Source organism: Grampus griseus (genome assembly GCF_964374135.1).
Source record: "Grampus griseus genome assembly, chromosome: 20".
Lineage (NCBI taxonomy): Eukaryota > Metazoa > Chordata > Mammalia > Artiodactyla > Delphinidae > Grampus > Grampus griseus.
This window is the reverse complement of record NC_139014.1, coordinates 11879996-11937030: the sequence shown is the minus strand read 5'-3', so window position 1 is coordinate 11937030 and position 57035 is coordinate 11879996. Positions and strand designations below refer to the sequence as shown.

The window sequence follows — 57035 nt, the reverse complement described above, 5'->3', positions numbered from 1 at the left end:
TCGCGTCCTGCCTCGGTCCTCCCCGCGCCCCCCGCGCGCTGCCCCTGCGCCTCGCTACGCTGCCACCTGGAGCGCCCGAGCCGCCCACTGAGGCCCCCGGGGCGACGCCCGAACCGGAGCCCCGCCACTGCAGGGGCCGCACGGGCCTCACGCGCGCCGGAAGCGCGTCAGCTCAGTTTCCAGTCTGCAGAGCTGGGGGGCGGTGTCAATTGGGGATACGCGGTCCAGTCAGAAAGCAACACGAGGGGTTTCGGAGGCGCAAGCGCGGCTCCGCCCCTCAGCTGGGGACTCCGCCCCATTGCCACGTTCGACGAAGGATCGCGCGGGGTGCGCGCATGTCTCGGCCAATCAGGAGTCGCAGAGCCCAGGCCCCCGAAGGTAGCAGCCATTCCAGACCCGCTGAAGGTGTAGGAGAAAGCCACCAGTCACAAGGCCAGGGAGAGAAAGTTCTCCGTCAGGAGCCAATGAGAGGCCGGGAAAGAGTGCGAGCGCGAGCTCCTTGGCCAATTCTGGGCGAGGGCGAGGGAGGTGCCCGTAGCGATTCCGAATCCGGGGCCGTGGCCAGTGTGGACGCCCAATGCGAGAGCGGCGGAGGCGGGCCCCGCAGCCCACCGGCCAATCGGAGGTGGGCGCGGGCGGGCGCGCGCTCTGCGGCCTGAGTTATAAGGGCGGGGCGGGCAGTGCGCGCTCTTGTGGCCTGCTGTCCTGGCGGCGCCAACAGGAGCGCGGAGATCGTTTCGATATGCTACGCCGTGCTCTGCTCTGCCTGGCCCTGGCCGCGCTAGTCCGCGCGGGCGCCGGCGCCCCCGACGAGGAGGACCACGTCCTGGTGCTCCATAAGGGCAACTTCGACGAGGCGCTGGCGGCCCACAAGTACCTGCTGGTGGAGTTCTGTGAGTGCCGCCCGCTTGTCCGTCCGTCCGGGCCGGGCCTCGCCGTCACCAAGGCGTGGGGACGGAGTGGGGACAGAGGAGGGGCCAGGGGTGCAGGAGCACCGGGGGGACAGAGGGACGGAGGGGGGCTGGAGGGTGGGGGGGCGCAGGGGTCCTGGGCGCCCCTCCCCACCCTCCCTTCCCCGGCCCCGCCAGAGGTGGGTTGGGGGTCTAAAGGGCTGTCAGCTTTCCGGCCACCCCATGGATGCGCTGACTCCTAGCCCCTGGAGAGGCACATCCTTAAGCGGAAACAGCCCACAGACCTGTCAGCGTCCGTGCGCTGCCCGTGTCTTGGGGGCATCCCTCCTGCCCAGCTGGACCCTGAGGGTGACCGAGGGCAGACAGCTTGAATGTGCTTTTATGTCTGAGGTCCACATGGCAGGATGTCTTGGATAGCCTAAGTAAAACAGGGTCGACTGTGTAAGCTGCTACAACTACGAAGGACCACGCAGGGTCCAGTCCCCTAATTGCTTGCCTGGACCAGTTCCCAGAAAACACTGCCCCTGCCCACACCACCTTCCACCAGGAACAGCTGTCTTCTGATTAACAGTGTTGCCAACCAGAATCCAAAACCTTTGTGTCCATAAGTGTTTGAGCCCTGACTGTTTCAGGGGGAAATCTTAGGCCTAAGACAGCTGCTAACCTGAGTTCAGAGAGAGTCTAAACAACTCGTGTTAGATGTGAGTCTTGTACTCATGATTAGTCTCACCGAGTACACGGCTGCCGTGGCTTTAGCTGCCTAACTTCTTTGGTTCCTAAAGGGAAATTTCGGGGACTCAACTGCCCTGATCGCCTGCAGGTAGTAGGAAGTTACTAATCATTGAAGACAAAGCAGAGTGGGGCTGGTGGTTTGTCATTCATGGCCTCTATCGGATATTGCCCAAGAGAACCAAGCTATCAGCTCAACCTGTGGGTTCAGAGGGGTTATCTTGGTTCAAAGATAAGGATTTTATGGAGGGAAGTACCAAAGGAGAAGGGAGGGGAGGCAGTGGAGTGGGTCGGTGCTGCCTTCTAGGTCTTGCTTTCTCTCCCAGATGCCCCATGGTGTGGCCACTGCAAGGCTCTGGCCCCGGAGTATGCCAAAGCAGCTGGGAAGCTGAAGGCAGAAGGTTCTGAGATCAGACTGGCCAAGGTGGATGCTACCGAAGAGTCTGACTTGGCCCAGCAGTATGGCGTCCGTGGCTACCCTACCATCAAGTTCTTCAAGAACGGAGACACGGCGTCCCCCAAAGAGTACACAGGTGTGACCGCGGCACGTCCTTTCATTGCCTGCAGTTCTTGAAGATAAGAGGCGTGGAGGAGAACCCATTCTTGAACCCATTCGAGGTCTAGTTCAGACTCTGAGGGTTGTGTGAGGAACATTCTCTCATTCCTGAACCTCTCAAGTGGAGAGGGTCATCCCAGGGGGGTGGCTAGTAGGCTGAGGCTTGTCCTAAGGTGACCAGCAAGTGGGGGGAGGCTGAGCAAATGGAGCAGCACGTCCGCCTTTGCTGGCTCTCTGGTGTGCCTGCCACCAAGGCGGGAGCAAGGGCCTTTCACAGAGGAGGGGCAAGCGGAGATCCGTGGGTACCGGTCTGGGGCTCGTGCCGGTCGTGGCAGAGCTTGAATCCATGCCCGGCTTCGTCTGCGGCACAGGCCCTCAGTCGCTGCTCGGCCGCCTCCCCTGTGTAGCCTGGTCGGTACCAGTGACAGCAGAGAATCTTTGTAAAACAGGTTCTGTGGCTTATCTGCTAGAATCCTTTAGAGCAGCACATCTTGTTAGTTCTGATGTCAGCAGCTCTGGTCTTCTCAGTAGGCTGCTGTTTCATTGCTCCCACTTTTACTTATGTTCACTTTTGGAATGGAAGTGCCTTATGCAGAGTTACCATGATCCCGTCATTAACACTAAGGCTTTGTAGATGAGACAACTCTTCCTGACTCCACCTGTAACTGATAGCACAGCTTTCACTTATTCTCTGCAGAATGCTTTTTTTTTAAGCTATTTTTTAAAGATTTATCTTAAGTATTTTGTTTCTTTTTTGTTTTTTTAAAATATTTATCTATTTGTGGCTGTGTTGGGTCTTCGTTGCTGTGCGCGGGCTTTCTCTAGTTGCAGCAAGCGGGGGCTACTCTTCGTTGCGGTGCACAGGCTTCTCATTGTGATGGCTTCTGTTGTTGCGGAGCACGGGCTTTAGGCACGCAGGCTTTAGTAGTTGTGGCTTGTGGGCTTAGTGGCTCCACGGCACGTGGGATCTTCCCAGACCAGGGATCAAACCCGTGTCCCCTGCATTGGCAGGCAGATTCTTAACCACTGCGCCACCAGGGAAGTCCTAAAGCTATTTTTTTTTTTTTTTTTTGCGGTACGCGGACCTCTCACTGTTGTGGCCTCTCCCGTTGCGGAGCACAGGCTCCAGACGCGCAGGCTCAGCGGCCATGGCTCACGGGCCCAGCCGCTCCGCGGCATGTGGGATCTTCCCGGATCGGGGCACGAACCCGCGTCCCCTGCATCGGCAGGCGGACCCTCAACCACTGTGCCACCAGGGAAGCTCCCTAAAGCTATTTTTTAAAAAATATTTTATTTATCTATTTTGGCTGTGCCGGGTCTTAGTTGCGGCATGCGGGAACCAGTTCCCTGACCCGGGATCGAACTCGGGGCCCCCTGCGTTGGGAGCGTGGAGTCTTACCCATTGGACCACCAGGGAAGTCCCTAAGGCAGAGTTCTTTTAAACATGAGATTTGGCAACCCTTTCCAGGTTGGACCAGGTAGTTGCACCCCATGAGGGGAAAAAGGGTAACTAGCCTCAGTCTCAGGAGGAGCAGTTTTCTTCCTTTTCGTTTTATCTGCTTGGGTGGTGTGCATGGGCTGATCTCTTCCTCCTGTCAGTCCAGGAGGCATGTGGGGCGAGGACACCTGACCAACCTTGGCGCACGAGGTGGTAGAGCCCAGCCCGCTTTCGCAGGGGAAAGCTGGCCTTGCGGCTGGCTTGCTAACCAGCCCTTTCTTCCAATCCTACCACATCTCTGATTACGATGAAGCCTAGTGTGAGACCACTGGGGGGAAAGTGCACATGTGTTTAATGAATTTAAATGTCAAGGAAAATTTACAAGATGCAAAGGTATTAGTGGAAGAAAATGACTTGTAATCTATTATCCAGAGGTAACCACTGCCTTTTCCTCCTTTAAACACAACCACAGTTTCCCATATACTCAGAAAATCCTTTTTAGCCCTGGAATTTGGGCAGATATGTAGACAAGATGCCTTTTCTGTGGCAAGAGGATGTTTTGCTCTGGTTTTGGCAGAGAGGTCGGATAAGGATGGGCGGGGAGGGTGGGCGCACCCCTGGTTTCAAGTGGACCCTGCATGTGTTTGGGTGCAGCTGGCAGAGAAGCCGACGATATCGTGAACTGGCTGAAGAAGCGCACAGGTCCTGCTGCCAGCACGCTGTCTGACGGGGCTGCCGCGGAGGCCTTGGTGGAGTCCAGCGAGGTGGCAGTCATCGGCTTCTTTAAGGTAGAGGCTTTGGAAGTTCATCCCGGGTCTTCCTTCCTCCTGCTGTGGCCTGGGCACCACAGTCTGCCCTGTTGCTGACCAGGGCAGGGGTTCTCAGTGTTGTGGTGGCAGCCACCTCTGTTTCTCCTCTCCAGGACGTGGAGTCGGAGTCTGCCAAGCAGTTCTTACTGGCAGCAGAAGCCACCGATGACATCCCCTTCGGGATCACATCCAACAGTGACATGTTCTCCAAATACCAGCTGGACAAGGACGGGGTTGTCCTCTTTAAGAAGGTGAGTGGCCCTCGGGCAGCGTCCCCCTCCTGCCCACCCCGTGGGTAGTTGCGGTGCTGTGCTGCAGGGCTGGTGTTGCCTTCGAGGACCTTGCCCGGGCGGCGCTGGCTGCTGGACTGAGGCCCACCTGTTATCAGGGCCCATTTTGCAACGTCAGGTTGTAGGAGCCTCTTAAACAGTGGCCTTCAGCCCTTCAGCTGTGGGCCCTTTGTTCCAGCTTCTGTGGTGGCCCCGGTGCAGTGTTCTATGGAAGCCAGGCGGCTTCGGAGTGTTAGCTTGTTAAAGGAAAGCTGTGGTAATACCTGTACCAAAGTTTGGCATTTTAACCACTTTTAAGTATAGGATTCAGCGGCATTAATTACATTTGCGATGTTGTGCAGCTGTCACTCCTGTTTGTTCCCACTCTGGAGTATTAGTGGCATGTGTTCCCACCCTGTTGGTAGAGCCTGGCCCCAGGGCTCCCTCGGGCTCCTCCAGGCTCTCCCAGCCCCATGTCTGTTATTCCTTCCGTGTGTCTTTTAACCGCTCTGCGCTCTTGCTAGGACACAGCTGAGATGGGTGTGTGCAGGCATTACCCGAGTGGGCGATGGGGGTCTCTCTTTTATCTTAGCCAGCAGACAGTGGCTGAGCACCCATGCTCTTGGGACACAGCTGTCCCTGGACTGGGTGCTGAGTGGAGGAGGGAAGGCTGTGGGGGTGGGGCTGGGCCTTTGACTCCTGTCCTGTTTTGTCCCCAGGGTTAGAAGGTAGTTAGAAGTAGTGTTACAGCAAAGTTGTAAATCGAGTGGTCAGAAAGGACGCAGTGTTTGGGGGGCTGACCCCCCACTGTGTGTGCACTTCCGGTGGGGCACCGCTGAGCCTCCAGCGCCTGGGGGTGGGGAGCATGGGGCGGGGCCTCCCAGCTGCACAGGGTTCTGGGGCAGCTTGCTTTCAGCTCTGTCTGAAGCCCCTTTTTCGAAAGAACTCAAGGCATTATATATGCTCTCTTTTCTTAGTAGACATTCTCATGATGTCCCCTAAAGGGAATAGAATTGCTAAATTAGTCGATTGTCTTCCCAAAAGTGCCCAGGAAACTGTAATTAACAGCTGATTAGGAAAAAACCCTGCCGAGTTGGATGGAATTGAGTGGAACGAAGGTCCTGGGCTCACCCTGCAGTTCTGGGTGAGGGACTGGGAGACTCAGGCCTGTAGAGCTTGCAAATCCCCTTTCATCAGCTTGGTCTACACAGTTCTTTTCCATTATCCTTGAGATCTGGAGTGGCATTTGTCACACTCGATCGATGGTTTTGGTGATCATATGTCCTTGAAGGTTAGCACGATTGTTCCTTGTTCGGCAAAGACTGTAGTCACGGTAGCTCATCTGTTCTTGGCCTCAAGTCTTTGGTGTTCACGCAGGCTGGGCACAGCCGACCCCCTCAGGTCTAGTGCCAGTGGGCGGGCATCCCCTCTTGCACTCGTTTGCTTCCGGTGACTGTGCTGGAACGGCATGGCTTCCTTGGGCAGCTGTGAGGAAGAGCCTGGCAGAGCCCACAGGCTTTGTATTGGGGGGTCAGACAGCTCCACAGATGAGAGGAAGAAGATGCAGATTCCTGCCCGGCCTGTGGTCCCCATTCTCTGCCGTTACTTGTTCCCCTTCCTTCAGGCTGTTCGCCTAGTTCCTCAGAGTTAGCTGGGTCTTCCAGTGGGCAGCCTCGAGAGCGGGATGGGGCTCCCAGGAACATCCAGCTGCCACTTGAGAGAGAGGATGGCGAGGGTGGGGCTCCAGCAGAACTTGAGCCCGAGATTCCCAGCTTGGGTCCCAGGTCAGGTGGGTTCCAGGTCGTTGGAACTTGGACCACTGGTTTGAGAGCTGACCATCCTGTGTCTTTGTTTGGTGTTTACTTTGTTTTTCTTTTTCATCTTTGAAGCTGGGGGCTTAAGCGTGGCTGTGGGGCCTGTTCGTGACATTCGCATTGTGGTCTGGAGGGGTGGCCTTTGCTGGCTGTTTGGTTTTTACCAAAGCAGACACCGAACATAGTGTGACATGGCAATATTACCTCAAAGACTGCGTCCCAACAGAGGCACGGCAGTTTTGGAGGAGTGGAGATGGCGGCCTATTTGCCTCTATTGGGGGCTCCATTTTATGCCTGATGGTGCCCAGCCATGGCCAGGCCAGCCTCTCGCCTCCATTTCCTTCCTATTTCTCTGCACCTTCCCTTTGCGGATGTGGGGAAGGCAGAGCAGGCTTCAGCTCCCTGTTCCTGGCCCTCCGTGTGGTCCTACTTAGCAGCACGTGTTGTGATCAAGCCATGTGTCAGGCCCTACATAAGTGCAGTGGGAGTGGGAAGTGGCCACCTGCTTTTCTGGAAGTTACTTTAGGAAAACACAGAGGGAAATGACCCGGAAAGGAAGGTGAGTGGTTTTTCTCTCCAAGTCCCATTTGAGTTCACAGGGGTGATGGGAGGCTCACTGACCTGCTGGACAGGCCAAGGCACAGCTCAGCCTTCCTCACGAGGAGCTGTGTCTGCCATCCCCATCCAGAGCAGGGCCGCATCTCGCGGCTCTGCAGCGGCAGCCCTCGCCCTTCGTGGCCTCAGGACTTTGAAACTCTTAACAGGTTACTGGAGTTCCCAGAGCTTTTGTGTGTGTGTATTACACCTATCCATTTTTATTGTGTTAGAAGTTAGAACTGAGGAATTGAAAAAAAAAACAAATAACTTGTTCATTCTGAAGTAACAGTAATAAATGTTAACATGTTATCAAAAATGACATTTTGGAAAAAAAAAAAAAAAAGACATTTTGGGGGAATTCCCTGGCGGTCTAGTGGTTAGGAATCCGCACTTTCACTGCAGAGGGCCTGGGTTCAATCTCTGGTTGGGGAACTAAGATCCCACAAGCTAGATGGTGCAGCCAAAAAAAAGATATTTTTGTGAAAATTAATTTTTCCCCAACAACAACATCTTAGGGGTAAGAGTGGTATTTTAGATTTCTGCTGGTCTCTAATGTCTGCCCAAACAGAAGACAGCTGGGTTCTCCTGTTTGCCTTTAGTCTGACGTAATGTCACACCGTACTGCACACTCCGGGGGGAAAGGGTGACAAGGCACCTGCCGTCTGAGCATGATTGTGAAAATCACTCTGACCTTGCATCCACCCTGGGAGGGCCTTGGACCCACAGGGGTGAGGCCCGCACTGGGAGAGCTGCAGTTTTAGGGACTTGGCAATGAGGCAGTCCTCTGGCACCCAGGACGTGGGGTTCTCGTGGCTTGTCAGGAACATGTCGGGGCAGGGTCTGGGTCAGCTGCTGCCATCCTGGCACGTGGGAGGCTGCCTGCCAGTGTTCGTGGGGAGCCTGCGTGCGCTCCTAGTGACCTCACTGTTGCCTGGTTGCCCAGAGGTTATGTCCCTGCAGCCGTCACCTGGTTTTGCTTTGGATGGAGGCACGTGGGTCCTGCCCCCAACTGTGCTCAAAACCCAGACAGGAAAATGCTGCAGACTGCGTTCCTGGCCAAGTCGGGCCAGCCTGGGCAATAGGGGGCTTTGTGGAGAGCCTCGGCATCCACACCTTTCTCTCTCCACAGTTTGATGAAGGCCGGAACAACTTTGAGGGGGAGGTCACCAAGGAGAAACTTCTGGACTTCATCAAGCACAACCAGTTACCCCTGGTCATCGAGTTCACTGAGCAGGTGTGGCTCTGTGCTGCTGGTCCTGCCCCTGGTGGGGGGAGGTTTCGGGGGGTCATGATGTTCGGTCGTGGGGACCCCCACTTGCAGAGCCCCTGCTGTTGTCCAGGCTTGTGGTGGCATTGGGGCCATTGAGAGAATAGCCTGTGTCAACAGTTTGGTTTGTGACTCAGACCAAGTAACTTGCGTTTCTAACACAGACAGCCCCGAAGATCTTCGGAGGGGAAATTAAGACACACATCCTGCTGTTCCTGCCGAAGAGCGTGTCCGACTACGAGGGAAAGCTGAGCAACTTCAAAAAAGCTGCCGAGAGCTTCAAGGGCAAGGTGAGCACTCCCGGTGGCCTGCGGGCGGCTCGGCCCCAGGTTGAAGGCTGGTCCAGAGTGTTCTTCCTGCCTCAGGACAGCCTGTTTAGTCTCGGGGTCCCAGCTGTTGGGAGTGGGCAGCAGGGAGGCAGAGGGAGCCCTTGTCCTACAGTGCCGTCAACGTGCCTTTTCTCCCCCAAGATCCTGTTTATCTTCATCGACAGCGACCATGCTGACAACCAGCGCATCCTGGAGTTCTTCGGCCTGAAGAAGGAGGAGTGCCCGGCCGTGCGCCTCATCACGCTGGAGGAGGAGATGACCAAGTACAAGCCAGAGTCGGACGAGCTGACGGCAGAGAAGATCACCGAGTTCTGCCACCGCTTCTTGGAGGGCAAGATCAAGGTATAGGCCGTGTCTGGGGGTGGGCTGGGGGTACTGCTGAGGATCCTGGGGGCGCACCTCCTCCTGAGGCTCTGGAAGCAGCTAGGCAGCGGAGGGGTCCCTGGGTGACCGCGCATGCCTGACCCTGCTCTACCTGCCCTCTAGCCCCACCTGATGAGCCAGGAGCTGCCTGATGACTGGGACAAGCAGCCTGTCAAAGTGCTCGTCGGGAAGAACTTCGAAGAGGTCGCTTTTGATGAGAAAAAGAACGTCTTTGTGGAGTTCTGTAAGTGAGGCCCTCCAGCTCCTCAGGGCTCGGTGGGGCAGGGTACTTTCCGGCCTAGCAAGACTCAGAACGGCTCTCTTTCAGACGCCCCGTGGTGCGGTCACTGCAAGCAGCTGGCCCCCATCTGGGATAAGCTGGGAGAGACGTATAAGGACCACGAGAACGTCGTCATTGCCAAGATGGACTCCACAGCCAATGAGGTGGAGGCGGTGAAAGTGCACAGCTTCCCCACGCTCAAGTTCTTCCCCGCCAGCGCCGACAGGATGGTGCGCCCGCCATCGAGGGCTGGGTGGGAAGGGTGTGCAGGGGCAGTGGGGGGCTGTCAGGTAGGACCGCTTCCCACATCTCATTCCCCTCCCCACAGGTCATCGACTACAATGGGGAGCGGACACTGGACGGTTTTAAGAAGTTCCTGGAGAGCGGCGGCCAGGACGGAGCCGGGGATGATGATGTAGGTGGTCACCGGACCCTGCCGCCCATGGGACATGCTTTCTCAGTGCTGCCGGGTAGCACTATACAGGGGTGTTGCGAGGGTTTTTAGGTGCCAGTGTTTGCTCAGGAATCTTCTCAGGCTCGTCTGGTACGTTCCCTGTCGAGCTGAGGTGCTCTGCTGGGTGTGAGCTCAGCCCTGTCCACATCAGCGAGGGTCACCTGGGGGTAGTGGAGGGGACATCAGAAGTGCCAGGCCAGGAGGGTGTGGCAGGGTGGGCGTGGTGAAGGGAATGGTCAGCTGAGGCCGCAGGGCCCGCCCGGAAGCGGAAGCGCGGGGATGTGGGACCAGGGGGCAGACTTGCTGGGGGGCGGGGGCAGGTGAGGAGCGCCAGGGCCGTTTGTGCCGCTGTGGTTCATGGGCTGCCACTGGCCTCTCAGACTCCAGGGCTACAGGGGTGGATGTTACACACCAGCAGTTCCCTGCTTGGTCTTCACGCTGGGGCAGCCCCTGCACTCACCTGCTGGATGGCGTGGGCTGGGCTGCCACAGCACCAGCTCTGCTTCCCCCCGTCTTGTGGGCAGAAGTCCCCGTGCCTCGCTCTCCTTGGGAAGCGCACCCCACATATACGCACATCTGCTTACAGAGACCAAAGTTGGCTGCTTGTGCCCGAGTGGCCAGCTGGTCCCTGGCGTACTTGGCATGGGTGTGGGGGCCTCAGCATGCCAGCTTGGCCTGGACCTCTCATTTCCCTTCCTTTTCATCCTCCGTCCCAGGATCTAGAAGACCTCGAAGAAGCAGAAGAACCTGATCTGGAGGAAGACGATGATCAAAAAGCTGTGAAAGATGAACTGTAACACAGAAAACCAGACCTGGGCACCCAAACCCGGCACCTCCCAGTGGGCTGCACACCCAGCAGCACAGCCTCCGGACGCCCACAGACCCTCCCGGAGAGGGAGCGTCGATCGGAAATGCAGGGAACTTTTTTGAAGCCACACTTCACTCTAACACACGTGTAAATCTAAACCCGTCTTCCTTTGCTTTTCAACTTTTGGAAAGGGGTTTATTTCCAGGCCAGCCCAGCCCATCTTGGTGGGCCTTTTTTTTAAATTGTGATGTACTTTTTTGTACATGGTTCTGTCCAGAGTGCCCGCTAAAATGTTTTGGAATCTCATGCTGGCAATGTCTCATTCCTGTTAGGTTTATACTATCACTTTAAAAAAAAATTCCATCTGTGGGATTTTTAGATGTTTTTGGAAGTCAGGGCGTCTGTTCCACTTTGGCCAGGCCTCCCTGGGACTCCTGTCCCCTGTGTGGGGCAGGACCAGGCCGGTCTGGACAGGTCCCTCACCTCATGCGGTGTTGCCATGGTGGAGCGTGGCTCCTGCATCGTTTGGTTAAATGGTGACTTCAGGTTTCTGTCACAGGGCCCCCCCCCCATGACTGGAGGGTGCAGCTGCAGCCCCCTCCTTCCCCAAGCCAGGGTCCTTGTTGCTCTGTGACATCCAGGGTGGCCTGAGGCCTGCACCAGGCAGAACCAGGACCCTCCGTTTCCAGGCTGGGAGACGGCCAAGGATGCTTGCTTGAGCCGAATCACATGTTGACAGTTCTTCAGGCATTTCTACCACAATATTGGAATTGGACACATTGGCCAAATAAAGTTGAAATTTTCTGCCTGTTGTTGCCTCTGCCTTACAACCTCCAGGCACGGGGAGTGGGGCTGGAATTCCAAGTTTCTCGGGAGAGGAGGTGGGCTTGGTGGGGGCCACTCTTGTTGAGACATCTCTTTCTTGGAACGCAGCAGAGACGCAGAAGCGTACACAAATCCTGTGGGCACAGTGTGCGGAGCTGTCACCATCATGACGGGGTGAGGGCTGCCTCTTGGCCCTGTTCCTGTGCCGTCAGGCTGGCTTACCTGTGACGCAGTTCGGCAGTTTTACCCGCCGTGGGCATCCAGTGGTCACAACATGGATTCTCCCCATGTGCCATGTCAGGACGTGATGGTCAGGGACGCGTGGCTCTAACCTTAACCCTCAGGTGGGGAGCGGCCCCTCCCCACCACTGTCTGGAACCACTGCAGCTTCTGATGAGAAATCAGGGGCGTTCAGACTTCAAGAATGCTGTGCTCATCACCAAACCTTCATGTAGAAAAGAATCTGGAGTTAAGGTTGCAAATCTCTATTTTTAAGATGTAATTTGACTTCTAGAACCTCTGCTTACTCATAGTTTACATAGGGAAGAGTATCTCGATTGATTTTTTTTCCCCACAAACTCAAAAGCTGCCAGCCTGGCTGCAGTGTTGGGCTGATGGCACCTGAGCGTGGATTGGTGACACCTCTTGGGCCTTGGGGAGAGCTCTGAGTGGGAGACCCACAGGGGGCCAGCCGGGCTCAGATGGGTGTCTGTCCCCCGGCCAGAACAGCCCTGCCCAGCCTGGGGCTTCCCGTCTGTTGCTCTGTGCACACATCTGTAGCCACAGGTAGGACAGCAGGGCTGTTGATGACGTTATTGGAGGGAACAGGTGGAGATCCAGTCCACTTAGGGAGGTCAAGGACAGACTAAATGTGGCTAGGTCTCCGAGGAGCCCGGCCTGTCGCTCCACGTGCTCCAGCGGTCCCTCCAACTTGCTGCCTGGCGTAGGAAGTGTGCATGCATTTCCTGATTCCCAGCCCCCAGTTCTGATGCTGCTGGGACCTTGGAGGTGGCAGAGGCAGTTCCAGCAGACGTGACCATGAGACTTGCTGTGAATGTGGTTCCCTTTGTGGTCTCGGCCCATGGGGAGGTGGGTGTGTCATTTCCCCCATGACCGCAGCTACGCTCCAGCCAGAGGCCCAGGTGTCTGCTCTTGCCCTCACAAACCCCAGGACTGCTCCTGCCTCTCACCTGGGCGTGTGGTACACAGCTGGTGTCCAGGGAGAACCTGGTGTTAGCACCCTTGGCAGCACCAACCAAGCCCCGGCTTGTCCACACGCTCTGGCATCCAGGTACCGCTCCCCAGCTCAGCCCATGGCCGGACTCCCTTCCCTGGTTCTCAGGTGGTCTGTGCCAGGGCTGCTCCAGGGTCTGTGTGTGTTGTGCCTCGGCTGTGCTGACACAATGAGATGTGTATCCGTGAAAGAGTGAGCTCGGGCACTTGGAGCTTCTGTGGGAGATCGCTGGGGAGATGTTAGCTCTGCCCTCCTAAACGTGAGCGGGTTCCCCAGGGTTATGCGTGTGGTTTCCAGAGGAGGGAACCCAGGGTGGGCTGAGAGCAGGGCTGTCAGGAGTCACAGCTGCAAGGGGTGGGCTATGCCCCATGACAGGCGTGGGTGACCCTGCAGACCAGCTGTGTGGAGCCTGGCCCTCCGCATAGAAAGCTTGGGACCAGGTGTCGCTGCCCAGAACAGGGCCGTCATGTGCTCCTGGGAGGGGGAGTGAGTCACCGATACCTTTCCCCTTTTGCCCAGGCAGCTGATTACCACATTCCTGGGTCTGGGTTTGCTGGGACATGGTGGTTGGAGTCCCAAACCCGGCAACGCTGGTGGATTAGCGAAGTAACTTTGCAGGCTATGGGGTAGGCAGTCAAGGCTTAACAGCCTGGGGTGTCCCAATCTCTCTCTTCCTCTGTCCAGCTGGTAGGAAGCTATTGGCCTGGAACTAAAAAGCAACTGCTGGGCCTGTGTACCGGACCCTCGAGGTCTGGCTTCTGCACCTGCCAGGAGGCAGCTGAGTGGGCCCTGCACAGACTCCCCTCCAGGCCCCTGGCTTGTTTTCTGCTAGATGCAAAGCTTTGCTAGTTGAGTTTCCTTGGACTTTTCAAAGTAAGAGTTTTGCCCTGAATGTTTCACTTGCTTTAGTTCTCCAGAAGGCAGAACCTGAAAGTTGTGCAAACCAGGTCACTTGAGAAGTTCACACGGGCAGAGGCTCAGGGGCAAAGCTGTGTAAATACAGGTTTGGTGCTGGTGTGGTTGTGTGAAGAGCAGGTTAGACTGCTCATGGCTGGCTTCTGCCGAAAGGCTTCTGAGTGAGTTGCTGTAGGCCGTGTCCATGGCTTTGAGGACGTGCTGCCCATGTCCTGAACAGAATGACTTTCAGGCATCTGTCCCTTCTTGGATCCAGACATCCAAACAGAAACCCCAAAGCCGAGATCCTGAGCTCTCTCAGCTTGCCTCTAGCAGGATAGAGCGGGAGGGTCGCTCTTGGGGTCGCCAAGAGACCCACCCTGACGGTTTGCCCTGCCTGGCCTAAGGCCTGTCACTGGTGGGAAAAAACATGCTGTTGGTGGCAGCTTCATCGGAGTTCTTTCATTTGATCCTCTGAGCAGGGCAGGCAGACAGAACTTTCCACAACATCAGAAAAGGCAATCTTCACATCAAAGGAAAGTTCTGTCTCTGTGTACAGCATAGGACTTTGTCTCTGGGCTTCGTGTAAACAAGCCGGAAGAAACTGTACCCAGTTCCTCCCAAGTGACCAAGAGTTAGGGCCACCCAGCATCGTACTCTGAGCCTGAAATGCAGGAACACCGGGAACCACCCCTCCCTCCGGGCCCCTGCAGGGCCTGAGTCAGGTGGAGTTTCCCATGTAACATTAGTGGCAACAAGGCAGGCAGACAAACCCTGTCAGGGCAGGGAGCCCACCGTGGGCAGTGGCCTATCCTCAGCAGCATTTGGCCCAAGGCTTTGCACCTAGGGTGCTGATGCATTTGTTGATTTGATTTTGTTGGATCAAGATCAGCCTGGTGATGCAAGGACTTCCGGTGCCCAAGTCCCTGCCCCCCCCATACAGAACGCTGGCTATCTGTGGTTCTGTCAGCATCCAGGCCTTCAGTGACTGCCCGGAAGATCTTGCCAACGTTAGGGGCTGAACCGCACCCCACCCCAATATTCATGTTTTGAAGTGTTAACCCCCAATACCCCAGCGTGTGACCTTATTTGGAAGTGGAGTTGTTGCAGATATGATTGCTTAAGATGAGGTCATACTAGAGTAGCGTGGGCCCTAATCCAATGGCTGATCTCCTTATTAAAAGGGGAAATTTGGACACAGACACCTACTCAGGGACAGCACCATGTGAACACGAAGGTGGAGATGGGTGATACGTCTACAGGCCAGTGAACGTCAACGACTTGCCACCAGAAGCCAGGAGATGGGCCTGGAGCAGATTCTCCCTGGGAAGGAAACAGCCCTGCCGGCAGCTTGATCTTGATCTCCAGAACTATTGTTTGAGACCCCCAGTCTGGTACTTCATTACAGCAGCCCTGGAAGAGCAATATGGCCAGCTTCAGATGCTGCGGGGACTGTGTGGACCCCACAGGCCCAGCTCTGCTCCCAGGGCGTGTCTCCTGTGCGCGTCCATCCATTGGCTCTTGTCTCGCACTGAAGCCTGAGCCCCACCTCGGACCTCGGCCGCCGCACTGAAGGCAGCCAGTGCTGGCCCAGCCTGCTGGGATATCTCACAATTCCGCTGGTTGTACTCCTACATGTAAGTATGCTCTAGGTCAGGTGCAGAGGGCACACACCGCCCAGGATGTGACAGCTATGGCGTCACGGTCCTTGGGTAGCAGACTAGATACCATGTTGAGTGTGAGCACCTGTGTTCTTGGCAGGAAGCAGCAGGAGCCTGGAACCAGGAGGAATATAGGGGAATGGGAAGGAGGGGAATGAGGACCTGGGGGTGGAGGGGGCTGGTGGGGGGTCCCAAAGTAAGGTCGGATGGGTTGAGTGGGAGCTGAGGCATTTAGATTCTAATCTGGGAGATTTCCAAGCAGGGCAGTGCCACTGAAGCCCACATTTTGGGAAAACTGCCCTGAGAGTGATACGAGCCATGATGGAAGGTGATAAGTGACAGGGAGATGAGTAGGGATGGGCCGCCTTCTCCACAGCAGGACCCTGTCCTGTGCTTCCTCAGGTGTGGGTGGCCCCCTTGCCTTCCCAGGAGGCAGAGGCAGCTGTGCTCACCACACATCATGCCCTTCTCCCCAAGTTCCCGGGACTGTAGGAGACCCTGACCTTGGTACCTGTTTGCCTTCCTTATGGGCCCTGCCCTTCTAGCGCCTCTCCTGCCCTCTGTCAGGCACCTTCGAGGTCCAGCTGAGGGGCAGGGAGCGTGGCCAGGAAGGATCTGACCCCTTTGGCCAGGAACAGTGACAGGTGGGTTGAAAGATGAACCACTAAACATGATCCTGAGGGCACGGCTGGAGCGGCTCAGTTTCAGCCCCTGGGGTGTAAGCATGACTGCGCAGCTTTATATAGCTCTGCGGGCCCTATATAAGCAGGAGGTGCCCTGGCCAGCGGGAGCACGGAGAGCACTGAGGTGGCTGTGCTGGAGATCATCATCGGCCGGAAGAGCCTGCACGCCACTCTGGTCTGGGCACCTTCCTCCCCCAAGCAGTAGGGTCCCCACAGGGGTGGCCCACACCATAGCTGCCAGGATGCCCAGCAGAACAGTCCGCTATGCCCGCTACAGCCCGAGGCAGCGGCGCCGGAGGCTACTGGCTGAACGCAGTGTGCGCTTCCCTAACGATGTCCTGTTCTTGGACCACATCCGCCAGGGCGACCTGGAGCAGGTGGGGCGCTTCATCCGGGCTCGGAAAGTCGCCCTGGACACCATCCACCCCTCAGGTGAGTGCCTGTGGGGCCAGTGAGGGTCTGTGGGGCGGCAGGGGAAGGCCTGAGCCTTGACCCCTCCTGTCCTGTTCAGGTCTGGCTGCCCTTCACGAAGCAGTGCTTTCTGGAAACCTGGAGTGCGTGAAGCTGCTAGTCAAATACGGGGCGGACATTCATCAGCGAGATGAGACAGGCTGGACACCCCTGCACATCGCTTGCAGCGATGGGTACCCTGACATAGCCAGGTGAGAAGGTGGCTTCCAGGATGTGGTCCCCCAAAAGGTAGCCCTGCTGATGTAGCTAAGAACCCTAAGGGCTTCTGGAATCTCATTTCTGCCCTGTTGCCCTCCCAAGAGAAAACTGCAAAAGTCAGCCGTAGTTTCCAAAGGGTCTGGTTTCTTCCTCCTCACCTCACCTGGAAGAATAAAAAACAGGTGGACCTCAGAACTCCAGCCTGCTACCCTGGGGCAGGGGTGAGCATCCTGCAGGTCACCTCCCTTCCTCAACCAGGGATGCCCTTTGCACCCAGGTACCTCATTTCCCTGGGGGCAGACAGAGAAGCAGCCAACGACGATGGTGATCTGCCCTCGGACCTCATTGACCCTGACTTCAAGGACTTGGTGGAGTTATTCAAAGGGACTAAGATGGACTGAGCCCAGCCCCGCCCTCCTAGGGCTCTAGCCTTCCCTGGAGACGTCAGGTGCCCACCTCCCCCAAGTGCCAGGAGTGCCCCACCAGCCGGGCTGGGGGCCGCCCAGGCTGGCCAGGACCCCATACTTGGGCACAACCCTCGCCCCCCGACCCCGGCCTGGCTTTTCCTCCAGGTGAATTTTTTATTGCGACACTTTCTACTTTTTCAATAAACCTGATTCCCAAGCCCGTGGTGATGGCCTGATTACTGGGGACCGGTCCGTCCCAGTCCTTCGGCTCCGGCTGCTCCTGTGGTCAGCGGACCCCGCCCTCCACTCTGGTCTAGGGGTCCGGCAGCGCCGGAGCAAGGAGCCAGAGCCCCGCGGCTCCCGACCGCCAGTCCCTGCAGTTCGTCGACCCCGCTGCCCCCCGGCCCTGTCCCAGGACCCCGACCCCGCCGGCCCGGACCCCCCAGAACCCCGCTGCCTCGAGAGCCCGTCCATCCCCCGTCCCCCGCGGCCACCAACTCCACAAACCCCACGGACACCAGACCCTCAGCCCCAGCCTCAGCCTCCGCCCCTACCCTGCACGCCGGCGGTCACGTGGCCGGCGCCCTCGCGCGTGCGCGTGCGCGTCGGTGCGCGTCACTTCCGGCCGGGTCCCTGGCAGCTGTAGCGGCGGCCGAGAGGGCGAGGTGAGGCGGTGGCGGCGGGGGCGGGGGCGGGGCGGGCGCGGCCGGGACCCGCCCTGGCGCGGCGGCCGCGAGGGGAGGGCCCCGGGCGGGGTCGTGGGGCGCCCGGCCCGCCGTGGCGGAGGATAGGGAGGGGCGCGGCGGGGCGGGGAGGGCCCGCTGGGCACGGGGCTCAGAAGGGGCAGCGGGCCGCCCTTTTCCGCCCCTGAAGCTGCAGCCGCCCAGTCGTCCGGGGAGCAGCCCTGATGATGCTTCCTGACCCTTGAGCGCGGCCGGCCGGGTTCCCGCGGTTCGCCTTCCGCCGCCGTCCAGCCTGTCCCAAGCTCCTGGCCTCTGAGCCAGGCGGGGCGGTGCCGGGTGCGGGGTGGGAAGCGGGTAAGAGGCTGCCCGCCGTCGGGGAGCTCACCGGGCCCCGGGGGCTGCCGGGGTGGGCGGGAGCCGCAGCGGGGAGGCCGCAGACATCAGATTTCCAATTACAGAAGCAGCCCAGGTTGTGAGAAACTTCAGGTAACGTGGAGGCGCACAAGTCATGTCCCTGACCTGTCCCAGGGAGAGTTCCCAGAGAAGGTGGTCGTTAGCCGGGCCCCCAGGGACCAGCGCGATAGTTTTGGGTAGACAGGACATTTTGAGCAAAGGCCCTGAGATGTCAGTGGGGAGTGTCCAGAGCTTTTAGAGAGGAGTGCAGGTGGGGAGGGAAGGGGGCAGGAGCTGAGTCCTGAAGGAGGAGGCTTGATTTGGGGTGAGTGGAAGGGCTAGCGAGATTTCCACGTGAGGAGGGAGGGGGTGCACACACTGGGGTTTGTTGCTCGGGAGGGGAGCTGCTGTTGACACCCAGGAAAGTGGGGGAGGGGTGGTGCAGTGCTTAGAGGCTTTGCCTGGGGGACTTCAAGAGGCTGCCAGGCCCATCTGGCATCTAATACGACAGTGTCCTGCTGGCACTTGCTTGGGTGATAGATCGTTTTCTAGAAGTCTCATTGGTAGAAACTGGGCTGTTGAGAGCCCCCAAAACACCGAATATTGAAGGAGAAGTGGAGTCTAAGAAAATTTGAGTACCTATCAAAAATTCTAAAGGAACACAGAGTGGCTGCAATTGCGTCATTGATTCTAACTCCAGAATATCCACTGTCACTTTCCCAGACCACAGAGTGTCATCTCGCCCAGTCCTTAGGCAGATGGCTGTGTGTGGGGAAAGAGTTAAAGGCTGGGGGCCTGGAGACTGGGCTTTGGCGCCCCCTCCCCCCATGCCTCCTCCCAGGAGGTCTCTGAAGCCCTTTGTTCCCATGGAAGAGCAAGGTGCTACATAGATCCATCCAGGAGGACTCCCTCCCTGTCTCTGAGCAGAACCACATCAGTGCCAGGGGTCAGGAACCTGCCAGGAGTACAGGCAGGGGTGGGGGCAGGCTCTCAGGTGCTCAAGCCAGCTGAGCCATCTTGACCTAGCCCTGACTGCTGTGGCCCTGGAGGCCCAGAGGTTGGGAGGCCCCTGTGGTCCAGACCCCATTCTGCTGGGTGGAAGGTTGCTTCAGCTGTCAGGCCTCCAAAATGGGGGTTATCGGGGTCCTACCTGGCTCAGCGCAGTGGCCACCCTACAATCGGCCCATGGCAAATGTTTACCGTGGCCGGCAGCGCTGCTGCCCCTTCACAGTGTACTCTACGTTTGTGGGTCTCCACCATGCCTGAGTGGGCTGTCTCTGCATTCAGTTTGCCCAGGGCTATCCTGGCTCACGGTTCGTAATCAACAGCAGCCCTTTTACTCTCAGGAGTGCCCAGCTGGACAATACATTCCTTCTGTGATTGCCCTGTCCACCATCATATTGGATAAGCAGCCACGGAGACCTTGTTTGAGATGGTGGCTTCATGTGGCTATACTTGGGTCCCTGTTGAGCAGGAAGGCCTGGTGAACATTCTTGGGGAATGTTTTGGCTCAGATGGGGATTCTGAGGCCCATAGAGGGAAGAGACTTGACCAGGGGCAACAGAGCAGGGATGGATGACCGCCACTCACAGAGTGGCTCTGGACCCTGCCAGGTGCCGAGCATGCAGCCCGCTGGCTGCTATGGGCTAGTCGGCCGTGGACAACAGTCAAGGCCTGCAGAGCACACTCGGGGGCAGTGTATGGTTCTCCGTGGCGCTGGCAGCAGCAGAGGTGGCTCTGAGGCACAGACTGTGTTTGAGGGGTGGGCCCAGTAGCTGGTGACACCTGATGAGATAGATTGTGGCCAGACTGAGGGCTTGATGGCAGTAGAAGACCCTGCTAGTGTCCCGGTGGGGAGTGACTTGGCAGGGTGGGTCTTGGGAAGATCGTGCTGGCGTGACGTGTACCGGGGATGGAGGAGAATAGTGCAAGATACTGTCCTGACACGGGTTGGAGGGTGAGCAGTGGATGTTGGACCAGGGATGGGTGGGAATGGGAAGAAGTAACTGAAGAGCACATGCGTGGAGGCTTGAGATCTGTGGGCCGAGGGGAGACTCATTGCATAATCAGATCTAAGACCTCAGTGGTGTGAGCTGGGTCTCCGTGGTCCGCTGAGAATGGAAAAATGCTGCTAACCTTTGTGCTGGCGAATGCCAGATGCAGCCCAATTTCAAAGCTATTAAAATAGGAAAAAAGTTTTTCAGAGTTGATGGGATATAGGAAATGTGATGAGGTTTTGAGCTCCAGTCTTGAGGAAATAATTGTGCCTGATAATCACTGTGAGCAAAAGTCGGAAAGAAAACAAAGGGAGGGAGATGTTTGCGGAAGTGGATGCTCCCTCCCTGCTGGCCAGATGGACTTGAGGCTCCAACCTCAGTGGGACTCTTGTGACCTGCTGGGCCTTTTTACGTGTCCCTGGCACTTTTCCAGGCATGCCATTCACCTGGCCCCTCCACACCGGCCTCTGTAGTGGCCCTGCTCAGCACTTTCCCTGGGCAGTAAACGTGCTTGGGTTTCCCTCCACTTCACCCCACGTGCCACTGTCAGCCCAGGCCTCGCACCTCCCTTCGCAGCCAGGGACAGGCAGTCGTGGCTGATGGTCCCACTTCCTCCCCTCGCTCTACTGAGACCCTTTGTGCTAGGTCGATGGAGATTTTGTCATGCTGGTCCAGCGGTCACCTCTTCGTCCAGGTCTTAGCCTTGAGTCCAGCTGCCCCTTTGGTCATCTCTTCCCTGACCTTGTTCTCCCTCCCCCATCCATGCCTTTGTGGCCCTCGGCCCTCTCTGCTGGAGCAGCCGTGTGTCCCCAGGCTTCTGTCTTTAACATCAGTGGTATGATTTGCCCACTGTTGCTGTGGCTCGTGCTCGCGGCTGTCACCTTCTGTAGTGGAAACAGGCCCCATGTATATTGGTCCCTTTCAGTGGCTCTACCCTCTGGGCGCTGACAAGTACCGCTTCTCTGGTCACCTCGGTGCACCTCTCAGTGGCCACGTGGCCCTTTCCCTTGGATACGCACCTAGGACTGGAATAGCTGTCATGGGGTGTGCATATTTGTTAGGGTTTTCATGGAAATTTCCTTTGGGGTCAGCATGGGGGCCCAGCTCCCTGGAGGAGCCCCAGGAGGTGATGAAGGTGAGCGAGTGCAGCTCACTGTCCCTCTGTCTTCAGGGGAGCAGCAGGGAACTGGCCTCTCGGGAAGCTGCTGGTACACTCAGGAGAAGCCTTGGTGTCTCTGCGTCCCGCCAGGTGGCAGGATCTCAGTGGGGCAGGGCCAGCACAAGTTTCTGAGGAGAAAGGCCCCTGGAGGGAGGCTGAGCTGCTGGGAGAAGACGGAGGACTCAGAGGTTCCTCACATCTAGGAAGGCCAGCTGGTAGGACACAGGCCATTAAAGATGGACCTGGTTAGGTGTGACCTTCCCCATTGAGAAGAGGCAGACGGTGACTCCTTTTTAAAGAGTCATTTTACTCGTCCTTCAAGTCCCAAGGACGTGAGAGGGTGTCCAGCACCTGGCCGAGGTGTTTCCCGGCCACTCTGTCCAGGGCACCAGAAACCTTGTAACTCAAGTAGCACATCTGTATGGGCAGGTGCCCAGTGACAGGTGCACAGCTCCGTGGTTTATGGGGGACACTAGCCTCTGGTTGGGAAGCCCAGCCACTGGGGGGAGCGAGGGGTGGGTGCCCACTGTGGAGACTGAATGCTCCAGGGGTCCGGGGCACAGGCCTCGGGACTTCAGTGACCAAGGGGAGCAGGTAGGTGCCCAGAGAACCCCAGAGCCACGTGTTCACGTGCATGTGTGCAGGCAGGGCGACGGGAGCTGTGAGGATCTGGCACCTGAGTCGGGCCTGAGACTGAGCAGGGGGCCCTAGGCCAAAGGCATGTGCCCATAAAGGCTAGGCAGCCCCCAGAGGCTGTGACCAGAAGAGGCCAAGGCTGCCCTGGAAGGAGAGGCCCCAGGGATGGGCAAGGCTGGGAAGGCAGGTACCCTGAAGAAGTGGCCACTCAGGTCCGAGAGGACAGACTGCAGGAGGGCTGAGGGGGCCTGGGCAGGAGGGGCCAGCCTAGAGTGGTCAGGGGCTGGCTGGTCCTCCAGGCACCTCCCTTCTGTTGCGAAATTGGAGCCTCCCACCTCACCCTGCTGCCGACAGCCCCCTGGGACTTGAGTGTTCTTGAGCCCTTTGAGTGTCCCCACGGCACCCTCAGGCCAGAGAGGGCTTTCCCTCTGTGCTCTGGTGTTCGTGGGGCTGGCGCCTGGGCAGGAGAACCATGGGCAGTGAGATCCCCCGAGTCCAGGAAAGAAGTCACTTTGTGAGGAGCTGGGCCTCTCCCCTGGGACGGCACAGGGTTCCACGTGCCGCCCCAGGAAACTGGCTTTATGCTTTTTTGTTGTTGTTGTTGCCTCAACCTGTGGGCTGTGTTTACCTGTGCAGGTGTTGTTTTTTTTTTCCCGTCTGCACTGTGTGGCATGTGTGATCTTAGTTCCCCGACCAGGAATTGAACCCGAGGCCCCTGCAATGGAAGCACGGTGTCTTAACCACTGGACTGCTAGGGAAGTTCCCCTGTGCGGGTGTTTAAAGGCCAAGGGAGCCAGAGAAGAAGTACCCACCGTGTCTCATCCTCCTGGCCCTTCAGGAGGGGCTGTGGCTACATGCTCTAAGCATTCTGGGGCCCCTCAGCTCCAGGGGTGTGTGGGAGAGGCACTTGTGCTCAAAGGCCCTTCCCAGGCTTCCCCCCCACACCCCCAGCATCTGGGGTTGCCCTGCTCTGGGGCAAGGCCAGGCCTGGGACTGACCCTGTGCAGCCAGCTTCCTCAACCTGCGGTGTGTGTCCTCAGCCAGAGAGAGCACATTGTCCAACTGGCCAGTTTGAGAGTGAGCCTAAAAATAGACCCCCATCCAGGGCTGTATAGTCCCCTGGGCTGAGAGAGAGGCTGTAAACAGCACACACCCCAGAGTCTCGGTCACTAGGTTGGGCCTGGCGACTTCCTCCAGGCTCACAGCCCTCCCCCAGCCCTTCTGTCACACCCCGGGGACCAGGAAGCTGGGCAGGCTCTGCTGGGCTTCTCACCATTGGGAAGCACATCCCCATTTTACAGATGAGAAACTGAGGCTCAGCAGAAATGACACACTAGGCCCTGCAGGCAGTGAGGGCACTGGGACGACCGCAGGCCTTCCCCACAGACCCACGCTCTGCCGGCAGTGGTGTTCTGAGACTTGAACTGGAAATGTCAACAGAGCTGCCTGACTCTGGGGAAGGTGCTCCCAGGCAGCAGTGGTCCAAGTGCCGGGGCCACTCGGAGCTCATGCTGCTCTGACTCATGCATGTCGCCGGCCCAGCCCCATCTGGCTGACCCTGCCGCACCCTTAGCCAGCTGGATTGTGGCTAGACCCTGTCTCCTGGAAGGTGGGGAGGCCACAGCTAAGGGGAAGAGGCAGATGCACCCCACGCCCTTCCAATCTCTGGAGCCCTTCTGGAGAGGGTGGTCTCCGTCCCATTCCTGTGTCGTGGGCTTCCCTTCCAGAGGCCGAGGGGATCCGGCAGCGGAGTGCGAGGACCAGACGCCCCAGCGATGACCAGGTGGGTCTTGGGCAGTGGAGTGGCCTCCAGGTGGGAGGGGCCTGCCCCCAGCCCCTCCTCACTGGCCGGGCTCCCCCAGTTCCCCTGTCTCCAGAGTCGTCTACAACGGCAAGAGGAACAGTAGCCCCCGCTCTCCCCCCAACAGCAGTGAGATCTTCACCCCGGCCCACGAGGAGAATGTGCGCTTCATTTATGAAGGTACACGGGGTGCCCCCAGCCAGGCCCCCTGAGCCCCTCCTGCCCCAGGCAGGTGGGGGTACCCAGCTCTGGTCACGGGAGGTGGTCAGCGCTATGGTGTTCCTGACAGGGAGCAGCCCAGAAGAGGCAGTATTTGGAGCCAGTGGTGTTTGCTTGGGGAGAGGGGGGCCGTGGAAGACAGCACACCCTGGGAAACCTGGGGCATCCTGGAAGTGGTGTGGCTGGGGTGTGTGAGCATGTGTGCACAACATTTGTGCCAGGAGGAGGGGGATGGAGGAGGCGGGAAAGATGGGGGGCCTGCCTGGAGGAAGTGCTGTACCCCAATGAGTCTCATATGCCACTGTGACTGCAGCTCTGGTCATGGTACCATGAGGCTGAAAGGGGCATGGTCTGGGCAGGGCTCCCCGAGGGAATGGGGATGTGTTGGGGACAACTTCAAGTCAAGAGCAGGCTAGGCCAGGGGACCAAAAGCTGTGAAGCGGGAATTGGGGGCAGGGGGCCTGCGGGGCCACTCTGATTGGGGGGGGAAGGTCAGGAGAGGGTGTCCTCCAGCTTGGACACTGACTGGGCCGGACTGCCTGATGCTGCAGGCCTGGGGGTCTAGAGCCCCTGACCACCCCTGCTTCCTGCAGCCTGGCAGGGCGTGGAGCGGGACCTGCGCAGCCAGATGTCGGGCAGCGAGCGGGGCCTGGTGGAGGAGTATGTGGAGAAGGTCCCTAACCCCAGCCTGAAGAGTGAGTGGGGCTGGCCTGGGAGGGAGGGGCCGGCCAGGGGGTTGAGCTGGGGGCAGGAAGGCCCACCTGCTTCCTGCTTCCAAGACAGCCTGGCAGGGTGGGCTGGGTCCCAGGGCTTTCAGAGACGGGCAGGACGAGGGACAGACCCTGCCTCTCCACCTGCGCCCACCGCTGACCGCTCTGTCCCCTGGCAGCCTTCAAGCCCATCGACCTGAGCGACCTGAAACGCCGGAACACGCAGGACGCCAAGAAGTCCTAAGGCGCGCCGGTGCCCCTCCCCTGGCCTCTGGGAGATCTGGGTGCAGTCTGCTGCTGGCCTCCTCCTCTCCTGTGGGCCCACCTTCTGGGAGGGGGAGGGGGCCTTGCTCCTAGTGGTCTGAAAACCCCAGGACCAGGACATGATTGATGGCCGAGGCCTGCCCCTCCTCCCTGAGCCCCCTCCTTTCCTCTTGGGGGATCTCAAGCTACCCAACACTAGGAGGGCTTGGGCCCTGCCAGCCCCTGCCCTCCCGTGGGCCTAGGTGGCTCTTTTGAGCTGCCTGGCCGTGCCTGCCCCCCAGGGCCTTGACCCTGACTCCCTTCACCTTCCCCTGCCCCCACCCCCCTACCCCTGGCCACTTCCAGGATCAGGAGGGAGACGAGGGGGCCTTTGTTGTCTCTTGTGCTGGTGGGATTGGGCTGGGTTAGCTCCTGAGGTGGCCAGGAGGCAGGACAAGTGTGATCACACCCATGCCCAGCATGGGTCCCCCATTGGCCCCTGCTGCGTCTCTGGCCTGGACACGGGGTGTCTGACCCCTCGCCCCACTCTCCAGCTTGGCCCCTTCCTTCCCTGTGTCAGCTTCAGGACGGCACCAGCTGCCTGGGCCTGGGACACCGCTGGGCGCCCGCTCCAAGGGGTCGCCTTGGGAAGGGGCATGGGGCTGGCCTGAGCTGGTGAGGCTGCCCAGTGGGTCCTGCCCTGTGTGGTGAGTTGGGAGGGTCTTCCTGTGCCCTCCAAATCCAAGTGTCTGACTGGAACCTGAGGACGAGTGAATAAAGGCGGGGTGGCATTGGCTTGGCCACTTGGTCTGTGAGGCCCCTGTCTCGGCTGCCCACACAGGGCTGGAAATCCAGGGTCATGGTCCAGGCCCAGAAGTTCCGTCTGATCCCTGGGCTCCACCAGGGGCCTTGGGCCTCCTGGGGGGCAGTGGGAGGTGGAGGTGGGGGCCCTGGAAGGTAACACATCCCACATCCCTCTGCGACACTGGGTCCTTGGGGAGCGGCTCCTCTGCTGTCCGGATGGAGGAGTGGCTGCAGGGCTCAGAGCACCCCAAGTGCACTCAACCTTCAAACCTGGACATAGCCCTGGCAGACAGGCCAAACCGGAATTTATTTTGGGAACACCCTTTCCTGTTAGAGTATTCTGGGGCTCCAGCAGCCCCACAGGTGGCTCTGGGAGGTGTCTTTTCCTGGGGGGAATTCCCCAGGGATGGGGGTGCAGGAAGGATGGTTCATGGAATAAGCAGCAGCCATGGCTTGCTGCCAGTGGGTGCTGGCTGGTGCCAGGCCCTGAGCCAAGTTCCTGTAACCACACAGGCCTGTTTGCTCCCCAGGGACCTGTGGGGCATCCTGCCAAGGGTTTGCGTGCCTGCTGGGCTGGGTCACCCAAGCAGCCCCCCTCTGTGGCTGGAAGGGGGTGGGTGTGGCCTGCCTGGGGTGCAGGGACCTGTGGCCAGAGGCTGAGTGGGCACACAGGCACACATGCCCTCCACCCAGCGTGTCCTAGACCACTAAGGATGGGGTGATGTCCAGCCAGGCCACTGCTGCGCTTGTGGCATTGAGCAATTTGCTGAGTCTCCAAGCATCAGTTTCCTCAGGTGGAGCTCAGCACCTGCCTGCTGGGCGGCTGCCCAGTGCTAGTGCTTGCTGCCGCTATTAGTCACCTGGTGGATGCACTTGACGGGGCACTCAGCCACCAGGCTTCAGCGGGGCTGGGCATCTGCATTCTGGCGACCGCAGTCATGGCCTTGCTGTGAGCCCTGGGGCACGTCACTCTCCTGTCCCACCTCAGTTTCCCCATGTGAAGTGAGAGTATGGGCTGTGGTGGTTCAAAGGCCTCTCTCCGAAGGGGTGCTGGAGCCCCCTGGCAGCACACCGGGGAATGTCTAATATCTTGCTGCGTTGGTTAAAAATTGACTTAACTTTGCTCCCAGCCCTCTCTAGGTCATTCCTCCCTCCTGTGGGGCTGGAAGGTGGGAATGGGGCCACACCAGGCCCCAGCATCTGGGTCTCCCCTGCCCACAGCCACCCTCCTGCTAGCAGTGGTACCTTGCCCCTGTGTGGGTGGGCCCATGGGATACCCCGCAAGGCCTTTTCATTCCCGCTTTCCCCACCAACTTAGATTATCTGAAATAGAGGCCCTGGACCTGGAGTCTTTGCCGAGCACACCTTGGAGGTGGGAATGTGGTTAACAGGCTGTGCTGGGGTGGGGGGTGAGGAACTCGGTTGGGGGCACTGGAGACGTAACCCTCACCAGCACAGTGGGCTGCCTGGCTGACCATGAGTGGCTGGAGACACCTCTCCCCGCCTCAGACAGTGAGGGTAGAGGAGACGAGGGGAGCATCCTGGTGGAACAGGGGTGCCCAGTCCTCCATCATGTTCTACCCTTGGTGGTGCTCATATCACTGTCTGCTTTCATTCAGTGCTGACAACTCGGGGGGCGGAGGGTGGATTTTATTACCCTGATCTTACATATGAGGAAATGGTGACCTCTTGTAGGAGACTGGCCTTAATCTGATTTTTAAGCTTTTACTGTTATCAAAATCTGAATTTAGTAAGTACTTCCTGAGCATGTACCCTGAGCACGTTCATGTAAATTGAGCATGAACAGCAATTCCCTAATGTCATCTAACACCCAGTCCATAGTCCCCTAGTGTCTAAAATAATATATTCCACATGGGTTATAGACTCAGAATAGAAAGGCCAAGTGCATCGGCTGAATCTGCTTGATGCGTCCCGTAAGTCTTTCTTAGTCACAGTGCCTCCTCCCACATTTCCCCTCCGTTTATGATTGAAGACCTGCTGGATACTTGATGTTGGAGTTTCCCAAACTCTGGTTTTCACTGGTTGCATCTTTGTAGTGTTAACAGACTCCTTTGTCGCCTGCATTTCTGTAAACTGAGGTGAGAGGTGGATGCTTGATGGGATTCATTGGAGGAAACTTTGGATGTAAAGGGATCGCGCTGGTTGCTGTGTTGAGAATAGGCTGCAGGTTCAGGGTAGAAGCGGGGAGACCTGTCAGGGGGGCTACCTCAAGTGAATCGTGGGAGGAAGAAGCTGGGTGAGGGGGCAGGTAAGGAGTTCGATATGGACTGTGCAATTTAAGTTGCCATTGGATGTCTGAGTGGAGGTGCCAAGAGGGAAGCTGAGTCTAGAGTGGATTTGGGAGGGCCACAGAGGTTGGAGATATAGTTTGGGAGTAATTTGAATATTGATGTTTTTTTTAAGGTTGATAAAGAAGGGAGGAGGATGGGACCTGATCCCTGGGCACTGCACTCAGGGAGAGGAGGAGGAAGCAGGACCAGGGACTGAGAGCAGTAGAGAGCAAGGTCAGAGAAAGGGCAGGTGGGGGAGGACCTGGGGCTGAAGGCTGCCATAGAGTCCAGGAGGAGGCCGAGGCAGTCAGAGTTCGGCTAGTTGCAGCCCTCAGACTTCTCCTCCCACCCTCTCACCTAGAGCCAACCATTTTCAACTTTCCTGCTGATTCTTTGGTTTGTATTTCTATGTCTAAATAGCATACGTGAAGCGTTACTTCTTGGTTTTCCCATTTCATTCCGTCCCCCACTCCCACTACACACGTGCTTACCATCTGCTATCCTCCCTAGATCTTTCCCTCATAACTTTGGTTACATCAGTGTTGAGTATTTACATTATGATATCTGTGTATTTAGAGATGAGCCTTGTGGTAAATTGTGGGGGGTTTTTTTCTGCCCAACTTTTTGTTTTCCTTGAAGTTATTAATTGCCTTCTTTTTTCATTTGCTCAGTTGTCTATGTACTAAGTCCTGAACTCTCCACCAGGTCATCTAAGTCTCCTCTCAGTGTGTTCAGTCACTTTGATCCACTTGAGGGCGTCTCTCCTGTACTTTCGCCCTGCTTGAGGCTCCTTCCCCCCAGTGACCCGCTCTGCCTGGCACACAGCTGCCATCCTGGGGATGCCCCTCAACTCTCCTAGGTTTGATCAGTGTTTATTGTAGTCCATGTTTTCCTCTTTCTTGGTCTCCACACTCATTTTAGTAGCATGCATGTGGACACACACACACACACACACACGCACGCACACACACGTACGTGCTGGGTGGTTCCCATGCATTCTTTTAGGGGAAGTGCCTGAGATTTGGACTGGGGTGGAGATGGGAAGGGAAGTAGAGATGGGGAAGGGGCAGAGGGCCTGGAGTGTTTGTCTTCCTGAATGGAGGGTGATGCTGTGTGGGTGCTGGGCCCTGCGTTAGAAAGTCAGGTTCCCCCACCATCCCACCTGCAGGACGGCCTGGTCAGAGCCAATGTTTATTGGCTGGATGAGCCCAGCCCCTTCCAGGCCTCCACCTCCACTCCTGACTCCACCGGCCTGCTCCAGTTCCCTTGGGGACAGGGACAGGGTGAAGGAGGACAAGGGCAGAGGGAGTCAGGATGGGGAGGGCTGTCAGGAGGCCCCTAGGTGAGCGGCACACCCGCAGGGCAGTCACCAACCCTGAGCTCAGCTGGCGTGAAGGAGAACTTGTGCCCTCCCTGTGCTAGGCTTATGGGCATGGAGGGCTGGCAGGGGTGCCCCTGTGGCCAGGGGCTCAAAGGAGCACTAGGGCCTAGGGAGCCTGGGGGGCCTGGGATGAGAAATGACCTGAAGCCTCAAGGTCAGGGGTCTCAGGTCCTCAAAGGTGCAGCCAGCCACACTACCTTCCTGCCCTGCAGTCCCCACCGATCATAGTAACATCGCATCCCACCTGGGCCGCAGGAGAGCCCAATCTACCTTAACTCACCTCCTGCCTCTCCCTCCCTGCTATATCCGGTGGCACGAGGTGAGGGCCCCCTCAGGAGGGCCCCAGTGCCTGGCAGGTGAGTAATTCTATTTACCTTTCCTGAGAGGCCTCCTGTCCTTTCATTTGCTGCAATTAGCTCAGCTCTGCCTAAGCAGCTCCAGCCCACGTGGCTGGGCAGGGACTGTGGACACCCCCTCCCCCGGGTCCCGGCAGTCACCCCCCACCAGCTCCTAGGAGAAGGGCCGCCTGGCTGGCCCATTTGGCTTGTGCTCTTGGCTTCTGTGGCCCCTTCCTCTTTTGACAGTGCCCCTGCTCCTAGCCCCTTCCACGCATACCCCCCACCAGGCATCATGGCACCGGACACAAGGGGCGCTCTTGAGGGTGACTACAGTCCTCGCACTGCTCCTGCACTTGTCTCCACCCTCTGCATCAGATGCACCGCGCCCCGGGGGGCAGCTTGGACTCAGGGCGCACCACCTGGCTCTTCCTGCATGAGTGCCAGCCCTCATTGACTGCCAAGCAGGGTGCCCACCCACCAGGCAATGGGCAGCACCCTCGCACACAGCTGCCCTTCCGCATGCGCTTGGAGCAGCAAGGACTGCAGTGATTCTCTGTGAAGTGGCTATGTTGGGCTGTGCCGCAGTCTTTGGAAAACCGTGCTGCGCCTGCACTTGGACGGTCTCGATTTTGGGGGTCCATCTCTCCCCGCTTCAGTCGGCTACATGGGCTGCGGATTGCTGGGGTGGCTAGAGTTGGGATGAAGCAGAGGCCAGTAGAGGACATCCAGTTCTGGATTATCTAGTTCTGGATTATCCAGTGATGCCCTTGCTGGGCCTGAGTCCAGCCCCGGCTTCGGCTCTAGCAGGGAGCCAGGGATGTTCATGTGGGGTTGGTAGAAGGACTGTGATGTCGGTGGCTTCCCTCGGCCATTGACGCCCTTCATGCCCCTCTGCGGGCGAATGGTGACACTCCGGGGGTTGAGGGGCCAAGACTGAGTGGGGCCCATCCACTCTGGCCCGGGGTGGGGGTGAGCCACCCCCCCCAACCCTGGCGCGAGGGCTGGGGATGGCACGTGCTGGTGGGGCACCACCAGCCACCACTCACACACACCCTCAGGGATTCCAGCTCCAATTCACCTGTATGATGGGGCAACAAGGAGAAGTCTAGAAGGAGCAAGCCAGCACGGGCCGTCCACGGCTGCTCCCTTCTCACGGGGAGGCCCTGGGCCCAGCTGGCCCCTCTCCTCCAGCCCAGCTGTCCACCCAGGGTGAGCACAGAGCTCTTTATTGTTGGAGGACACATGTTTTCTCTAACTCAGACACACTGACACACACGGGGACACACGGGCATGCATTCACAGAACAGCTTCCCCGCCACATCCCCTCCCCCACCCCTTGGCACAGAGCAGGTGCCCCTCAGACCACCACACTGGGGAACATGTGGACAGCAGGGTGCTGTCTGGCTCCCACGCTCTTGCCTCTGCTGGGCATCGGTTATGGATTGTCCAGTGATGCCCTCTCTGGGCACCTGAGTCCAGCCACAGCTGAAGTTCCAGGGGGCTTCAGAAGGGGTTCTCAGCCAATCCAGGGAGGCCGCCAGCCAAGTGGGTCTCCGTAGAGGGGTCCTGGCTAGTCCTGTTGCTGCCACTGCCCCTTGAGAGCAGCAGCTTCTCACTGGGGGGGCCACCAGTGGGCCTGGCCATGTGGCTGCCGACATGGCACTCCTCCTGCAGTGCTTTGCCCTCACGCCAGCGATGCCAGCGCCGCAGCAACTCCGACTGCACCTGGGGTGGGCAGGTGGGTCGGGCCAGTCCCAGGGCCTGCCCGTGCCACCCTCTCAGGATCCCCAACCCCCTGGCCTTGAAGGGCTATTGGGCCCTGGGTGTGGAGCCAGGCAGGCTCTGTCACCACAGAACGCTGGGGTCTGGGAACACCTGGGGACCCCCTCACCCTCAGGTGCACTCCCTGAGGACGGGCTGAGGCTGACCCATCTCAGCAGGCCTGACACCCAGTGTCTTGGAAACTGAGCCCAGTAAGTGCAGGTGGACACGAAGGGCTCACACCTGAGGGGTGGGGCCAGGATGTCTACACTCCCCCTGACCCCAACCCAAGCGCTGGTTCCAGACCCACACCCCCCTCACCTACCTCCTTGTTGAGGAAACAGTAGAGAACAGCCACCAGCAGGCCCTGGAGAGATGGGGGAGGTCAGGGCTGCACCCAGGCTGGCCTGGGGGTTGGGCTATTGGTTAAGGGGCGGGCAGGCACCTGGAAGGAGCTGAGGAAGAGGTCGAAGAAGAGCTTGGCGGAGCGCAGGGTGCCCTGGGCATGCTCGTCAGTCACAAAGGCAAACACCACCTCGTGGACACCCAACAGGGGGATGAGGGTCAGCGTGGACTTGGCCAGCCTGCGGGGGCAGAGACTGAGCCACCAGCCCAGCACCCCCTGGGGCTCTGGTGCCCCCACTCCCACCTACACTCCCTCTGGCCCCCGGGATTCCGCAAGCCGCCTGGCGCCCTCCCACTCCCAACGCCCACACCCACCGGAATTTGTAGTCAGTATAGCGCATCTGGTGGGCTTGCAGCTTGGCCACCAGGAGGTGAAGGATGCGGATGAAGATGAAGAAGTTGATCTGTGTGTGTGGGGGACACAGCTCAGGGCAGCTCTTGGCCCCCACCTGTCCCTCCTGGAGGTGGGCCTGGCAGCCAGACAGACCCTGGCTCCTGGGGCCCTGGGGCTGTGGGCACCCAGTCAAGGATGGACAGCCTGGCCCAAGACCCAGGGTGCCAGCCAGTGTCCTGGGTGAGTGCCAGGCCTCCCTCCCTGTCCAGCCAGGCAGGATGCTGTCTGTCTCCTCAGGCTGCTGCAGGCCGATGAGGAAGGAAGGGACTGGGGGGCCAAGGCCAGCAGCCTCCCGGCCCTCCCTGCGGTGCCAGCAGGTGCCTCATTTCCTCACCAGGATGGCCAGGAAGACGGGGAAGCGCAGGATCCACCAGAAGCCCATGTTGTCATTGCTGGTCCAGCACCTGCAGGGTGGGGCCTGCTCGTGTCCTGGCAGCCTCGTAGCCCCCCGCCCCCTGATTCCTTGGGATCTAATTAGTGCCTCAGGAAAAGAAGGGAGATAATTACCAATGACCTCCACCCCCGGGGAACCAGGTTTGCTTAGTGCCCCCCACTGCCTCTGGCCGGAGACCCCTGAGCCACTCCCACACTCTGAGCCACATGGCCATTCCCCACGGGGCCAGCCCAGCACCTCCCAGCCAGGAGAGGCGAATCCCCCTGCTGGCCCGCCAGTCAGATACTCACTGGATGTTCTCAAACAGACACTTGACCACCACCCAGGGGGTGACGAACAGCATGGGGGCACCTGTGGGGAGAACAGCTGTGGTCCCGTGGCCCTGGCCAGCCCGCCGGCCCCCTGCGCACCGGCCCACTCACCCCAGCCGATGCCCAGGTAGAGGGGGAAGCAGCTCCTTTCAGGGATGGTGGCGAAGCTCAGCAGGCTGTGCAAGTACACGCCCTCCACCAGCAGCCAGCAGTAGTTGGCCACGACGCCGTACTGCATGAACACCGCGGCCACCCGGCAGCCGGCCACTGCCTGGCCGCGGGGGCAGCATGAGTGCGGGCCTCCCAGCTGCCTGCCGCCCAGGGCCCGGAGGCCAAGAGGCCGGATCTGGGAGCTCACCCCGTCACTCAGCCAGACGCTCACGCTGAAGTCGTCCCCAATCCTCTGGCTGTAGCGGGTCTTGAGCAGTGTGTCGATGACCAGCACAGAGCTGGCCTTGAGCACGAAGGACGCGAACAGGTTCACGTGGATGTAGTTTCGGGTGCAGTGCAGCTTGCTGTGGGGACAGTGAGTCAGTCCCCGCCCACCCTGCCCGCTGGGGCCCCCCATGAGCAGGGCAGTGGGCATACCTGAGGCCCAGCAGGATGGCCAGGGCCAGGAGCAGGGCCCCCAGGGACAGGGAGTAGCCCACGGTGTACATCACCTGGAAGCTGCTGTACATCTTGGCCACCTCCTTCTGCAAATCGCAGTGGCCAGTCAGGGCTGGAGAGGGCCATCTTGCCCCTCCCCCCAAGCCCCCACTGCACCTGCCACGGGCTGACCTGGACCTCAAGCTCCTTGTCGTCCATCTGGCACTGGGAAGCATTTCGCCATGGCTGCCCCCGCGGCCCACGTACCCACTGCCCATCAGGCCCACACCTCTTGAAGACGAGGCGGTGCTGCACTGCGGGGGCAGGCTCTGGTCAGCTCCCCGCCCCTGGGCTGAGCCCCCTCTGCCAACCCCCCACATCCCTGCTGTGGTTACCTTTGTGGTGCCAGGGCAGGTACCAGGGGCAGGAGATGTTGGCTGTGGTGTTGGGAGGGGTGTCCGGCCAGCAGGAATATTTGTCAAAGGTTCTATTACAGACCAGCTCTGCAGAGGCGGGGACAGGGTTGCTCCTCAGCAGGGCCTGGCCTGCACAGCCCCCTGTTGTACGCTCTTTGCGCCCCAGAAGGCAGCCTCCCAGATCTCCCTGACCATCCTGCCTGCCCTGGACGCCTCTGTCCAGCCTGATCCTGAGCTCCAGCTCTGCCCGGCCACCTCCCCTCAGATACTCCGCATCTCCACCCAGGGTCTTCCCTCTTCCTAGTGCCCTTCTAGCAGCACTTCCACCTCTGGAGGCTGAACCCCAATTCTGTTGGCATCCTTCTGGGCCCAGCACCGGCCCCCTTCCTCCCCCAAACAATGGCTCGGCCTCCCAGGCAGCTCCTCCCGCCCCAGTGTCTCTCTTTGCACCTGAGTGATCTTCAGAACTTGCCCAGAACGCTGTACCTCAGTCTGCCTGAGCACTCCAGGTAATGGCCCATCTCCTTCCCCCTCACCAGCCCTGGTGCCCTCTGCCTGCCCCTCTCGGTCCACCTCCCCCACACACTGTCTGCCTCCTGGGCCACGAGGCTTTGCTCCATGGGAGGAAAGACGGTGTCCGGGCCGTGGGCCTGAGGGGTGCCCAGCAGCAGGGGAGGGGCACGAAACATCCCAGTTCTGGGGCAGTTCTACCATTTCTTAAATGTCCTGGTCTGTGGCCCTGGGCTAGTCACCAGCTTCTCTATGGCTCAATTTCCTCACCTGTAAATGGTGGGTGGGGGTTGGGGGGACTGCACTCGGGCCGAAGGCGGGGCTCACCAGTTGGGGGGGGCAGCAGGCTCAGGTTGTAGAGACACTGGTCGCCATAGAGCTTCCACTTCTCAAACAGGAAGTCCATCACCTGAGCGGAGGGGGCCTGCGGCTGGGGGTACAGATGGATGGACAGAGGGGACAGGCTGGCGTCAGCATGAGGGGCAGGCAGGCTGGTGGGACAGGGGGACTGGCAGCAGCGCTCACCTGGCAGGCCAGCAGCAGAAGCAGGAGGAGGTGGGGGCAGCGTGGCAGGATGGGGGGCATGCCTCTGGGCAGCTGCCCCCCACATCTGGCTGGGGTTGCACAGCTGGGGCAAAGAGGTCCTCGTAGGTGCACTCTCCTCTGGGGGCTGCTATCAGAGCAGCAGGGTCTGTGCAGGGACACCCAGGAGTAAAGAGGCCCAGCTGGTCTCCGCTGTGATCAGCAGGGTGTCCTGCTCCCCTAAAACCATCCCTCTGAGTCTCCGAATCCTACTAATGAAGTGGGGGCTGGGAGGGAGGGGATGCCAGAAATGGTCACTCTGCCAGTGGCAGGTTGGGGGTCTGGCCCTGCACCTGGGGGTTCTGCCCAGGGTCCTGGGGGCTGCTCCATCTCACAGACCGTGGCTGTCTGTGTGGCGGCTCTGACAGTCCCAGAGCCCCTCTCCTACATGTTGGTTAAGCGGCCCCAGTCCTGCCTGGTACCAAAGATGTCAGAGGAGGGAGCAGCCTCCCTAGCTGCCCAACTCCTCCCTTCGGCTCTTGCTATTTTTCCCACCTATTCTTAGCTCCTGGGAAAGTCAGCATGGCAGGCTGGGGCAGGGTACCAGGACCATCCATCACTTGGTCCCCAGGGGCATGGTTATCAAGGTGACCCCGGGCCAGCTCCCAGACTTGGCAGGGGCCAGGAGTGCCAAGCATATGCTTAGGGTGGTCCCTGTCACATCCATGCCCCCTTGCCCAGGACTGGGGTGTCTAGGTGCTCCCTTGGGCCACGCCCAAGACTCCGGCCGGGCTTCCTGGGTCCCATGGGCCATAGCATGCAGGCAGCTGCAGCGCATTCCTTTGAGATTAGCGCTGCCAGCTGCCGGGGGCTCAGACACAGGACCCCTGCCCTCGTGGTGCCTGCAGGGGGGACCTGAGGTGCCTGGTCCTGTCCGGAGCCTGCACTGGGGGCATCAGCAGCCCCGTAAGTCATCGTGTCACTGCTTCCAGAGTCCGTCTTCTGGTCCACTGAATCCCACAAGGGCAGTAGGAAGGGGATTCCTTTGGGGCCTAGGGGTGGGGCCCCTAGGAACTACTCATGCAAGCCCCCTTAGGGCTGTGGATGGCATCCTGCCACAGAGTGAGCATGTGATGGACCGATGGATGGACAGATGGACGAAACTGGCTGGCTGGAAGGCAGTGCCTGGGAGAAGCCAGGGAGAAGGTGGGGAGGAGGGATGCAGGCTGTGACTGAAGGTGGAGGGTTGCTGGACAACCCTGGATCTCAGCCTCCTCCCATCAGAGTCCAGATGGGCCCTCATTGGCCAACTCACGTGGGCTCCTCTGTGATTCACTCCTCACCCCTAACGGGACCCTGAGATGCCACCACATGGGGTGGGTACCTGGACCATAGCCTGCTGTGGGGCTCCTCACCCTGGCCCTTGGGCCACAGCGCAGGTCAGGCCTGGTGAGGCAGGGCCCAGTAGTGGCTGGTCCCCAGGCCCTGGTCCAGGTGGAGGAGCCAGAGCGGCGGGCCTTCTCAGGGGAGTAGCCCCCAGGCGGGTGGAGGACAAGGGGCAGTTCAGGTGTCCCTAGCCCAAGGGGCCTTATCTCCTGATTCTTATCAAACAGCCCGGTCATCTGCCCTGCCCTTGCCCACCGAGGCCACGGAGCCAGGTGGATGAGGACCACTGTGACCAGCTGCTGGAGGAGGGGAGGTGGCTGGGAAGGTCAGGGAGACAAGGGCAGCCTGGATGGCTAGAGGCTCTGGGGGCAGGGCAAGGGGAGAGTGACAAGGGATGGCTGGGGTGGAGTAGACAGTGGAGATGCAGGCAGGGAACATGGGGAGGAAGGATACTGCCCCCTGCCCAGGGGCCCTGCAGCCGGTGGTGAAGGGAGGATGAAGCTGCGGGGATAGTCCAGTGAGGAGCTCCAAGGCAAAATGTCAGCCCCTCAGAGTCCAGCTGGGGTGTGGTGGCCAGGCTGTGCCTCGACTTTCCCATCTGAAAAGTGGGAGTTCACCTTGCTGACCTCCTAGGGCTGTTAGGAGAACCCAAGGTAGGCAGGGCCACACCCAAGCAGCCTGCCTTCCAGCTAGGGGTCAGTTAGTCTGGGAACCACAGAGAGAAGTTGAGCCCGGGGGTAGAGGGGAGAGAGGGATGGGCTGCCCTGGGGCCCCTCCTTCACTGCCCCTCCGATGGCAGCCAGAGCAGAGGAGTAGGGAGGCCTTTCCATGACCCCTACTCCCATCCCTGGTCTGGTACGTGGGGCTGGGAATCCTTGAAGATTTGCCCCACACAGTTCAGCACCTACAGATCACAAGCTGGTACCCCAGCTCAGAGCAACGGTGGCCCCACGTCCCTAGGGATCAGGGCCTCAGCACCCCCCAACCAATACAAGAGGCAGAGGATGATACCTCTCACTAAGTCTCTGATAGAAACACAAGGGGCAGAAGCAGATGAGGCTCCCATGCCTGTCAGGGGAGTACGGGCAAGATATCTAGACACTTCTCTGAGGACTGGGCAGAGTGTGGGGCTGTGGAACGACTTTCAGCTGTGCAAGGCTGAGGTTCTAAGGTCCCTGCCCTGAGCACCCAGGTGTGAGGCTGCCGCCACAGGAGCGGGGGACGTTGCAAGGCCCAGTTCTGGTCCCGGGACCAAGGGTAAATAATTCAACTTCTCAGAGCCTCGGTTTCCCTACTTGAAAAGTCCCTGCCTCCTCAACAACATGGAGGACAATGAGATGTGCCGCTCGACGGGAAGGACAGATTATCACGTGCAGGCCCCTCCCTTCCGTGGGGGACACTGAAACCCCAGAGGCAGCCTGCCAGCCCCAGGGATAAATATCTGGGGTGCGGAGGTGCCGCTCCAAGCCTCCCATTGGCCTTGGCGTCAGGGCTGCCGTCTTCCACCTTATTACCCTCCCCGGCGGGGGGAGGCGGGGGACTACCGGCCAGGGACCAAGCCTTCTCCCTTCATGGACCTGGAGGCTTCGCTCCCTCTCTGGCCCTGGACTGCACCTGCCCAGCACAGATAGCTCAGGATCAGAGACTCTGGTGGAGTGGGAAGGAGGGCCAGCTTTCCTCCGGCCCCAGCCCACCCCCTCCTCTCTTTCCCAGCCCCCGCTCTCCACCACGGGCTGGCTGGCCGGTGTTCTGTCTCCCCGCCTGGCAGAACACACCACTCCTGGGTGCTCAAAGCTCAGCTGTTTCTCCAGTTTCCCCTGGGGATGCCCCAGGACTCCCAGACCTGCAGCTGGGGGAGGGGCCCCCAGGATGGGTGGATCTCCATGGAGGAGAGTGGGGCGCTGGTCACCCCAGCTCCTCCCAGGATCTGAATAGGTGTGGTTGAGGCCTGCCAGCCTCTGATGGGTATGGGGGTGGGGGGTGTTTGTGAAACCAGAGCAAGTAGCGGAAGGTCATGGCCCCAGGGCGGGATCAGGGGCCACAGGTTGTTGACAAAGCCTGATTCCTGCGTCCTCCTCCCACTCTGTGGGGGCAGGGCGGCCCTGGATGTGGGCCAGGGTGCTACTCCCCCACCAACCCTCATCCCCCAGCACAGAAGGGCCGAAAACAGCCTGGACAGGTCCTCGGAAGATGCGGGCGCCCAGACCTCAGGAGTCAGTCCGTTTCTGGTGGGGGCAGAAATCCTGCGGCCCAGAAGTGTGAGTGGGGGCCGCCGGAGAGGAAGGAGCAGGCAGGGCAGTGACCGGCCCTCCCTGCGGATCAAAGTGACAAGTGTAGGCTCCGCGCATGACGCCCCTCGGCCCCTCCGGGGAAACCCGGGTAACCAAGATACTGCTGGAGAGCTTTGGGAAGCAGGGGCCAGCTGGAGGGAAGCAGGGCTGCCCCCCGCGCCTCTGGGGGTGTCTCCGAGGTTCTGTGTATGCGCGGGGCGGGGGGGGGGGCGGGGAAGCGGGGGTGCTGGAGGGAGGAGTCGGGAGCGGAGATGGGCAGCAGGACAGCGCGCCTGGCGCTCACAGACACCCCACCCTTTTCCCCGAGACGCGCTCCCCAGGGAGGAGAGGACGGGGGAAGCGCTGAGACCCCCAACTTTCTCGATAGTGCGGAACCAGGTTGACCGAGCTGGAAGGGCGCATCCTGGGGTTGGGAACGGGGTGTCCGACGGCGATGAGGACGGCGACACCCGGGGCCCGAGACCGCCCACCTAAGATAGGGGTCCACGCCGGCCAGTCCCGCGCTCCCGCCTTCGGCCCCCGGCCGGGAACGTGTTCTCGAGCCTGGCTCAGGTGCTCACCGCGCGCCGCTCCGGCCGCTTCGCGATTCCCGTAGTCCTCCGCGCGCACGGGTTAGGGGCCGGCCGCCGCTCGTCTCCACGGCGCTGCCAGGTCAGGGTCGGCGCCGGCTCCGCGCCCGCGCCCCGCGCCCCGCGCCCCGCGCCAGCCTCTAGCAAACTTTCCGGCGGCTACGCTCCGCGGCGGCGGAGGGAGAGGAGGAGGGGGCGGGGGCGGGGCGGGAGCGGCCCGAGGGTCCCCGCCCGCGCCTCCGCCCTCCTGCCGCGCCTCGGGGAGCGACTGCGGGCCCGGGAGCCCCTGCCCGCAGACCCCTCCCCGCGCACCCGTGCCCGACTCCTGCCTTGCGGACTCCTACCCCACGGGGCCCTCCCCGCGGACCCCGCCCGGCAGAACTCCCAACCCAGAGCTCACTCGGCAGACCCCCGCCCGGGCGAACCGGGCCGGCAGACGGCAGCTCCCCGCGGGGACAGCAGCGGTGGATGGACAGGTGCGGTGTGTGGCGGGCGCGCGGCCGGGCGTGGGGGCTGTGACTCCACGCCCCTTCCTCTCGTCTCCTCCGCGTTCCCGGGCCCTCACAGCTTCTTTCCCGGGTGCTGATTGTCGGAAGGACTGACCCCTCACTTAACCCCGCACCGTGGCTCCTAGGCGACCCTCCCACCGCGCCGGAGTGGAGTGGGGGGCCAAGGCGGGGAAGGGCGGCCCCTGGGGTGCCTCTTTAAGCCCGAGGGTACCGCGCCATCTCCCTTAAGCACCCTCCAGCACCGTTCATCCAACAGCACAACCCCTCCCTCCGGGACCCCCCCCCCCCGCCCCACACACCCCAGCAGTCAGCCCCCAGTGACCGCAGGGTCACCAAATCTCATGCACACTTTGGGGCCTCATCTTTCCTGGCCTTTCAGTATCTGGGGACATGGATGGTCATGCCCTCCTTCTGGAAAGTTCTCCCATGGCTCTGGCTTCCAGGCTGGCGTTCCCACCTCCTTCTCTCTGCATTCCCCTCCACTTTCCCTTGGACAGTTCCTAATGTTCCCACTGCCAGATGCCCAGGACCCCACCAGGACCCCTCTCCCCTGACCCGTTCCCATCTCCTGAATGTACTTCCTCTGCCCACCCACCTGCTGGACTCCTGGCAGGGATCTTGAGGTCTCCAGTGCATCACCAAATCCTGATTCTCCCTCTCGCATTTCTCTGGAATCTGTCTGGGCTACCTCTCCACTGTCAACCACTGTCTGGCCACCATCACCCTGGGATGCCCTCCCTGGCCCACTGGGTCAGCTCTTTTGTTAGATGCTGTCCTTTGTCTTTGGGGCCCTTCTCCCTACTGCTGTTTTGGGGGACATTGGAACCCGTGGTTCTCCCCTACCCATGGCTCCCCCCTCCCTCCAGCCCCCAGAGCAGAGCTGAAGTTGGTCCCAGCACCCTGTGACATACCCACAGGTAGCTGGTGCTTGGTAACCTGCCCTGCCACTGTCTGAAGGCTCAGGAGGAGGGGCATTTCTGGGGGTGCCCTCCAGACCCCCATTCTTACCAGCCCACCTGGAGCCCTGTCCCCAGAGCAGCCTGTTTTGGTTCAGGCAGTCGCCAGAAGACAAAGGTCAGAAGCAAAGGTCAGAAAGTCTGGGCTGCTTGCATAGGGCCGAACGCGCTGGTGCTGGATGCAGGTGCTGGGGGAGGGGAGCCTTCCGAGATCCTCCTCCCCCCTTCCCTTGCACCCCTCTTCCAGCTCTCCTCCCACTTTTCTTGGGGCAGGGCACCCGTACGGGCAACAGAGGTCTGCGTAGGTGCCCCCTACTCTCCCTACAGCTGTGATCTTGGGGTCTTGCTTGTGATCCGGGTGGGCTCCTGCCTGTGAGCAGGGTCACTGACACCACGCTGGGTGGCTGTGAGGCCTAGGGGAGAAGCTGCAGGTTCTTCCCAGAGGTGGGATGAATCTGAGGAGCTGGGAGGTCATCCTGCTGTGTGACCTTCAGAGAGGCCCTTCCCTCTCTGGAACTTATTTTCCTGAGGAAATTCTGGTTGGGTGGAGGCCCAGCAGTCTGGGGGAGGGGCTGGGTGGCCCGAGTTGGGTTCTAGCAGGAAGAGATGTGAAAGAATAAATGTAGAGTTTATTCATAAATGTATGAAATGGGGGGGGCATACTTGAAATGTGTGGACACAGTGGGGAGCAGAAGCGGGAGGGAGAGGGAAGAGATGGAGGAGGGGGTGCCTTCCTGGGCTGGGCCACCTTTATTTACATAACTGAATTCATAAGACATAAATAGAGCAGAAACTGGGAATGAAGGGGGCTGGGCCTTCCCACGGAGCATTGGAGGTCTGGGAAGTGAGGAAGGGGTCTGTCCATCACTGGGTCCCTGAGGGTCCCGATGGGGGTGGCACCCTGGAGGTGTGCTGACTCCTGTGTGCCAGGGCAGGCCGGGGTTGGGGGCTGCCCTCCACAGCCACAGGAGTGCTGTTCCGTGTGTCTGCGCTGTGGGCTCTGAAGAGTACACCAGCAGAGCTCAATTCAGGCATCTGGCTGAGTGTCATGAACTGGTACTGCGCACAGAGCCTGGCAGGGAGAACCAGACACCCCAGCATCGAGTTCTGGGCGGGAGATGTTGATAAGTGGCTAAGAAAGAGGTGGCCAGACTGGGTGGTGCTGGGCAGAAACCCAGGGCAGAGGGACCCCCCGGCGCATCAGGACCCAGAAAATGTGGAGCTGCAGGAAAGGATTCAGGGGGAAAAGAGATGGTGCCCCCAGACAGAGCTGCTGTTAATGTCGCAGGGTGGTTCCTTTCAGGTCTCTTTACTGTTGCTTTTTTTAAATTAATTAATTGTTTTTGGCTGCGTTGGGTCTTCATTGCTGCGTGCGGGCTTTCTCAAGTTGCGGTGAGCAGGGGCTACTCTTCGTTGCGGTGCACAGGCTTCTTATTGCAGTGGCTTCTCTTGTTGCGGAGCACGGGCTCTAGGTGCGAGGGCTTCAGTAGTTGTGGCACGCGGGCTCAGTAGTTGTGGCGCATGGGCTTATTTGCTCCGCGGCATGTGGGATCTTCCTGGACCAGGGCTCGAACCCGTGTCCCCTGCACTGGCAGGCAGATTCTTTTTTTTTTTTTAATTTATTATTTATTCATTTATTTAGTTTTTGGCTGCATTGGGTCTTCGCTGCTGCACACAGGTTTTCTCTAGTTGCTGAGAGCTGGGGCTACTCTTTGTTGCGGTGCACGGGCTTCTCATTGCGGTGGCTTCTCTTGTTGCGGAGCACGGGCTCTAGGCGCGTGGGCTTCAGTAGTTGTGGCTCGCAGGCTCTAGAGAGCAGGCTCAGTAGTTGTGGCACACAGGCTTAGTTGCTCCGCAGCATGTGGGATCTTCCTGGACCAGGGCTTGAACCTGTGTATCCTGCGTTCGCAGGCAGATTCTTAACCACTGCGCCACCAGGGAAGTCCCCTACTGTTGCTTTTGATAGAGTTTTGTGTCCAGCTTTCCCAGCATAGCTGGTAACATAAGCATTTCCCCATCTTAATAAGAGGTCTTCTCAACACCATGGTACCTGGGTACTTAGTATTCTATTGTGTGGATATGTCAGACTTTACTCAACCATTCACAGGCTATAGGAATCAGAAAAGGGAACAACCCAAAGCCCCAGCGAATGGGCACTAAGCTGCATCCTGGTGCCTCGCTCAGACATTCCTGAGAAACTGAGAACCAATGGAAAAGAGGACACTGGATGAAACAGAGCTAATACAGAGACCAGCTAATAATGAAAGAGTCCTTGTGAAATTTAAAAAAAGAATCTAAAAACTTAAAAATTTAATAGAAGGATTGAAAGAACGAGTTGAGGAAATCTCACAGAAGAAAGAACAAAAATCTGAGAGACAGAAACTAGGAAAGCGAAGATAAGAGATGGTGGAGGATCTGTGCAGAAAGCCTAGCACTTGAGGGACAGAGTTTCCAAAATGAGATCAGAGGAGGAGGAGACAACTGTGAACAAATAATACAGAGCTCTTCCCAGAACCTCTGTAGTGGAAAAGCCGCCAAGCGGCCAGCACAGTAAAAACAGCAAACCAGCTAACGGATTCAAAAACTCCACCACGTTGCATCATCATGAAGTTTCAAAGTCATCAGAATAAAGAGAAGATACTGAAAGTTTCTAGAGTGTGAACGTAGGTCTCCCGGAGAGGGCACTGCTCAGCGTGGCATAAGACCTGTCGCCAGCAGCCAAGCGAGCCACATTCCCAGGGACAGGACTTCTCACCTCACATCCTCTCTCCAGGCCCACCATCCTCCAGGTCGTGCTGCAGGTGCTAGGGCAGAACAGGACATTTCCAGACACCAGAGGACTCTTACTTCCCACACAGCTCTTTTTAAGAAGCTCGAGGTTGAGCCACCCAGCATGGAGCGGGTGCCATGCCAGTCAAGAAGATACTGGATTTTGAAGGCTTAGTACAAAAACAGAACGTAGGGCTTCCCTGGTGGCGCAGTGGTTGAGAGTCCGCCTGCCGATGCAGGGGACACGGGTTTGTGCCCCGGTCCGGGAAGATCCCACATGCCGCGGAGCGGCTGGGCCCGTGAGCCATGGCCGCTGAGCCTGCGCGTCCGGAGCCTGTGCTCCGCAACGGGGGAGGCCACAACAGTGAGAGGCCCGCGTACAGCAAAAAAAAAAAAAAAAAAAAAAAAAAAAAACAGAATGTAAAGTATCAGGAATTGTGTGTGCTGGTCACATGTTGAAGGGATCCTCTTCCTGACAAATTGGTTTAAATAAAAGGTATTACTAAAGTTAATTTCACCTGTTCCTTTTCCTTTTTAAAAAAATTTTATTTATTTTGTTTATTTATTTTTGGCTGCATTGGGTCTTCATTGCCGTGCGTGGGCTTTCTCTAGTTGCAGTGAGCAGGGGCTACTCTTTGTTGCGGTGCGTGGGCTTCTCACTGCGGTGGCTTCTCTTGTTGTGGAGCACCGGCTCTAGGCACGTGGGCTTCAGTAGTTGTGGCACATGGGCTCAGTAGTTGTGGCTCGCGGGCTCTAGAGCGCAGCCTCAGTAGTTGTGGAGCCTGGGCTTAGTTGCTCCACGGCATGTGGAATCTTCCCGGGCCAGGGCTCAAACTCGTGTCCCCTGCATTGGCAGGTGGATTCTTAACCACTGTGCCACCAGAGAAGTCCCCCCTTTCCTTTTTAAATGTGGATACAAAATATTTGAAATGACTCGTTGGTTCACAGTTGTGCTGCGTAATATTTCTGTTGGGCGGCGCCCTCTAAAAACACCAAGAGACTGTATAAATAAGGAAATGTAATAACAGCCCCCACCCCCCTCCCCCGGGCTGCCCACTGACCCTTCCACCAACAAAATGTGCCCAACTGCGGTGTGAATGCAGATCATTAGGCCTCTGGATTGAAGGGGGGCGGAAGGGGTCAGAAGCAGGTGGGAGGGCCCGTCTCTGGTTGGGGTGCCAGGATGTCGGGATAATGCTGAACAGTGCAAATCAAGACCGATTCAAACATCGATTGAGCCCCTGCAATGTGACAGGCACTGTTCTGGGTGCTGGGAGACAGAGGGCAGCTGACATCTTAGCAGAAGGAGGCAGACGATACACAACCCAACAGATCGGTGTATTCCTACTGCAACGTGAGGTTCTGTTGAGGGCTGTGAAGAAAATACAGCAGGTGAGGAGATAGAGTGAAGAATGTGGCTACTGTAGATAGTTTCTTCTTAAAGTCCCGGCTGTTCCCAGACCTTGCCCAACCCTCCCCGCAGAACTCCCACTGCCCTGAATTGGGTGTTTCTCTCTCAGTTTTTCATACTTCTGTTAAACGAATGTAGGAATGATTCATGATATCCACGGCATGTTCTTTTTTTTTCTTTTTTTATTGAAGTATAGTTGATTTACAATTCCGTGGCATGTTCTTAAAGCACCGGGTCTGATATATCTGCTCTTGTGCTCAGCAATGTGCTTTCGGGCTGCGTTTATGCTGACCCAGGTGGCTCTGGTCTGTTTATTTGAAAAGAAATTTATTTTTGAAGTATAGTTGGTTTACAGCGTTGTGCTAGTTTCAGGTGTACAGCAAAGTGATTCAGTTATATCTATACCTGTATGCTTTTTCAGATTCCTTTCCATTGTAAGTTATTACAAGATACTGAATATAGCTCCCTGTGCTATGCAGTAGGTCCTTGTTGTTTATCTTTTTTATATATAGTATCTTTTCTATATGTAGTACTGTTGATCCCAAACTCCTAAATTTATCCCTTACCACCCTGATTCCTTGATTATTTAACTGCATGATATTCCAGCGTCCAGGGAAAACCCACCTGCTTTGTTCATGTTTCTGTTGGAGGACATTTGGCTTTCTTCCTCCCTGTCCCTCTTTGACCTTTTTTTTTTTTTTTTTTTTTTGCGGTACGCGGGCCTCTCACTGCTGTGGCCCCTCTCGTTGCGGAGCACAGGCTCCGCACGCGCATTCTCAGCGGCCATGGCTCACGGGCCCAGCCGCTCCGCGGCACGCGGGATCCTCCCGGACCGGGGCATCGGCAGGCGGACTCTCAACCACTGCGCCACCAGGGAAGCCTCTCCCTGTTCCTCTTTTCCTTTCTTGTTTTGACCATGACAATAGAGCTGCAAGGAACATTTCGGGACAAGCCTTTGGTGCATGCAGGGGGCAGGGTCTCTCCCGGGGAGGGGTGCTGTGAACTGCTGTGCTATCAGGGGGTGCACATCTTCACATCTTCAGCCTCACTAGATATTGACCAATTGTTTTTGGAAATGATGAGCCCATTCACGGTCCCAGCAGCAGGGTTTAAGAGTTCCCGTACATACACTCACTAACACCGTATTTTATTTTCAAATGCACATATGTATTAATTTCATAGCATGTGTTAAAAGTCAGGTTTATTGAGACATGATATACTCTTGAAAAATGTACAATTGAATGAGTTTCGACAAATATATAGTCATGTAACCACCACAGACAAGATACAGAACATTTTTGTTGCCCCCAAATTCCCTCAGGACCCCGTGTAGTCTGTCCTCCCCCCGCAGGCCCCTGGCCATCACCCACCTGATTTCTCTGCCTATAGATCTGCCTTTCCCAGAATACATACAAATGGATTATGTAGCCTTTTGTACCTGGCTTCTCACTTACTGCGAAGCTTCTGAGATCCATCCGTGATGCAGCTTGTAATAATGGTTCCTTCTGTTGATTGCTGAGTCCTGCTCCCCCGGATGGGTGGCCCGAGGTTTGGTGGTTCGTCCAGTTGGTGGACATTTGGGCTGTTCCCAGCTTTTGGCATAGTGAACTCTTCTGCTCTGAACGGTTGTGTGCAGATCTTTGTGTGGACACGTGTTTTCCTTTCTCCTGAGGAAACACCTCGGAGTGGGACTGTGGTTCCCAGGCCCTTGACTAACTTTATAACAAACCGCCAAGCTCTTGTTCTGAGCAGCTGCACCGTCCTGCGTCCCCCCTCCCCGCCTCGACCCCTCGGCTCTCTCGGGATCTTCAGGATTTTTGGTTGTTGATTCTGATTTTTTAGCCATTCCACTACATATATAGTGGTATCTCATTGTGGTTTTGGTTTGCATTTCCCCAAAAACTAATGATGGTCAACATCTCTTCATGTGATTCTTTGCTGTCTGTATGTCTTCTTTTATGAATCACCTGTTCAAATCTATTGCTGATTAAAAACTGGCTTTTTAGGGCTTCCCTGGTGGCGCAGTGGTTGAGAGTCCGCCTGCCAATGCAGGGGACGCGGGTTCGTGCCCCGGTCCGGGAAGATCCCACATGCCGTGGAGCGGCTGGGCCCGTGAGCCATGGCCGCTGAGCCTGCGCGTCCGGAACCTGTGCTCCACAACGGGAGAGGCCACAACAGTGAGAGGCCCGCGTACTGCAAAAAAAAAAAAAAAAAAAAAAAAATTGGCTTTTCAAAAAATTACTTATACATTCCAATACAAGACCTTCACCAGATACATGTTTTGTAAATATTTTCTCCCGTTCAATGGCTTGCTCTCCTACTTTCTTTTTTTTTTAATTTTTTACTTATTTATATTTGGCTACGTTGGGTCTTTGCTGCTGTGCATGGGCTTTCTCTAGTTGCGGCGAGCGGGGGCTACTCATTGCAGTGCGTGGGCTTCTCATTGCGGTGGCTTCTCTTCTTGTGGAGCATGGGCTCTAGGCACACGGGCTCAGTAGTTGTGGCACGTGGGCTCAGTAGTTGTGGCTTGCGAGCTCTAGAACGCAGGCTCAGTAGTTGTGGTGCACGGGCTTAGTTGCTCCGTGGCATGTGGGATCTTCCTGGACCAGGGCTCGAACCCGTGTCCCCTGCATTGGCAGGCAGATTCTTAACCACTGCACCACCAGGGAAGTCACTCTCCTACTTTCTTTATTTATTCTTTTTTTTTTTTTTTCTGCACGCGGGCCCCCCACTGCTGTGGCCTCTCCCGCCACGGAGCACAGGCTGCGGACGCGCAGGCTCAGCGGCCATGGCTCACGGGCCCAGCCGCTCCGCGGCATGTGGGATCTTCCCGGACCGGGGCATGAACCTGTGTCCCCTGCACCGGCAGGCGGACTCCCAACCACTGCGCCACCAGGGAAGCCCAGATGTCTTTTCTTTTTTATGAGATTATCTTTTGATTTGTCTTTCTTAGTCTATTGCTGTGCTGAATTATACTGATTTTCAAATGTTTACCAACCTTGCATTCCTGGGATACATTTCACTTGGTCAAAAATATTATCCTTTTTATATATTTCTGGGTTAGATTTGCTCACATTTTATTAAGGATTTTTGCATCTGTGTTCATTAAGGATTTTAGTGTGTAATTTTATTTTCTTGTAATAAAGTTGTCTGGCTTTGGTATCAGGATGATACTGGCCTCATAAAATGAGCTGGAAAGTACTCCTTCCTCTTCTGTTTTCTGGAAGTCTGTATAAAATTGGCATTATTACTTCCTTAGATGTTGGTGGAATTCACTGGTGAAGCATCTGGGCCTGGAGCTGTCTTTTTGTAGGAAGGCTTTTAACTACACATCAATTTTTAAAATAGACATAATGCTATTTCCCTAGATATTGGCCCATTGCTATTTGAAATTATTATGCCGATTTTTAGTACCACTAGCAGGATTTAAGGGTTTCTGCTGTGGGAATTCCCTGGTGGTCTAGTGGTTAGGACTCTACCCTTTCGGGATCTCAGTTCCCTGACCAGGGATTGAACCCAAGCTACAGCCGTGAAAACCCGGTATCCTAACTACTAGGCCACCAGGGAACTCTCAGTATTTTCTTAAAGTAAAGCAAAAGGGTGCTGGGTCACAGCTGGTGGAATTGTGTCTGGGATGGGGTGGACCCTTCCTGCTGGGGCAGCTCAGAGCCGAGGTCCCTCCTCCCAGGTGTTCATTGTCATTCCTTCCTGACCAGCCGGCTCCTCCTCCCCTGATCTTGATTTTTTTTTTTTTTTAACATCTTTATTGGGGTGTAATTGCTTTACAATGGTGTGTTAGTTTCTGCTTTATAACAAAGTGAATCAGTTATACATATACATATGTTCCCATATCTCTTCCGTCTTGCGTCTCCCTCCCTCCCACCCTCCCTATCCCACCCCTCCAGGCGGTCACAAAGAAACTCCTGCAGGTGGCCTTCACTGGCCCTGCTGCTCTCAGGCCTCAGCAGCCTTCCTGGGCTCCACTGCCACGGTCCTGGCTTGTCACTACTGAGCCCCACTCCAAGCGCATCCGCTCGCACAACCACGAGCCCCCCGCCATCCGGCTAAGACTGCCCCTCACGCGGACCTCCTCTGCCTCTTGGACGCCATGGCCACTCTACTGCTGACAGGGACCCCTCACCCCGCCACCAAACTCCCCTCCAGCCTCCATCTGTGTCTTCAAGATAAACTGAGGCTCTGGTGGCCACTGTGCACATGGGCCGTGCCCAGACCCCACCCCCAGAGGGCAGGTGGCGTGCTCAAAGGTGTTGGGGAGCCGGGGACAGGGAGAGGCCAGGCCCCCCATGACCAGCCACAGCCATCCCCAAGTCTAGACAGCCTCTGGGGCACCCAGGACCTGTCCCCACTCACTGCCCATCTCCTGGGAGCGTCAGCTCACCCGCCAGTGTTTACCCGGCTCCTCCGCAGATCAGGCTCGGGGCCAGCCCCACCTACACGCCCTCTGAATTCTCCCAACCAGTGGGTGGTGAGGGGGCATCTGGCCTCTTTCAGAAAAGGTAAACGGAAGAACTCAAGCCTGCCGAAGACCCTTAGCCGAGGGTGGGGGTGGTGGAAGCCCAGAGCCCACGTCTTGACCAAATGGGACACTGGGCCTGGAAACCAGTCTCTGTGCAGGGCTGGGGTCCCCACTTCCATTTTATAGATGGGGAGCCCGAGGCTCTGGAGGTGAAGTGGCCGGTCCAGGGCCTTCAGCCCCCTGCAGCCTGTCCTGGGGAGGGGCCCTGGTCCCGGCTTGCACAAAGCAGGGCTGGACTGCGGGGTGCAGCATCCTCCCCCCACGGCCGTCGTTCTCTCCCCGAGTGACCCCCACCCTCTGAGTCCTGGCCTCTTGTCTCGCCAGCTGCCTCTCACCCTGAGCCACCATCAAGGTTGTTAGGCTGAGCAACGTCACATTAGGTGGCATCCAGCGCGGCTCAATCAAATCAAGCCACGTAGAGGGACGGCAGCAGCAGGAAGGGGCCCTAGGGCCACCAGCCTAGATGGGGCCAGGCTTGGGTCAGCGACAAGCAGCGGGCTTGGGGGCTGGGCAGCATTGCCCGGGAGGCCAGGGGACAGGTGGACAGGTGGTGCTTGGGCACAGAGGGGCAGCATGGCAGGCGGCCCCTGACCCAGGAGCTCAGGGTGATGGGGGCAGACAAGCCCAGGCCCCCATCTGGGATATCAGGGCAGGATGCGGAGCACAGGTGAGGTGGGAGCAGAAGAGGCACGGCCCCCAGGGCTCCTGAAGAATGAGCCAGGCCAGATGGGACCAGGGAGCGGGGGTGTGTGACAAGGAGGCTGGGAAGGACAGGGAGGGGTCCCTCAAGGCTGGGGGCCAGGATGTAGGCAGTTAAGCCTGGAATTTTGCTTGAGTCGGACTTGCCCAGAAGCACAAGCACATATGGGTTGTTCTCACTTCTTCCCACCATATCGTGTCCTTACAACCTTCGATGGCTCCCCTGTGCCCCCAGGACTGAGTCTTCTCCCAGTGATGCACAGACGGCCCACAGGCTGGCCTGGCTGGCTTTCGTCAACTGGCTTGCCCTGTTCTTTTTTTTTTTTTTTTTTTTCCCTGTTCTTGTGTCACCCACTCCTCCGGCTGGCCCCAGAGCTCACTTGCGCCTGCCCATCTGTGCCACGGACTTCCTGAAGAAAAATCTAATGGCTTCTCTGAGTGATGGATTCAAACCCTGAGAAGTGGGAATTGGTGGAACCCTGGGGCAAGGAAGCTGGGGTTTACCCACAATTCCCATCCCTCAGGGGCTGCTGGTGATAGGGTTGTGACGGCTGCTCTCCTGGAGTGGACTGGCCTAGGCAAGCTTTGTCTCTGGTGTTGGAGAGATACGGGGGCAACAGAAATTTTAAGGATCAGACATTGACCAGCCTGAGGCCTTGAAGAAAGTTCAGGTCATCCAGTAGCAATTCAGGGCTGCAGTGAGATCCAGGGGCCCCTGTTACCAGCTGAATTGCATCCCCCCTAAAATGTGTATGTTGAAGTCCTAAACCCTAGCACCTTGGGATGAGACTGTATTTAGAGATAGGGCTTTTACAGAAGTAATTAAGGTAAAATGAGGCCATTAGAGTGTGCACTAATCCAATCTGACTGGTGTCCTTATAAGAAGAGGAGATTAGGACACAGACACACACAGAGAGACGACCATGTAAGGACACAGGGAGAAGGCGACACACCCAGGAGAGTCCTCAGGAGGAGCCAGCCTGCTGACGCCTTGATCTCAGGCATCCAGCGTCGGGACTGTGAGTTGATAAGACGCTGTAGTTTAAGCCACCCAGGCTGTGTACCCGCCGTGGCAGCCCCAAGACATTCACACAGCCACCATGCAGCACAGAGAGTCACAGCCCCTAAAGCTGGAGGGCAGGTTTGCTGGAAGTTGGGCCAAAGACTTGATCCTGGGGGGGTGGGGAAAAGGAAAGGATGGTTGTGCTTCGCCATCTCCTGGGCCATAGTAGAGGGTGGACCCCATGACCCAGACGGGGTATCAGGGTGGAAGCCCCCAGCCCCGGAACTCAGATCCCCCCAAAACTGCTGGCAGCAGAAGTGGCCACAAACCTGGTTGGAGGAGACCAGCCTCCTGCTGCCCGGGCTGTGCAGACCTCACCTGAGGCAGATGTCCTTTCCAAGATCTGCCTGCCTCCCCTCCAGGCCCCTGACAAGTCATGACGGGTGACTCTCTTGTGACCTGACTGTGGGCGGCGATGGCTTATTCTCCAGGTAGCTGTGGCCAAGCAGGCTTGCACCCGCAGGACCCCGGAGAAGGGAAAGTGGATATTCAGGATCTGGAGTGGGGAGTGGAACTGGGCTGGGGAGGGGGGAGTTATTGATGTGGGGCGTTTTCCAAATCCTGGCAAGGATGCCTGAAATCTGTCCTCACATGCTGCTGGAATGGCTCCTGGGAGTTTGGGGATGACAGAGGCTGGGGAAACGAGGAGGGCTGGGCGGTGTATTTGCAAGAGAACCTGCAGCTGATGGAGAAAGCCCTGGGAGGGAGCTTCCAGGCCCCCATGGCTGTCACATCCTTAGGTCCTTGCTGGTTGCTGGCTGGACACAGCGGCTCCTTCCTTGGGGCCTGAGCAAGATGGCAGCCACAGTCTTTAATCTCCAATCTCACAAGGGACGTCCCGTCACTTTGTCACCTTCTATTTGTCAGAGGCAAGTCACTGAGTCCAGTCTGCACTCAGAGGAGAGGACTTCATGAGGGCATGGATGCCGGGGGAGGGTCCTGGGGCAGCTTAGAGGAGCCCCCTCAGGGAGTGGGGGTGGGCAGCCGGTGACGGCATTGCTTCACTTTTATCCCCTAAAAAGGTCAAGGGTGGGTGACCCCTCCCTGACACTCCAGACCAAGCCTGGACTCAGGAGAGAGGAGACCACTCAGATCTCTCCAGCGCTGCACATGAGGGTCTGAGCTGACCCTGAATCCAAGACACCAAGGTACTATGAGGCCTCTGTGTTAGGTGGGGGATTCCAGAGTCTTAAAGACTTAAGACACAGGCACCTCAAAAAGTTAGACGTGGAATCACCATGTGATCCAGCAAGTCCACTCCTGGGTATATTCCCAAAAGAACTGAATACAGGGGCTCGGACAGATATTTGTACGTTCACGTTCATAGCATCACTATTCACAACAGCCAAAAGGTGGAAACAACCCAAGTGTCCATGGATGGATGAATGGATAAACAAGATGTGGTCCATCCAGGTAATGAAATATTATTCAGTCTTAAAAAGGAAGGCAATTCTGATACCTGCTGCAACACGGATGAACCTTGAGGACATGATGTTCAGTGAAATCAGCCAGTGACTGAAGAACAGTCCTGTAGGATCCACTAGTATGAGGGACCCAGAGTAGTCGGATTCACAAAGACAGAAAGTAGGATGGAGGTTGCCAGGGGCTGGGGAAGGGGTTGATGGGGAGTTAGTGTTTAATGGGGACAGAATTTCACTTGAGGAAGATGAAAAGCGTCATCTGGAGATGGTGGTGGTGGCTGCACAACCATATGAATAGGCTTAATACCACTGAACTGTACACCTGAAGTGGTGAATTTTATTATATATAATTTATTACATTTACTATATATCTATATTATGTGTTAGATTTTATTGTATTTTACCGCAATAAAAAATTTTTAAGTCTTAAGATGCAGGGGGTGGTGCCCATCATACCCACTGTTTAATTCCTGGGCACGACCGCTGCCAGCACCCGCGGAATCACGGATGAACGTGAGCTCCACCAAGCGGGAGCCTGAGCACAGCGGCCGAGCAGGCTTGCTCCTTCCTCAGCCTCCGCTGCGTCTTGCAGACACCACCTGGGGAGCGTGCTCCCCTGTGTGTCCTCATCAGAGGGGAAGCGGCGCGTTCCCCTGAAGCAGGCTCACCGCTGCCCCAGGGCCCTGTCTCTGCTCCTGCTGCTGCCGACTCTAATACTTGGAAACAGGGAAGATGTTTCTGGTTGTGAGTTGCTGGAAACTCAACTAACTGGCTGGAAGGATAAATGGATGGGAAGACAAAATGCTTTAGGGTCCAACCTGACCCTGACCCTGACCGGGGCCTGGTGGACCCCCTGGAGGGGACGGCCTGCAGAGCCCACAGTGACCAGGCCTCCAGGGGTGACGGGTTCTGGGGCTGAGCCTGGACATCAGGACCTGTTGTGGGAAGTGGCCCCCCCAGGGTGCAGGGTGTTCCTAGAGAACTAATCACTGCTGCTAGGCGTGACCCCTGCAGTGGCCCTGGGTGGCAGTGTAAGCAATGATGGCTGGTCCTCCAATTCCCCTCACTGGGGGTTCTCAGTGTTGGGTGCTGGGAGAGAGGGAGCCCCACAGGGGTCCTGGGCTTCCTGGTCACCCTCATAGGGTCTGGAAAATAAAGCTGGGCCCAGTTGGCTTGTGTGAGGAAGGACCTGGTCGCCCACAGGGCAGGAGAGGTGGGTTGGAGGCTGAAGGGCAGGGTGCAAAGACCTGAGGGGGGGCCACCCTGGACACTTGACCAGGCCCCTCTCAGCACCCTTCCACTGCACCCTGCGTCCAGTACCCCCAGGGCCTGCGGTAATGGCTTCCCTCTGCAGCACCCTCTCCTTCCAGCCTTCCAATGTCCCACCTGAGCCCCACCATCACACCCCCAAAATTATTCACCAAAGGAAGCCAGAGCCTTCTTTCTACACTCTGCCCCACAACCAGCTGGGGTCCTGCCCCTGCTGCAGAATCCCCACTGTCCCCAGCAGGAATGAGAACAGACAGATACTCCTGGTGGGACACACTGGCCACAGGGTCTGGCCTCGCCCCCTTCCATCTTCCCCAGACAGCTCTCAGAGCATACTGAATGGCTCTGTGCTCTCCCCGCAGTCACCCAGCTGGCCCTTCCAGGCCCGATCACAGCATGCTGTGAGCCCTCCTGGGTTGCCCCGGCACCCTGCCTGCCTGCCACGCCCCCGTCGTGGGTCTGGCTCTGGTGTCTGCATCCTCTCTCCCATCAGCCCAGTAGCCTGCACTGGGTGCTGGCGATGCTGGTGGACTGTCTGGCCCTGGACCTGGGTCACACCCCTCTCCCCAAGGCTGGCTGAGTTCCGGGAAGGCCACGGGTATGTATGGAGGAAATGTTGCCCCGAAGCCTGAGTTCTCCTGCCGCCTGAGCCCGGCCGCCCTCTCTCTGAAGCCCCTGGGTTCCACCCTGTGCAGGTGGCTTAGATGGGATCTGGACCCTGGCATTTTGGAGTTTTGTACTTTCCAGACCGTTCTTGTTCCTGGAAAACATTCCAGCCAACTTTTCCTTTGGTTGCCCCCCTTCACCCTGGAATGCAGCCTGGCATAGGGAAGCCCCCGCCTGGTGGCTGCCAGGCAGCATCCCTGTCACTGGGCCACACACTTTTCTGTCACCACCTCGCCCAGCCCAACCTGCCCGCACCTCTGGCTCCCAGCCCTCCTGACTGTCAGTGTCACCAGGCTGCCAACCAGCGGCCACTTGGGGAATGTCCAGCTTTCCCTTTGGCAACAGGCCTACTTGGTGGACCCACCCAGGCCCAGCTGCTTCTCCCACCTCTTTCCTCTCTCACTCGCTCACTCATTTGTTCACTCCTTCATTCATTTAGCAAACCACAGGGAGTTCAGCTGAGCCAGGCCCAGGCGGGCTTCATGGCTGGAGGGACGCGGCCAGGGAAAACACTCAGCCCTCCTCCCTTTGGGGCCAACTTTATAGCGGGGACACAAACATGGTGCATATAATTTAAAACAACTGGGCAGGGCTTCCCTGGTGGCGCAGTGGTTAAGAATCATCTGCCTGCCAATGCAGGGACAGGGGTTCGAGCCCTGGTCCGGGAAGATCCCACATGCCGCAGAGCAACTAAGCCCGTGTACCACAGCTACTGAGCCCACGTGCTACAACTACTGAAGCTCGCATGCCTAGAGCCCGTGCTGCACAAGGGAAGCCACCGCAGTGAGAAGCCCGTGCACCGCAACAGAGTAGCCCCCGTTCGCTGCAACTAGAGAAAGCCCACGTGCAGCAACGAAGACCCAACGCAACCATTTAAAAAATAAAATAAAATCCGAAAAAAAAATGTACAGTTCAGTGGTTTTTAGTATATTCACAGCCATGCAACCATCACCACAGTTAATTTTTGGAACATTTCATCACTTCAAAAGGAGACCTCCTGGGACTTCCCTGGTGGTCCCGTGGTTAAGACTCTGCACTTCCACTGCAAGGGGCACGGGTTTGATCCCTGGTCGGGCAACTAAGATCCCACATGCCGCGAGGTGCAGCCAAAGACTTAAAAAAAAAGAAAACCTCCTGCCTTCTAGCCCGCAGCCCTCCAGCCCTCCCTCCCCAGCCCTAAGCAAGCGCTAATACACTTTCTGTCTCTATGAGTTTGCCTGTTCTAGGGAACCTCAGGTAGTGGGATCATGCATTATTTGTCCTTCTGTGTCTGGCTCTTTTCACTGAGCTTAATGTCTTCAAGGTGCATCCGTGTTGTAGCAGGTGTGAGGCCCTCATTCCTTTTAAAGGCTGAGTAGGAGCCCATTGAATGGTGGATCACAATTTGTTTATCCCTTCATACACAGATGGACATTTGGGTTGTTTCCACCTTTTGGGGACTGAGTAAGGCTGCTGTGAACACCCGTGTACAGCTTTTCATGTAGACACATATTTTCATTTCTCTTGGGAATAAACCTAGGAGAAGAATTGCTAGGTCATATGGTAACTCTATGTTTAATTGTGTGATGGACTGCCAGCCCAGGAAATCCTTTAGTATCCACACCTGACCCAGTCATTGACTTGATTAAGGCCCTCCAACTAATCCTGACCGCATAGCCCAGGCCCTGTCAGCCCACCCTCTGCCCTCCGCCCTCCGCCCTCCGCCCTCCGCCCACAGGCTTCCATCCTGGGACTCAGGCCCCGAGCTCCCGCCCACCGCAGGGGTTTAGCGACTGGTCGGTTCTCCGCCTGGAGCTCCCCTGCCTCCCTCCCGCCTTTCTTCAGGTCTCAGACCCAGGCAGGCTCCGTAACTCCTTTCTTGTTTTGCTTCCATGGTGTTTGTGCAATTAGTTAATTAGAATCCAGGTCTGGACGCCCCAGGAGGGCAAGTACTCTGTGTTTTAAAGCACGTAATAGATGTTTCAAATCATTTGGTGGAAGAAGAAATTTTCTGAGCAGAAGGGGATCCAGAGCTGTTTTAATTTCTTTTTTTCTTTCTTTCTTTTTTGTTTAATTTCTAAACGGGGTTGCGATGGGCCCACTCTCTTTTGCCTACACAGCAGTCTCCGGTCTCTCCCCACTTTTCTGGTGAGAGTATCTTGGTTTCCCTTTGGGGATTCTCTCCCCACTCAGTCTGGGGGAAGCTGGAAACCCAGGCTTCGCGGGCCAGCCTGTCCTTAGCAGCTGAAGTTGATTCAGGCAGGCAAATGGCTAAGGTGGGGGCAGTGAGAGGTCATGCAGGTCTTTGCTGTCCCCTTCTCCATGGGGAATCCAAGCTGGCAGAATGTGGACAGGATTTGAGGAGAGGCTGCCTGGGAATGAAGCCATGTGCAGGAAAGCAGGACTGAGACAGGAAAAGAGAAATGGATGAAGCACCTGGATTGAGCCATGCCGGAAGCCCAGGTGAGCCAATACATTCCCTCATGCACAAGTCGGTTTGAACTGGGTTTCTGTACCATGTAATCAAAAGATTCCTGATTAATGCAGGGTGTACAGC

The 57035-nt window shown here is 57.8% G+C and overlaps 4 protein-coding genes across 11 annotated transcripts; 3 read left to right on the top strand and 1 right to left on the bottom strand.

The window, feature by feature from the left end:
- Positions 1-703: 703 nt before the first annotated feature.
- P4HB (prolyl 4-hydroxylase subunit beta) lies at positions 704-11425 on the top strand. The gene is made up of 11 exons (XM_082678103.1): positions 704-893; positions 1967-2173; positions 4289-4422; positions 4557-4694; positions 8253-8357; positions 8555-8680; positions 8861-9061; positions 9206-9326; positions 9411-9592; positions 9691-9777; positions 10533-11425. The coding sequence occupies exons 1-11, from the start codon at positions 743-745 to the stop codon at positions 10611-10613; spliced, it is 1533 nt and encodes a 510-aa protein (XP_082534229.1). The 5' UTR covers positions 704-742; the 3' UTR covers positions 10614-11425.
- A 4596-nt stretch (positions 11426-16021) lies between these two features.
- On the top strand, positions 16022-17207 carry PPP1R27 (protein phosphatase 1 regulatory subunit 27). The gene is made up of 3 exons (XM_082678160.1): positions 16022-16353; positions 16433-16583; positions 16868-17207. Exons 1-3 carry the CDS (start codon positions 16164-16166, stop codon positions 16989-16991), a joined length of 465 nt encoding a protein of 154 aa, XP_082534286.1. The 5' UTR covers positions 16022-16163; the 3' UTR covers positions 16992-17207.
- Positions 17208-17625: 418 nt separating this feature from the next.
- Positions 17626-25639, top strand: MCRIP1 (MAPK regulated corepressor interacting protein 1). Of its 3 annotated transcripts, XM_082678164.1 has the most exons (6): positions 17761-18034; positions 18139-18166; positions 23593-23648; positions 23728-23846; positions 24479-24580; positions 24775-25639. In XM_082678164.1, the coding sequence occupies exons 3-6, from the start codon at positions 23641-23643 to the stop codon at positions 24837-24839; spliced, it is 294 nt and encodes a 97-aa protein (XP_082534290.1). In that variant the 5' UTR covers positions 17761-18034; positions 18139-18166; positions 23593-23640; the 3' UTR covers positions 24840-25639. The 3 variants fall into 3 exon arrangements, with proteins under 3 accessions (XP_082534289.1, XP_082534290.1, XP_082534288.1); XM_082678163.1 differs by lacking the exons at positions 17761-18034; positions 18139-18166 and adding an exon at positions 17626-17662; XM_082678162.1 differs by lacking the exon at positions 18139-18166.
- Positions 25640-30861: 5222 nt separating this feature from the next.
- GCGR (glucagon receptor) lies at positions 30862-40764 on the bottom strand. Of its 6 annotated transcripts, none has more exons than XM_082678107.1 (14): positions 40717-40764; positions 34957-35122; positions 34759-34861; positions 33901-34008; positions 33698-33819; positions 33506-33612; positions 33276-33432; positions 33029-33188; positions 32897-32957; positions 32547-32682; positions 32134-32222; positions 31859-31997; positions 31739-31780; positions 30862-31377 (listed from the first exon to the last, which is right to left on the bottom strand). In XM_082678107.1, exons 2-14 carry the CDS (start codon positions 35014-35016, stop codon positions 31156-31158), a joined length of 1506 nt encoding a protein of 501 aa, XP_082534233.1. In that variant the 5' UTR covers positions 35017-35122; positions 40717-40764; the 3' UTR covers positions 30862-31155. The 6 variants fall into 6 exon arrangements, with proteins under 6 accessions (XP_082534233.1, XP_082534236.1, XP_082534237.1 ...); XM_082678110.1 differs by having other exon boundaries at positions 32547-32616; XM_082678111.1 differs by lacking the exon at positions 40717-40764 and adding an exon at positions 39600-39718.
- Positions 40765-57035: the final 16271 nt, after the last annotated feature.

Coding starts and splice junctions, on each gene's coding strand:
- P4HB (XM_082678103.1), top strand. CDS start 743: ATGCTACGCCGTGCTCTGCTCTGCCTGGCCCTGGCCGCGCTAGTCCGC. Junction 894..1,966: donor GTACCTGCTGGTGGAGTTCT/GTGAGTGCCGCC, acceptor TTTCTCTCCCAG/ATGCCCCATGGTGTGGCCAC. Junction 9,593..9,690: donor CCGCCAGCGCCGACAGGATG/GTGCGCCCGCCA, acceptor CCCTCCCCACAG/GTCATCGACTACAATGGGGA.
- PPP1R27 (XM_082678160.1), top strand. CDS start 16,164: ATGCCCAGCAGAACAGTCCGCTATGCCCGCTACAGCCCGAGGCAGCGG. Junction 16,354..16,432: donor GGACACCATCCACCCCTCAG/GTGAGTGCCTGT, acceptor TGTCCTGTTCAG/GTCTGGCTGCCCTTCACGAA. Junction 16,584..16,867: donor GGGTACCCTGACATAGCCAG/GTGAGAAGGTGG, acceptor CTTTGCACCCAG/GTACCTCATTTCCCTGGGGG.
- MCRIP1 (XM_082678163.1), top strand. Junction 23,847..24,478: donor TGTGCGCTTCATTTATGAAG/GTACACGGGGTG, acceptor TGCTTCCTGCAG/CCTGGCAGGGCGTGGAGCGG. Junction 24,581..24,774: donor CCCTAACCCCAGCCTGAAGA/GTGAGTGGGGCT, acceptor GTCCCCTGGCAG/CCTTCAAGCCCATCGACCTG.
- GCGR (XM_082678107.1), bottom strand. CDS start 35,016: ATGCCCCCCATCCTGCCACGCTGCCCCCACCTCCTCCTGCTTCTGCTG. Junction 31,998..32,133: donor TATACTGACTACAAATTCCG/GTGGGTGTGGGC, acceptor CTGCCCCCGCAG/GCTGGCCAAGTCCACGCTGA. Junction 31,378..31,738: donor ACTGTTTCCTCAACAAGGAG/GTAGGTGAGGGG, acceptor TGCCCACCCCAG/GTGCAGTCGGAGTTGCTGCG.